The 72,089-nt window shown below is 36.2% G+C and overlaps 1 protein-coding gene across 1 annotated transcript; it reads right to left on the bottom strand.

The window, feature by feature from the left end:
* Nucleotides 1-33,845: 33,845 nt before the first annotated feature.
* Nucleotides 33,846-34,522, bottom strand: LOC149212859 (protein SMALL AUXIN UP-REGULATED RNA 16-like). The gene has a single exon (XM_089390678.1). The coding sequence runs from the start codon at nt 34,460-34,462 to the stop codon at nt 34,028-34,030; it is 435 nt and encodes a 144-aa protein (XP_089246804.1). The 5' UTR covers nt 34,463-34,522; the 3' UTR covers nt 33,846-34,027.
* Between the last annotated feature and the right edge of the window lie 37,567 nt (nt 34,523-72,089).

Genomic DNA, 72,089 nt, shown 5'->3' with positions numbered 1-72,089 from the left:
TGTGTGAATGACAAGAAGAATGCTAAGTAAAAATATGAATTATATTTTCAAAGTGACAGTACTAACAAATTTCTGTTCAAAAACGAAAGGAAGATAATGACGACACTTTGTGATTTTGAGCTGAAAACTGCTTTCGACACTTGAAAAAATACCAATCCAAATCAAATACAAAAGTAACTATATAATCGACTATCAAGAACAATATAATTTTTTTTTCTTTGACTGAAAACGACACTTGCGACACATCCAAATCAAAAGACGACAGTTTGATTACGCTACTTTTTTGTAAAAGAGAACTATAAATGGCACACAATACATAAAAACATTCACAATTCTTTGTACTATGGAGGCAGAATCATGAAAAGGAAGGGAATTTCCACAGTGGTACACTGATCATAGACAACAAAACTCCTGAATAAAGCTGAAGAGAGTGAACAAAGAAACCAAAATCTGGAAGCAGAAGAGGTCTTATCTGATCAGCGCACCTGCAACACAGGGAAAGTGCGATGCAGCGCACCTACTACACACGGGAGGTGTGATGCATCTAGATTCCCAAGAGGAGAAAGTGTGATGGTCCAGGGACGAGACTTCAACTTGGTTATTAGTCACAGTTTGCAGCTTAGTTCAGGGATTTAGGCCGAGCTAATGATATTCAGTAAATAGAAATCACAGGGGCTAATCTAATGAGGTTACTAGAGCCAGCACTAGGGCAATTAGGATGTTTGAAAATCGATTGTTCAGTTTATAAACAAAACCCGGAGATAGATTGAAGCAAAATTCATCTACTTTGCACTTGCATAGCAAATGCAGTTCGAAGGCTCGCTGGCTTAACTTCAAACTCCATGTGTAAGTTTATAAAACAAACAAATATAGACAAGAAAACAATTTATTCGCTCTCCAGTGGAGTCTCCATTTTGTTATCGGGAAATCTAGTGTCTATGCAGAACTTCTAGTCCCACTAAGATGGGTAGCTACCTTAGAAACAAACAGATTAAAGTTACTTTCGCTTTCCTTTATGAGAAGTAGATAGGAGAGGATCAAAGAATACCAACCTAGATCCTTCGCTCGGTTCTTTGCTTGTTCCTTCTCCTCACCGACAGGTCTTTGTCGCTTCTCCCTTGACCACTCCGTTTCGAAGAGTACCTGTAAAGTCAAAGCAGCATAATACCTTGAAAGTGCAGAGATCTACAATCGTAAACAATATAGGACCAGATATATATTGACCACACAAATGCATATACTATTAGACATACAAGAATGTGGAGGAAAACTTGAATAACTTTATTAATATGAAGATTAGAAGAGAGGATTACAACCCATTGTTCTGACCCAGCGTCATCCTCCCAGCATGAAAGCCCTTCTTCACCTCATGAAAATCTTAGATCACCCAACTCTATGATATTCCACCAGGGAACCAATAGCACTTCCTTACAAGATACAAAATTCCAACCTCTGGATCTCTGGGATGAGGGATCCATATATAGATGATTGCAGGGAGGTGAGTCAGCCTCTCGGATTTTGATTAGTGTCTTCTCTCTGATAGTTCTTGATTCCACTTGGAGATTGATGATCTCTTACTCATCCCTGGGCGAATTCAGAGAGGCAAGTGTCACAGGAGAAGTTTCTGGAAGATTCGATGATCATCCACCTCGCAAACTATCTCTACCATTTGTCCATTCTCACCCATCGCACCCTACAGAAGGGTTTTCCAGTATGCATCACACCTTTTACACTGGGCAGGTGAGATGCATCGCACCCTTAGCATTGAGCAACCTGTATGGTCTAGTTTTGACCAGTTCTGAGCAGTTTTCTGTGGAGAACTTCTGGGAGATGATGTAGTCCGCTGACCTTGTTCCTTTAGGGTATGAAACAACACTTTTAGGGACTCAGAAGCCCTTGGTTTATGGACATATATTATTGGGGTTGTAGTGCCCAAAAATGTCTATAACATAGGGGCACAAAAATAACAATCAGAGCTACAATGACGATAGTAATGGGGGAATTTGTTATGAAAATAGCTCACAAAAAGAGAGAAAAGATAGATGAACACCTTAGAAATAAGCCTCTTCGAGGGGGTAACCTCCTTTACATTACACAAATGAATAATTCTTAGATGACACAAATGACAAGACCTCCTTTCTATATATAGGAGTCTAAGGGGTCATAATAAATAAGAGCCGACATAACAAGAATAATGTAAGGTAACAATAATAACAATAGTGAACAATATGAGGACTACATGGGCACAACAATGTAATAAGGGATTCATACTAATAACAATAAGGAGTTACACTAGTAGTCTAGGGACCTAACATGCCCCTCTCCTTCAAAAAGTGTTGTCCTCAATTCTTGAGTAGTTCTTGATGCTTCTATATAAAATTTTTGGCCTCCCATGTGGAATCTTCAATGAGTAAGTTCTTCCACTTGATGAGATACTTTGAAATTGATTGATTCTGTAGTTGTCGGGTTCTTGTTACTGGGACTTCTCCAGGCTCCAATATTATTTTTCCTTCCTTGTCAAGTTCTAACAATATTGTTTGAACTGGGATCTTCTGCAACTTTTGAATGAGTGGCCACACTTCTTCATCCTTCTTCCATTCATCCCTTCCTTCATTTATCCAATCTGGTTCGATAATAGAAATAGCACAAAACAATGCTTCCGCATCCTCATCCTTTCTTGAGAGTGCATTTGCAACAACATTTTTCTTCCCTTTTTTGTAGATGATTTCAAAGTCATAACCCAACATATTTGTGACCGATTTTTTCTGTTCTTCTAAAGATAATCTTTTTTCTAACAAGTATTTAAGACTATCATGATCCATTTTTACCTTGAAGTGTCTTCCCATTAGGTAAGGTCACCATTTCTTAAGTGCATGTAGTATTTCAAACATTTCTTTCTCACAAATAGCTTGCTTGAGATGTAGCCGTAAAAATACCCAATCACTTACATCAAAACTTCTTTCACTGCGATGTTGATCTATCTATTGTTTCATTCGACTCTACACCAAAGTGGTGTTATCCTTTAAAAGTTGGAGAACTTGTTGTTGATGCTTGATGTGATCTTTCACTACTTGGATATTTTTCTTCTTGATATGTCCTTCTATCTTGAGAGTTTAAAGAGTGGCAATTTCTTCCAATGCATTACAAGATATGGTGGGATTCATTTCTTGATGCTCGATGTAATCTTTCACTTCTTGAACATTTTTCTTCTTGATATGTCCTTCTATCCTGATAGTTTGAGGAGTGGTAATTCTGGCCAATGAATTAAAAGATATGGTTGGATTCATTTCTTCCTTCTCGATGTGATCTTTCACTTATTGAACCTTTTTCTTCTTGATATGTCCTTCTATCTCGAGAGTTTTAGGAGTCATAATTCTTGCGATTGCAGTACAAGATATGGTCGGATTCATTTTTTCTTTCTCTAGGGTTTTTCCTGGTGTACATCCTCTTCTTTTGATGTTTCTTGATCCTTTTTGTCATTAGGAGGACTATCTTGTAGCATATTTGTCCCATCTTCCCTCAAACCTTCCATGTCTTTCTTCAAATCTTCCATGCCTTTCTTCCAATATGCTTTCATACCATGGATACCAGCTTTCATGGCAAAGATAAAACTATTTATCTTTTGCTTCTCTAGAATATCATTTATGCTTATACTCAATTTTTGGAAAGTCCTCAATGTGCTCTGCCATTGAACCCTTGTTTGACATTTATCGATTGGCTAAAGAAGGTGTTTCTCTTTGTATCCTCATAATGTGCTATCATTTCCTCCATGAAAACTAACCACCTAAAATGTGGTTTACGAGAACAAAACACTTTATACCATAAAAATTGATCTGGTTCTAAATATGAAGATGCAATACATACCTTTTGTAACAGTGGTACACCATGTAGATCAAAATATTTCTCCATATGTAGTATCCAATTTACTGGACCTTTCCATCAAACTTCCTCATCTTGTTTTTTCTTGATTTTAGGAGCTCGATCATGAAACAACTCTAACTCTATACTTTTAGATCTTTAAGTTTTAAAATCTGAAATTGTAGTAGCCCTCTGCATCCCCTTGTCAATGCCACCAGTCTGATTGAAATTGGATTCTCCAAGAAAGAGTTATGAACAATCTCCCAAGATGACCTATTTATATACCCTTTCAGAAGAGAAAACTTGTATGAAGTTCCACGTGTCACTTTTTTGACCTTCGGATCTAAAAAATATAGACAGAAAACTATAGTCCTTCCTCTTTATGCAAATTCTTATGAAATTTCTATCTGACGCTCAGAGAGAAAGTTATGATGATCTCCCAAGGTCACCTCTTTAAAATTTAATTCGGGAGTTTTCAACAACCCTAACTTCCTCAAATCATATATACAAACATATAGCGAGACAAGATCTGAAATTCAGACCCGTGGTTTAGACCACTTTATTCTCAAATGGGTTTTTCTCTTACGTTCTGAAATTTCTTAGTGAAAATGTTGTAGTGAAAATTCCATGATGACCTGTTTTAGATGAAATTCTGGAGCTTGCAAGCACCCTAACTTCTTTATATCATATCTTCGAAAATATAATGACACAAGATCTGAAATTCAGACCCGAGGTTCAACAAGATTTCATCTCAATTGGGTGTTTTTTTTTAGCTTCTAAAACATCACAGAAACAAAGTTATAGCGAAAATTCCACGATAACCTATTTGGGGTAGCGAAATCCTAGAATCCAAAGCTCTGATACCAAATGTTATGAAACCAGCTCATAGAAAGATAGAAAATATAGATCAATGCCTTAGAAATAAGCCTCTTCGAGGGGGCAACCTCCTTTACATTACACAAATGAATAATTCTTAGATGATACAAATGACAAGGCCTCCTTTCTATATATAGGAGTCTAAGGGGTCATAATAAATCAGAGCCGACATAACAATAATAATGTAAGGGCACAATAATAACAATAGTGAACAATATGGGACTACGTGGGCACAACAATAAAATAAGGGGGTTGTACTGATAACAGTAAGGGGTTACGGTAGTAGTCTAGGGACCTAACAGAATCACTAGTATTAGAGGGCCCTAACAAGGATCCCCCCAAACCAAGCCAAATTCCATAAAAAATGATGGGTGCATAGGTCTCCAAATCAACAATACATGTGTGATCACCTCAAGATCTATGCCAAGTCCATGATATAAACCTCCAAAGGTGGGCACTAGCTCCAATACTGCGACGCAATAAAACATTGGGCTAGCCCTAAATTACGGAATAAGGTTAGAGAACTACTCATATCGGAGGTAAAACTTCTCCATACATGTAAAAATGCCAGAATAAGGTATCAGAGATGACATGCTGATACACAAGTACAGGATAGGTTGAACCCCCAAATGATAAGCCATCTCCCTAACCCCATGTGTATATGTGTTGATGCTAAGATGAAAGTTACTTTTTGTTGGAGCACTTTGTTTGCAGCTCCAAAATGAGACATATATTCTTAACCCTCAATCAATATCACTTGTTGTTCTGCTGTAATGTTTTGTGGGGTATTGCAGTCCACACAAATGCCCTAAAAATTCTACTACAAAACCCCTCTATTACTTCCCACAATATAGTCCCGTTAACACTGAAAAAGTGGTCTAATTCACACATTTTTTTCAAGTTGTGTTTATATGGTTTGAAGGAAGATTGCTACATCTATCAAAATTACTCAGAAAATTATTGTGGATGCTGCAATGAATGGGTATTGTGGTAACCTCAAGGTTGTCAGTATATAAAGGTTTGTGTACTGGTTAAAATCTCTCCAAAATTTCTCTATAACAGCCTTCCAAATCTGTCTATCAGTAATGTTCTTATGCTGGTATAAGTGTCTCATTGGCCTGCAAACATAAGGAACTATCACTAATTTTTTATGGATATTTACCGAGCATTCCAAAACATACTCTTAGCTGTTATTTGAAATGATGTGCTACCACCAAAATGAGGCTACTTGTCATGCTGAAAAGGGTTTCCTGGTTGCTTCTACAAAATGGTTGAATCACCTAGGAATGTCACATATTTTTCAACCCCTTACCTCATTGTTCCTACCCAGGCAAAGATAACACATTGCTATCAGGGAGTTACACTTATCCATGGTGGATTTCAAACTCCAAAATGTGTTAGATACACTCTACCATGGGCATGTGTTATATATTTGTTTCTCTGTGTATAATATGATAGGTTGGCCCTCAAACATCTCTGGAAAAGGTTGGCTTTGTAACAACTTGCATGTAGGTTATCCCAACAATAAATTATTCTCTAAAATGTGCATGTGTTATATATTTTTTTCTCCATGTATACTATGATAGGTAGGCCCTAAAACATCTGCAGCAGAGGTTGGTTTTGTAACAAGTTGCATGTAGGTTATCCCAAAAATAAATTATTTTGTCAATGGTTCATTTACGAAATATACTTTGATGTGCTTAACATGATGTTATAGAAGGTAAATGCATTGAAATAGTACATAAGAGTGACATATAGGAGTGAACAAGGTATAAAAAATTGTTGCATTCCCCTTTCATAATCCTTCGTAGAGACTTACTTTAAGGGTGGCTCTATCAAAATCAAAACTAAACTAGGTAGCATAATCAAACACAAGTTATGCGTAAGGGAGCTCAATATCCTTATGGTACATTTTTGCATACAACTATAGTTTATCTTGTCCATGATGAAATTAGGGGGAAGAGTTGCTGATTTTACTGAAGCATTGAACCATATAATTTTTCCATGGTATGCACTAGCATGATACCTATGCCTCCCTGGATAACATGCCTTTAACCTTGTCTCTCACATCTGTTAGGGTTGAATATCTGAGTCTAGACTGGTTAGTTGTGTTGAGTCTTAGAGCTACAATATTCCTTGATTACCACTACAACTTTTCTCATCTTCTAGAAGCTGAGATGCTATTTGAATTACTTGCAGTCATGAATGGATCCAGAATAGTGTTGCCCTTGTTTCCTTGTGTAGAAGTTTTGTTGATTTCATATACTTTGTGATGGAAATCATAATATAGAAAGTTCACAAATTTTCCCATGCAAATTTGGTGGTAATAGGTCCTTCTTCCCTGGTTATTGACAACATCATATTGAAGGGAAGGTTACCATTAATGACATTGAAGAAGTTCTTATTTACATTCTCCCATGCTCTATGTCTGTCATGGATTGAACAAAGGACAATTGCTAAAGGAAACATGATGTCGTCAAATACCACAAGAAGTTCTTAGAGGAATGAAACTATAATAAACACATATTTTTGACAAATATTATGAACGACCATACAATAGGTTATGCATATCTCAATTTAACTTTGTAATAGGTTATGCATATTATTGTTGAATATTTTTGGAAATGAACTGTGTATTTTTTTCGATCCTTCCAATGTTTCAGATGGTTACTCCATCCATCTTAGTTTAACAGAACTGTATAAGGAAGTTTAACATTAACAACTGTGATCAAATTGAATTGTATAAGGCATATTTTATTTTTTAATTGTTGCATCAGTGGAATGGGGCAAGTTCTCCTACTTAGGTTATTAAGTTGTTTTGATCAAATTTTAGGGAACTTTGAAGAGATCTATGTTAGTTTTCAAATTCATGTTATTTTTGTTATTCAAAATATACTTTTTGTCCCATTTCCAACTTCCCAGGTTAAATTTCTGGATGTGAAAGGAAAATCCACTCCTGCCTTATATTTTATGCTCTAGCTTTTGTTTTCTAACCTTTCCTTCCACCATTTTCCCTCCTTTTTTTTTTGTATTTTTCATTTGTAATTTGCAGGAGAGACAATTGTTATAAAATTGGATATCAAGGAAAGAATAAGTCAAAAAGAGAAGATCTACAGAGTGATTTACCTTCAATTCGGAATCCTGTCCATTGTCAAGTGTTGTTCAAGGATTTCCAAGTGTTGTTCTAGGAGTATCATCTTAACAAATTTTGAATAGTCAAGGCATGACCCCCTTCGCAAATCATCTTCCCATTGTTTAGGTATAAATTAGCATGGTAGGCTGATTTATCTTCTTAGAGCCCAATACAAGTTATGAAAATTAATGCATTCTTGATGCATGAAAGGCATTCGGTTATTGACACATGAGATACATTTGGTTGCATTTTTTCCAGCAAAGGACTAGATTCATCTATGATAGAATCTTTGGTCTTTAATGCTTATCCTACACAACATAGTTACAAGTGAACATTACATTCTCTCATCCAACAAAATCCATCTTAAATTCGTACTAAAATATTTTTACTAAAATTTCGAATAAAACCCTTGACAGAAACTAAAAATCATTGACAAAGACTCAATATGTTCAAATGTGTACCTTGATTTAGGAGAAGGAATTTGTCCTCTAGGGTGGGGGGGGGTGCTGGTGAGGTGCAGCCTCAATCCTATTTTTTTTTTGTCTATTATTTTTCTTACATTTTCACTAAAATATTTTCACTACAATTTTGAATAAAACCCTTGACATAAAGTCAAAATCCTTGATAGAAACATAGTATGTTCAACTGTGTACCTTGCTTTGGGAGAAGGAAGTTGTCCTCTGGATGGGGAGGGAGGTGGGGAGCGGGGGGGGTGCGCGGTGCTGCGTAGTCCCCATCCTATTGTTTTTGTTCTACTATTCTTAGTATTATGTACATGGATATTTATCATAGCCTCGTAACCAGGACCCATTTTTTAGATTTATACTTTTTTTGGGTACTTAACTGAGTTTCACTTTGGGGGGTAGGGCGAGTCAGTCCACATATGTAGTTGTAAGCCAACTTAGGTAAATCATTCAATGCTCAGTTGATATACCTTCTAACTACCCTTAAATTGTGGAATCCTCCCAGTTTTCTATAAATAGTGGGCTTCCTGTTGTATTTCAGACACACAAAAAATCTAATAGGTGTAGCATTGTAGTCTAATGAAGCAACATTTTGACTTTTTTCACTAGAATATGGCGATATGATTCTTGGTGACATAAGAATGTTTCATCATTTAAATTGCATTTTTTAATGTGGAAATGGATTTGACATTATGGAAAACTCTTTGGGTTAGGAGATTGTGTAGACTCAACAACTTAGGTTTATGATTTTCATAGTTTCTAACCAGATTTCAGGTAAAATATACCTAGAAAAGGGCTAAAAACTCACCTTGTTAGACTACTACAATATAATATATGTGGTGATTCTATTATTCCTTCAATTTTCTTTTGAGCCTCTATTAATATTATAAGTTTTGTTTTCTGTGTGGAGGTTAAGCCTGTTATGATCATTTTGTATGTGGCTTGATTTTGCATAGACTTCCTTCCCAGTCTTTGCACCCAACTTCATCCTATTGAAACTCATTCTATGCATGTGAGTTAGACTACGATGACATTGAAACCATAGTGTATGGATTAACACTCCATTGATCTCACCTATGAACTCATGCCTCACTCGAAACTCTTTTTTGTTTTCCTTGTTTACATTGCACTAGGTTATTTTAGTACAGTCAACTATAATCACAAGACCAAGTCTTTTCATTTTAAATGTAATTGGAATGTTATGTTTGTATTTTAGTGGTTATGGTTTCAGTTACCATCAATATTGTTAGAATTGTTTTTTAATGATTCCCAGGAATGTTCCAACTCCACTATGCTCACATGCCAACATGAAATCACAGCTTAATGGTTAGAAATTAGGATTGTTTTTTAGTGTTCCCAAGAAAGCTTTCAACTCTATTATGATGACAGATTTTGACCTAACAAAACTATGAATATCACATGCTAACTTCTCATTCTTTTGCACCATATGCACTTGTACCTTGAAGTCAATGATATGATTTTAAATTGAGAATGATTGACTTATCTCACACTTTAGATCTTGAAAGTTAGATACAATATATGGAATCACCTTTTTACATTTTCATTTAATGCGATGAATTTATTTTTAGAATGATTAGGTGGAGACTAAAATCTATGATACCCTTATGAAACCATTAATTTTAAGAGAAAATTTGACGGTTAGAGATTGATGTTGAGAAATGTAAACTTATAACCACAGGATCGTAAGAAACCACTGGAAAATTTTTATACAGAGAGAATATTCACTATAAGCAATCCGATCTCGCAAGTCTTGAATATGAAACTATCATTTTCCTACAAGATTGCATATTTACTCTGACTTGATTGTAACTAGGTTGAAATTTGTTTTAGGTTTTAAAATATTCATTTATTTATAATTATTTACTAACGACAAATGGAAAGTAGAAAACCTAATTTGAACTTTAAAGCTGAAGAATAAAATCTTACAAGAACTAATGGTAAAAAAAAAAGATGTTTCCTCAGGTTTGTGCACTGGGAATTTATGGGTTGAAACAAACTTCTTTAATAGGAAGTTACACTTTGATAGGAAGTTACACTTTGAGGGAAAAGTTTTTTCCTCAATGAAACATTTTCCTCATTAAAGCCAATTCTGCATTTACTATATAAAACAAAAGTGGAGGCTTTTATTGCAAGAAAAACAATTTCCACATTCATATTCTTCTCAATTTAGCTTGAACTCTGTAGGTATTGCCATCCATATGCAAAAGAGGGAACTTTCACAACAAAGTTTACTCTCTTTACCTAAACAAATTAAAACAACATAAATATGAATTCTATCAGTCACTATACTGCCCTGTATTATTGCACAATGACAAATAGAAAGTAGAAAACCTAATTGGAACTTTAGAGCTAAAGAAGAAAATCTTACAAGAACCGATGGAAAAAAGGATGTTTCCTCAAGTTTGTTTACTGGGAATTTATGGGATGAAACAAAGTTCTTTCAGAGGAACTTACACTTTGAGGGAAAAGTTTTGTCCTCAGTGAAACATTTGCCTCATCAAAGCCAATTTTGAGTTTATTATATAAAACAAAAGTGGAGGTTTTTATTGCTAGAAAAATAGTTTCAACATTCTTATTGTTCTCAATTCAGCTTTGAACTCTTCAGGTATTTCCATCCCTGTGCAAAAGAGGGAGCTTTCCAAAAAATTATTCTTCTCGTTATCTAAACAAATAAAACCAACACAAATGTGAATTCTATCAGTCACTATGCTCCCCTGTATTATTGCACATCTGGAAAGCATTTTAAGGTTTCTTTATTCACCACACTATTTAGGGATGATAGTAAAATTATGAGATTATCCTTTGAATAAGACCTCTGATCGGTAATTCCTCTTCACGTCATTTTCCTGCAAGGTAATTCCATACCTTTGCTACTAAAGAACAATCTAGTTCCAATGCCAAAGCTCTCAATAATGTTAGAACACTCTATAAACAGGATCGTGTGAAATAAGCGCTGCAAAATTTCATATTATGTATATCCTGGTAGATTGTGATGCATATGTTTGTCTTTTGTAGAAATACACATGGAAGAAAGCATTTCAGATGGAAAACTATTTATCTGTTGGATATGTCTGGGAAAACATTGTGCATATTAGAAAACGAGATTCAAATGTGAAAATTATTCTCAAATATGTAGTTATAAATAAAGGTATGTTGCATTACATTATATAACACACACAAAAAAGTTGGATTGGATAAATTGTGCACATCACATTCGCAATCAGGGTTGACTTCGACCAATTATCCTTATTTCTTATTAAAAAACTAGAAAATAAGAACTAAGGTTCCTACATTGCGATTTCTGGAAAATCTGAGCGAGAACAACATAGGAAAGTTTATTTTGTTATGAGATCAATTGCAGCGTTAGACAAATTTGAAGAGTAAACTAAATAAAAATAAAAATACTTACCCCATTCTTGTAAATGTACAATGAGGTTCGGGTGAATTAGTAACTTCCCCTAGCCAATAAGGGAGTGTGTTACGTTGTGGAACCGAATTTTTGACATATGGTAATTTTGTAAAATAGCTTTGCCTAAGGGAAAATTTGATGAGGCATCCAAGCTTTGAGAAGACATAAACCAAAGATAATCGGTACTAGGTATTACATTATGAAAATTTTGAAACGGTTGGATTTATTATTTTTCCAAGGTGACCACTCTTGCTTGAAGGAATGGAGAGGGATTTTCTCATAAGGAAGTACTGAACCAAGAACATTGTTAAAAAATGTTGAACCAAGACTATTTTTAAAATGCAATGCTGCTTGGTTACATGAAAATAACCCTTCATAAGTTATAATTTTTTCTTAAAAAGGGCTATAATATTGTCTATCAGTTTTTAAGAGTTATGCCAACAAAGAGTCCATTAATTGTTCTTGTACAAGTTTCATATGGGATTTACATGCTCCATCATGTTCAATTTTTTTATTGAATTGCATACTCTACATGATTTTGATCTTTAATCATCATAATAGTTATAATGTCTATTTTTGTCAATTTTTACTAGAGTTGTATACAATATTTAAGTTCTTTAGTGATTTCTTTCATCTGCAAACTTGTACTAGAGGATCCATAGAACAAGGGGACATTGGGTTTGTACTTTCATTAGTCTCAAGCTTAAACAATCAACTTTGATGCTATTTTTTAGGTGGTTAAGCATATTAACCATGTGGAAGTTGCTTCCTTGTTCTAAAACAATTACCTAGCATATAAACTTGTCACTCCCTCCTTAGAACACTTGGAATTCATTGACACTCCCTATCACACGCTCTTATCTCTTCATTTCCATGCCTTTTGAACTAGTTCTCCCTTGTGTTTTTGGGGCACTCCCTAACATTCACTGGAACTCATTAACACACACTCGCACATGGCACATCTTGGTATGTTTCCTTGGAACTCTAGCATTCATTGCTACTACCTAACATATCTTGTTGCTCCCTCATTAACACACCTAGAACTCACTATCACTCTCTGTGACACACTCTTATTCATTCATTTCCATGTATTTGAAAATAGTGATCCCTTTTGTTTCCTTGGAACTCCATAACACTCCCTGGCATGCATTGGCACACCCTAGCACCTGGCACAACTTGGCATGTTGGCCTGGACTCATTAGCACTACCTGCCATACCTTCTTACTCTCTCAGCATACTTGTATCTCATTGAAACTTCCTGTCACAAACTCTTATTTGTTCATTTGCATCCACTAATTTGACCTAGTGCGCCCTTGTGTTTCCCTAGCACTCCCTAACATGTCCTAGCACATGTTGACACACACTGGCACCTAGCACATCTTAGCTACATGTTGCCCTAGCAATCTAGCATGACTTAGTGCAACCTAGCATACCATATCACTCTCTCCTTACCACACTTGGAACTCACTAACACTCCCTGTCACACACTCTTATTCATTCATTTCCATGCATTTTCACCTAGTTCTCCATTATGTTTCTCTGGCACTCCCTAACACTCCTTAACACACATTAGCACACCTTGGCGATTTGCACATCTTGGTATGCTTCCCTAGCACTCTAGCATTCCTTGGCACCAATGCATAGCATATCTTATCACTCCCTCCTTAGCACACCTAGAACTTAGTGATTGTAAGGTTCAAAACTAGGAAAAATAGTGCTATGCAAAGCGGACGATACAAATAACACCATAAAATTAAATCAAACCATCAGACCACAAAACTATCTAGCATGTGTTAGCACGCCTTTTCATTCCTTGGCATGCCCTTGCACTCCTTAGCTATCATGCCCTCACAACTACCCTTACATTTTTTGCAACATGGGAACCCAACTAAATCCTACCTCAACTATAGCAACAACTTAAATATAACAACAGCTTGACGAAGTTACAGCTACTAAAACTAGAATATGCCTTGTTCACCTAAGAACTTTATATAACTAATCTTAGGTTACTCATGTATAATTTCAACTTATCCAACTTAACAAGTTATGAAGACAAGGCTCACATTCAACAATGGTCATAAAATTAAACAACTAAGAAACAAATTTTACATCTTGACATGCCATAACATCTGACATGTCTAATAATCCCTTGGCACTATGTAGCACGTGTTAGCAAACCCAATGATCTTTAGATCAATCCTACACTTCTCGACGAGACTAATCCAAGAAAAATATCAGCTGCCATAGATAAGAAGACCGACATGGAGTTTGGCCCTATTTGTCAATTTTAACACTCCCTCTCAACTAGGGAGAACACCATCTGCTAATCCATTTGCGAGTTCGTACTCTCTGCCATCAATCCAATTCCATGAACTTCTATGCTCTGCTATGCTGAATTATCAGGAAGAACAAGTGATCAGGATTGTATCATACCATTCTATACTGACCTGAAGTCAATCCCATATAAAGAGTGTCTCATACTACTCTTACTGATCCAAAATTAGTTCCATTTGATCTCAGATCAATAGCATCCTAACATAGGGTGTACGATAGTACACTATGTATCCATCTGTAGTACTATGGTCCCTATCCTCATTTCCCTTTGTTGGCATTATGGCATAGGTTTGGAGCTATGGCACAGGTGTTGTCCTTGATGGCAACTCTATCTGGTGACAGATCTCAGTTCAGGCTTTTAGAATGAAGAAAATGTCATATACGCAGGTTCATCTAGACTAAGGTGCGTATAAATGCGGGTTAGACGTTACAAAGGCGTGTATGCATATACACGCACTTTCACGCAAGGAAAAGCACGTATATGTTATAAAACTTACTTTTGGTCCGTGGTAGTTAGTCCTTGGTATTTGAACCTATGGTTTTGGAGCATGGTATCTCGTCAGAAGTGTTGATTCCAAGTATTGGGTCCATGGTATTGTGGAAGGCCTAAGACTATAAAAGAGGAAGGAGATCATGTGGCAAAGAATCATCTGAATTATTATTGAATATCTGATAAAGTGCTAGATCTGGAATACTGGTAACTGGGTTATGGTGCAAATCTGGATCTGAATGAAGGAGGAACCTTAGCGCAAAGAGAAGGATAAGTTCTATTAATGGGTCATAATCTTTAAGCTTGAATGATAGTATCTTTGTATGATTTTGATCTGTTATATGTGGCGCTTGCTTGATCTATAAAACTGATAATCTAGGTTAATTAGTGTTTGAATATCTGAAAGAGCGAATTATCCTTTATAGATCTGTACGTAGGTTAAGTAAAGCGAAGATGCATATACACACTGGTTCAGTGAATGCAAACAACGTATACGCAGGTTGTTCCATACGCAGAAGCATATGCACGTAGGTTTCAGGCTATTAAAGTAGCGTATATATTTTGAGTTGTGATCTTGCTGCTTCTGTTTATTGCTGCAGTATTCTGGATTCAGAATTTGGTGTGTAGTTGTTGTTACTGTGATTTGGGTACAACTGTCAGAGAAGTGTCTACTTGATTCAGTGCTAATTGGTGAAAAGGAGATTGTTTGATGCAGAAATTCTTGATGTTTGATTGATGTTCATGGATCCAGTCTGAAAATTTATGAAACGTGGTCCCTGGAAGAAAGAGAAGGTTGTAGCCTTCTGTATGCCAGCACCTACGTACTAGTATCTTAGCTAGTGCAAGAGCTAAGGGGGTTGTAGCTCCCTTCCAAGAGAAGTTGGAGTACGAGAGAGGGTTGTAGCTCTCTGCAGGTTGCAGCCTGCGTACTGGTAAAGGACTGCACCAGTACTTTGTAAAAAGAAGTTTCTAATTAAAAGAAGATAGAGACGAACTGCAGCAGGTGGTTTTCACCCACATTGGGTTTACACCTTATATCTTGTGTTCTTGTGTGTGATTGTCTTCTGCTCTGTTTTACTATTTCTGGTTACTGGTTATTTGATTCTGATACACAGATTAACAATCAACATTTGAAAGATAAAGTAAATTATAAGTTTGCATAGTATACGCGGGTTTCCTTCTACATAGTTGCGTATATACGTGGGTTTAATTAACTGAAGTAGCGTATATCGTTTGGATTTCAAAAAGGAATATTTTACTTGATAATATTGATTCACCCCCCCTCTCAGTATTATTTCCAACAATTGGTATCAGAGAAAGTCCTTCAGAAGAAGCTTGATCGCTTGAAGGAAGATCTTTCATCATGAGAAACTACGAGAGGGAAGCATCAATCAGGCCACCGATTTTTGATGGGACAAACTTCGTATATTTGAAGGTAAGAGTTACTTCCTATCTTCAATCTCTTGGTACAGAAGTCTGGGATATCATAGATATAGGGTATACTTTTCCATCAGCAACTCCTATAGATCCGGCTGAGAAGAAGAAATATGAAACAAATGCAAAGGCGGTCAATACTCTATTAGGATGTCTATCTCAATCAGAATTTGTCAAGGTTATGAAGTATAAATCCGCAAAAGAAATATGGGACAAGATTGTTCTGAGCTATGAAGGAGATGATCAGGTAAAATGAGCAAAACTTCAAACCCTCAGAATTCAGTATGAAAATCTTAGAATGTGCAATGATGAAAGTGTGGCTAACTATTTTCTTCATGTAGATGAGATTGTTAATTGTATGAAAAACTTGGGTGAAGAAATAAAAGAGGCTATTTTGGTTGAAAATGTTCTAAGATCTTTGTCCCCTAAGTTTGAATCTACAGTTTCTACAATAGAAGAAAAAGAGAATCTACGAAACCTTACAATGTCACATCTGCACGGAATTCTAACTGCTTATGAAATGAGGAATGGTGGACCATCAGATAGGAGAGAAGTTGCCTTCAAGGCTTCAGGAAAGGGAGACTACTATGAATTAGGACACGTGTCAGAAGAAGAAGAAGAATCAAATTTTGTCAAGAACCTTCAACGGGGTGCTGGAAGATTCCAAGGTAAGTTACCTTTCAAATTCTTTGCTTGTGGAAGAGTAGGTCACTATGATACCAAATGTTCTCATAAGGATAAGATTGACAAGGGGAAGGAACTTGTTAGATGGAACAAGAAACAGAATAAGAAAATCTATTACACTCATGAAGATAGTGATGGACTATCAAATAGTGATGAAGATGAACGAGGTAATAATTATAAACTTTTAATGGCTTTTGAAGATGATGATTACATGGATGCTATAGATGAAGAAGGTTTTTATGAAGAAATTTCTAAACTCAAAGTCTGTTTAGAAGAGAAAAATATGATCATTGATTCTTTGCAATGTCAACTGGCTGAAAGGGAAAAACATCATGAAAAATTGGAATGTGAAATTGTTGGTCTTAGAAAAGAGATTGAGAAAACAAAAGCTCTTAATCTTAAATTCGTTAAAGGATCTGAAACTCTAGATAAGATTATCAATGTGCAACGTTCTCCACTAATCAAGACAGGTCTGGGATATAATGGAGAAGCATCACAAGCATCCACTTCCAAAAGCTATCTTGATGCAGCAAGGAGGAGCGAGCAAAGGCCTAATAGAAATCATCAGGTAAATCAGGGACAGTTTTCCTCAAGAATGAACAAAGAATATCAGGAAAATCGAGGACAATCTACTTTAAGGACAAACAAAAGCTACAACCAGCCACAGGTAAAACCTTCTCAATCTGCCTCAAGAATGGATGCCAATAGGAACTACAATCATTTGGCTGGTAGATTTGATAATCACAGGAGTTTCTTCAATGGCCAATGTTTCTCTTGCCATAACTTTGGCCACAAAGCTGCTCAATGTGTTGCCTATAAGAAAATCATGACTAGAGAAGCTCAAAAACAAAGAAGTATGATTGGAATCACGAAAAGGACCTATAACAAGTTTTCGGCCCTTGAAAATGAAATTGAATGTTCTATTTGTAATAACTTCAGTCATGAAGGTTCTGAATGCAGGAGTAGGTTTGGGAAGACAACTTAGAAGGAACAAATCACAAGTGCCAGAACATGGAGAATGAAGGAACCGCAACGAGAAAGATGTGGGATAGCTTTATATGCAGAAGGACAGGAAAATCAATGGTACATCGACAGTGGATGTTCGAAGCATATGACAGGTGATAAAGAAAAACTTCAATCATATAGTGCTTTAGAAAAGGGAAAGAAAGTTTCATTTGGAAATGATACCCCTGCAGTCATAAAAGGAAAAGGCACTATTCAGTTGAAAGAAAGAGTCAAAGCTGGAAATGTTTTGTATGTTGATGGCCTGAAGCATAATCTACTGAGTGTTAGTCAGATGTGCGACCAAGGAACTGAGGTAATATTTCGATCAAATGGATGTAGTGTTCGTGATCTTGATACAGGAAAAACAATGATCAAAGGCATAAGAACTCCAAATAATTTATACATATTTGAAGAAGGACAACAACAATGCTATTTGAGCAAGAATGATGAACACTGGTTATGTCACTGGAGGTTGGGGCATCTAAGCTTTTCACAGATAAGGAAAGCATGCAAATACCAAGCAGTTCATGGTCTTCCAGACATCATAATTCTAGACAACACAATATGCAAATCATGTCAGTTTGGCAAGCAAACCAGAACTAACTTCCCTGAGAAGGAAGGATCAGCTAGCAAGCCTCTTGAACTAGTCCATACAGATGTATGTGGTCCATCTAGGAAAAGGTCACCCCGAGGTGAAGAATACTTTATACTATTTATTGACGACTTCTCCATGATGGTTTGGATAGGACTTATGAAGCACAAAGATGAAGCCTTCGAAAAATTCAAATCTTTCAAAGCCTTGGTTGAAAATGAATCAGATCACGAAATTAAGTGCCTCAGGTCTAATAGAGGTGGAGAATCTACCTCAAATGAATTTTTTGATTTTTTTGAAGAATATGGAATAAGAAGGGAATTCTCTACAGCTAGGACTCCTCAACAAAATGGAGTAGTGGAAAGGATGAACAAAACGGTTCAGTAAATGGCTCGTGCTATGCTTGATGAGTCTGGAACTCCCACAACCTTCTAGGGTGAAGCTGCGTTTGCTGCAGTTGTTATTCTCAACAAAACAAATGTCCAGTGAACAACACTCAAAATCCTCATGAGCTCTGGTATGGTGAGACTCCTTCGGTAAAACATTTCAAAATTTTTGGAAGCAAATGCTATATTAAGAATAATGATGAACATCTTGGCAAGTTTGAACCTAGAGCAGATGAAGGCATTCTCCTTGGTTATTCTCCCCACAGCAAAGCATATAAGTGTTACAATAAAAGACTTGGAAGAATTGTTGACAGCATTGATGTAGTGGTTGATGAAGAAGGAAACATTCCTAGGCAAGTAAATTATGAAAATATCGAAGAAGATGAAGACCATCCTTCAAATCAGACTGATGATGAAGAAGAAGAACCTCAAGAGGCACCAGAGGAACAGATAAGGATAGAAGAGAAGACTCCATCTAGGTATGTTCAGAAGAATCATCTAGAATCTCAAATTTTGGGGCAGAAAGAGGCAGGTATACAAACAAGAAGAACAATTGTAGAAGCCCCAAGCTATTTGGCATTCCTCTCCTCCACTGAACCAAAAAATGTAAAAGAGGCATGAAAAGATGAATGATGGGTCAAGGAAATGGATGAAGAACTTGAACAGATTGAAAAGAACAACACTTGGGAGTTGGTCCCTAGACCAAAAGATAAGAATGTCATAGGAACAAAATGGATCTTCAAGAACAAGTTAAATGAAAATGGGGAAGTTATTAGAAACAAGGCCAGACTTTTTTGTAAAGGGTATGCTCAACAAGAAGGAGTAGAAACTTTTTCTCCCGTTGCTAGACTTGAGGCCATCCGAATGTTCCTTGCTCTCTCAAGCTTTCAGAAGTTCAAAGTATTTCAAATGGACGTGAAGTCAGCCTTTCTGAATGGAGACTTAGAAGAAGAAGTGTACATCGAGCAACCAGATGGTTTCATTCTTGGGAATGATCCAAATCTTGTATGCAGACTAAAAAAGGCTCTCTATGATCTTAAACAAGCTCCAAGGGCTTGGTACTACCGTTTGGACAAATATCTTCATCTACAAGGTTTTTCAAAAGGATCAGCAGATAGCAATCTTTATATCAAAATTGAAAATGACAAATTGCTAATACTTGTTGTGTATGTAGATGATATTATCTTTGGCAGCAATGAAGAAGCTATGAGTCAAAGCTTTGCCTTGGTGATGCAGAAAGAATTTGAAATGTCTTTGCTTGGAGAACTGACATATTTTCTTGGGTTGCAAATCCAACAAAATGAAGGCGGTATTTTCTTGTCTCAAACCAAGTACCTCAAGCAGATTCTGAAGAAGTATGGCATGGAAGATTCGAAACTAGTATGTACCCGTATGGTTACAAGATGTAGTCTCAGTGCAAATGATGAATCAGCAACAGTGCATCAACCAACCTATAGATCCATGATTGGAAGTCTACTTTATTTGACAGGTACCCAACCAGACATCATGCATGCAGTGGGAATAGTTGGAAGATTTCAGGCAAATCCTAAGGAAACCCATCTTCAGGCAGTAAAGAGAATTTTAAAGTATCTTCAAGGAACTCAAAACTATGGATTATGGTCTCCAAGAGATACAGATCTCACTCTTCATGCTTATAGAGATGCAGATTGGGCTGGAAGCGTGGATGACAGAAAAAGCACAAGTGGTGGTGCATTCTTTATGGGTTCCAGATTAGTATCTTGGTTCAGCAAGAAACAAAGTTCGATTGCTCTATCTACAGCTGAAGTAGAATATGTGGCTGCTGCATCTTGCTGCACACAGCTCCTTTGGATGATGAAAACTTTGTAGGACTTTCAAATCACTTGTACTCCACCTATCTCCATCTTATGTGATAATACAAGTGCAATCAGCATTTCAAAAAACCCAGTCATGCATTCAAAGACCAAGCACATACCGATCAAGTATCACTTTCTCCGAGAACAAGTGTTGGAACAAAAGGTCAAATTGGAGTATGTTCCCTCTAAGGAACAAGTTGCTGATATTCTCACCAAACCACTGCCCAGGGAAACTTTTGAATATCTCAGACAGAAGCTGGGAGTAGTTGATGCATCATCTTGCTGTTAAACTTGTCTGTTGTAGAGAAGAAGTGGTGTACGCGAGTTGCCTGAGGAGGATCCGCGTACATACGCCGGTTTGTGCAGAGACAGTCGCGTATATGGAGGTTTGATGGATATCTGTAGGGACAGGCTCTGGTTGAAGTTTGTCTGATTTGGGTCTGACAGAGACCATCTGGCACAGGTTCAGGGGGAGCAGATAAACTTCTAATGATGCATTGTTGGCATTATCTTAGAAGCTTCTGGTTCTAGTTCACAGCTGTTGTTGGCTTCAGGTGGAACAAATGTAGAGGGAGAACAGAAGGAAATCATGGTTGCTGATCTGAATGGTGATTGACAGATGCTGCTGCTATCAGTTATTGGTCTTGCTCTAGATATTTCGTCTCTATGTCATGTATCTCTTTTATGGTGTCAAGGTCATGTAACGGCCTATTTTGGTTTCCCCACTATGCCTGGGATGAATATGTAATGTACTTGGTTGTCATATATGTATCCCCACTTGGTTGGGTGATGGATGTATGTATTGAGTCTTTTGGTGATAGGAAGGTCTTTTATGATGTATAAGTCATCGTTCTTCTTGAAGAACATCTTGTTGCAGATCTTGTCTACAGTCAGGGGGAGCATGGTCAGCACAGTAGGGCAGAGATTTCAGCATGTACTCAGGGGGAGGACAACCCTTTTCCCTTGATGACAAAGGGGGAGAATGACTTTGAGGATCTTGGGGTTGCCATCAAGTCCAAAGGGGGAGATTGTTGGCATTATGGCACAGGTTTGGAGCTATGGCACAGGTGTTGTCCTTGATGGCAACTCTATCTGGTGACAGATCTCAGTTCAGGCTTTCAAAATGAATAAAATGTCATATACGCAGGTTCATCTAGACTAAGGCGCACATACACGTGGGTTAGATGTTACAAAGGCGCATATGCGTATACACGCACTGTCATGCAAGGAAAAGCACGTATATGTTGGAAAACTTACTTTTGGTTCGTGGTAGTTAGTCCTTGGTATTTGAACCTATGGTTTTGGACCATGGTATCTCGTAAGAAGTGTTGATCCCAAGTATTGGGTCCATGGTATTGGTTTATTATGGTTTTGGACCGTGGTATTGTGGAAGTCCTAAGACTATAAAAGAGGAAGGAGATCATGTGGCAAAGAATCATCTGAATTATTATTGAATATCTGATAAAGTGCTAGATCTGGAATACTGGTAATTAGGTTATGGTGCAGATCTGGATCTGAATGAAGGAGGAACCTTAGAGCAAAGAGAAGGATAAGTTCTATTGACGGGTCATAATATTTAAGCTTGAATGATAGTATCTTTGTATGATTTTGATCTGTTATATGTGGCGCTTGCTTGATTTATAAAACTGATAATCTGGGTTAATTAGTGTTTGAATATCTGAAAGAGCGAATTATCCTTTATAGATCTGTACGTAGGTTAAGTAAAGCGAAGGCGCGTATACACGCTGGTTCAGCGAATGCAAACAACGTATATGTAGGTTGTTCCATACGTAGAAGTGTATGCACGCAGGTTTCAGGCTATTAAAGTAGCGTATATATTTTGAGTTGTGATCTTGCTACTTCTGTTTATTGCTGCAGTGTTCTGGATTCAGAATTTGGTGTGTAGTTCCTGTTACTGTGATTTGGGTACAGCTATCAGAGAAATGTCTACTTGATTCAGTGCTAACTGGTGAAAAGGAGATTGTTTGATGCAAAAATTCTTGATGTTTGATTGATGTTCATGGATCCAGTCTGAAAATTTATGAAACGTGGTCCCTGGTAGAAAGAGAAGGTTGTAGCCTTCTGTAGGCCAGCACCTACGTACTAGTATCTTGGCTAGTGCAAGAGCTAAGGGGGTTGTATCTCCCTTCCAGGAGCAGCTGGAGAACGAGAGAGGTTTGTAGCTCTCTACAGGTTGCAGCCTGCGTACTGGTAAAGGACTACACCAGTACTTTGTAAAAAGAATTTTCAATTAAAAGATGATAGAGATGAATTGCAGCAGGTGGTTTTCACCCACATTGGGTTTCCACCTTATATCTTGTGTTCTTGTGTGTGATTGTGTTCTACTCTGTTTTACTGTTTCTAGTTACTGGTTATTTGATTCTGATACACAGATTAACAATCAACATTTGAAATATAAAGTAAATTATAAGTTTGCATAGTATACGCGGGTTTCCTTCTACATAGTTGCGTATATACATGGGTTTAATTAACTGAAGTAGCGTATATCATTTGGATTTGAAAAAGGAGTATTTGACTTGATAATACTGATTCACCCCCCCCCCCCCCTCTCAGTATTATTTCCAACACCCTTCTCATTGGCCAAACGAGAGTTGCTTCTGATGAGTCCCAGACTACATGGGTAGGATGTCTGAGCAAGAGAAGGATGAACTACTCATCTTTCCTACATGTCACCAAGGGTGTCCCAGCAGATGGCTGAACCACTCACCCTATACACAAAAAGTCACTAGGGGAAGCCTGAACCACTAAACCTATGATTATGTCTTAGCGGGAGAAGGATGAACCACTTATTCTGTCTACATCACAAACAACTAGGGGAAGGTTGAACCACCCACCCTATGGTTGCTCATCGCTCCAAGATGTACCCCAAGCCTCCTAGAGCTCCCAAAGCTCAATTTCCATAACATACAAGACCCTCAGGTGAGGATATCTACACAACTCCTAGTCATTCTTGGAAAGTCAAGAATTTGACCTTTCCAAGTGGCTTCGTCTGTATATCGGAAACCTACACATTAGTCCCATTGTAATTGATTCTTATTGCTCCTCACTGTACCATATCCCAGGTAAAGTGGTACCTAATGTCCGTGTGCTGGGAGTGATCATCAACACGTGATTCTCTAATAATCAAATCCCACTCTGCTTGTCATAGAGGATCATGGTGGTATTCAACACATGTCCATCCATCTCACTAAAGATCTTCCCTAACCAGACAACTTCACACGAGACCATACTCGCAACTATGAATTTGGCCTCAACAGTGCTCAAAACAACTGACTTCTGCTTCCTGCTCATACAGGATATTGAAGCAAAACCTAAAGAGAAACAATAGTCAAAATTTATTTTACAATCCTCCACACTTTTTCCCAATCAACATCAGAAAAACAATTCAGCCTCAGAGGTCCAATAGTGTGTCTCAATCAATGAGTGATTGTGCCCTGGAGATATCTCAAAAGATTCTTGGCACCAATCCAATGTGAGTGATGAGCCTTAGCCATACGTTGGCCCAACATGCTAACTGCAAAACATATGTCCGAACAAGAGTTCACCAATAACATCAATGCTACTAGGAGTTGGTGAAACTCAGATGCATTTCCCAAATTAGGTCCGACAAGACTACAACATAACTTCTTAAAGTTAGGCTCCATCATTGTAGTCACAGGCTTGTAGTCCACCATTAAAAATTTGAAATCGAACTCCCTCTTACTTTTGTAAATCAGAGGGTTTGCACTTATAATGTTCCAATGATGGAAGTTGGAACAACATCTTAATCAATAGTCTTGAGATTTGCTTGCCCTTTTTCTCACACCTTGCCCAGACTTCAAACTAGCCTCCAAATTAGAATCTCTAGACACCACCATTCATACTTTTTTCTCTCTCTACAATCTTCCCACATAACTGTATGAGAGCCAACCCAATGAAATGGGACTTTTCACTGTTTAGAAGTCCAACTTCTAGTTTAAAATCCATTTTCATTGCGAAATCTTAGTATCTGGAGGAAATATAAGTATTTTCATGTATATCTGTTTCTATCAGCATTTTAACCACTCTCCGATTTTTGAAACTGAAAGCTTTCTCCAAGGAGATAAAATTAACCTATAGCCTAATGACACTTCCAAATTTATGAATTCCTCCATAGCTCTAAAGGGAGCTTGAATCTATTGCAAATATGTTTGTTCCTCTTTCTAGCGAACAAATTTGGGACTTTTCATGAATTATGAGACAACTCCAACCCCATAACTATCAATTTCTTATTAAAGTTATACCCACTGGATTAGAACCCGCACAAGGAGAATTCCATTCCCGTTTCAAAAGAACCTGCAATCGAATTATACCATGCTACTTAATATTTTATGTATTTCTTCGCATCCTTGGCCTGTGACGTAAAGATGCAACAAGCTACCTTGAATTTTCTATACCAACACTCCTAAACAATAATAAATTATGCCCAAATATGTCATTTCAAATGATCTATGCAGCTCACCTTTTGTTTTTTCAATTATCAAAGTTGTTACCTATATTGATGTGATATCTACAACCAAGGCCACAGTGACAATATCTGTTAGAGTTTTATCCGTGTTGCACTAAAGGTGCTTTTTCTTTAACTACACTACAATACATTGCAGTTTCCATTCAATGGAGAAGTGTGCCCAGTAGCAGCCTTGGTCTGTGTGCAAATGGGTTGAATTCACATTAGACTTTATTTGTTGTTTTCAAGGTGTTTCACCTTCGATAATACTTCATCTCAACATATCCTTTCAATCTACACCTTCAACAAATTCATACAGCCTTGGGGTACATGCTACAAATTCCAGTTTTGTTGTGAGGGTAGAACAATGGTGAAAAAAGTGCATTGATTTTGGCCATCTTATGGTTTTTGTATGCAAGCATGCTTGTCTAGTGTTTCCCAAACTTATATAGATCCATATTTAGTATACTTTTGTTGTTTAACTTAGATGCTCACTTGTCTTAATTTAGGTGTTTTTATTAGTAATATTTTATGTATAGATTTATGTTTAAGAAAAGTGCACAATAGAGAAGGGTTCTATATTAGGAGTAGGGGAAACTGTTCTAGGTAGGAGATACTCTATTCTAGGGAGCTTTTGTCATGCATGTTAGGTGCTTTATCCTCGAAAGAGTTCCAAGTCCCCGCCTCCTTGAAAAAGTCTTTGCCAGACAAGACACCGGTGGACAGAGTTCCAAGTACCTAAATTTTCCAAGAACCCACCTGACCCTAATTATCTAGCCTAAAATCATTTACATTGCAGTCATCTCTTGGCTATGATTTCATAGAGAGAGCCCTCTCCGGTTTGGTAGGGCTAGCTACCAAACTAAAATCTTGGTCTGTGGTTACCATTGTCAATCTCCTCATCAGCCTGGGACATTGTGGAGGATAACAGAGGCCATGACAACTAGGGAGTGCCACAGTGTTCTAGTGAATGTAAGGTTCCCAAGTCATGGAAAAATGTAATGCTAGTTGTGAGGTCATGACTGCCAAGGTGTGTTAGGGAATGCTAGGGCATGCTAACATGTGCCAGATAGTATGAAGACATGTCAAACAAGCTAATATGTGCCAACTGCTAAGGCATTCCAAGATGTACAGGGGTTCCAAGTCCCTGCCTCCTCTTCTTCCATATGCTATCCACTTATGACATTTCATTTGCAATATTTGGTGCATTTTCTAGTTATAGGTCATGTATAGGTTATAAATGTCTTCAAAGTTTCACTTCTAATTGAGTATTCAATTGAGAATATTTATTGTCTTATACATAACTATTTTCCCTCCACCGACTTTTCATAACTTCAATAACCATTAGGTAGGGACCTGCAGCTTCCATGTTGCTTTGCTTGTTTAATAGAATATTGTTGAGACTTTAATTTATTAAAAGTTGTAGAATTTACAATTTATGGTGTTTCAAGGTCTAATTTCTAAAAGTATAATTCTTTAAAGGGTGCTAGCTCAAAGGAAGAGTACCTGCTTTACAAGGAGGTTGGTGGTTCGATTCCATCATGCCCTAACATCCACATGGAATCGTGATAATCAATTTTTGGTGATGGAGGCTCTTTTGACCATCACCAATGAGATTTGGTGACATTTTTCGACCCTCACCAAAAATATGAAATGGTGACGGTCAACAAACACCACCATATATATGCATCAATAGTGATGACCATCAAAGGTCCGTAACCATAAATTGTTGTTGTTGATATGAAATAGTGACGATCATTGTCTATCATTATAGTCATTATTCGTGACAGAACTTAAATGTCACCACAACACCTATACTTCTAGTAATGCAGCTTTTGGTGACGGTCAACGAACATCACCATATATATGTGCCAATAGTGATGGTCATTAAAGATCCACCACAATATATCGTTGTTGTTCATATAAAATGGTAATGGTCAATATCTGTCATTATAATCAATATTCATGATGGACCTTGAATGTCACCATAACACCTATACTTTTGGCGAAGCCACCTTTGGTGGCATTCAATTTTTGGTAACCGAAGCTATGGTCCACCACCATTTCTCATAGAAAATGGTGACAGTCACTATCCATCATTATAAATCATTACTAGTGGCGAACATTGAATGTCACTACCACACCCATACTTTTCACGACACCACCTTTCGTGATGTTCAATTTTTAGTGACGGAGGCTATGTTTTGTCACCATTTCTCATATGAAATGGTGATGGTCACTATCCATCATTATAAATTATTATTGGCGACAGAATTTGTATGCCACTACAACACCTATACGTTTGGCGACACCATCTTTTTTGATGTTTAGTTTTTGGTGATGAATGCTCTTTTGACCGTCACCAATGAGTTTATGGTGACATTTTTCACCCCTCACCAATGTCCTTTTTTCTTGTAGTGGGCATCAAGCTTTGGAATCAACAGGCATGTCAAATATAGAGCTTTGGCATCAAGGGTATGGACACTTAAATCATAATGACCTAATGTTACTACAAAAGAAATTGATGGTAGAAGGCCTTCAAAATATTAAGGTTGAACACTTTAAATGTGAGGCTTGTGCACTAGGAAAACAACATAGGGAAGAATTTCTCATGCATGAAAATAGAAGAACACTTGAAATAATTGAGCTAGTGCATACTGATGTATGTGGTCTAATGCAAAATAAGTCACTTGGTGGATCAATTGGTGGAGCATATTAATTTCTTATATTTATTGATGATACCACTATGTACACCTAGGTGTACTTTATAAGAAAAATAAGTGATGTGTTTGAATGATTTAAAGAATTCAAGAGTATGGTTGAAAAATAAAGAAAAGAGAATTAAAATTCTTCGATCAGATAAAGGTGGTGAGTACAATTCAGGAGCTTTTGTCAAATATTCCAAACAAAATGGAATTATGCAACAATTTATAGTACCACATACATCCATGGGCGATTCATTGGCAAAGCAATACCATATCACGTGCATTCATATTGGGGCATAAAAAATGAGGAAAAAATGAAATAATATATTCAAAAAATAATAAAGGGGTAAGGGGTTTTTATATGTTGTATAGCAATATGTGTATTATAAGGTATTGTTCATACAATACATTGGCTACAAAGAGGAAAAAACAAGTGGGCTAGAGAAATAGAGGTTCAAAAGTATTGTGGGAGTATCAAGACTGGGAGGGAGAAATAAAAGACTATGGTAATATTCAGTCCATAGCAACCTAATATTCAAACCTATGGCTCAAGTATTCACATGAAATTCATGGTAATGTTAAATTATTAAAGTAAAAGTGACATTCTCCTTTATCTTTTATTGAATTTTTTAACATTACCATGAAATGACTCGGGACATTTGAGAGTTGTTTCAACCTCATTAGATTTCATATGGAGAAAGCATAATTTTAGATCTCACTTAAATTCCAATAGACTTATTAGTTTTTCAGGAGTTAGGGATTGGGGGAATTGCAATGTTTCCATTATATTTTGTCATGTACTAGGGTATGGAACTCGTATTTAATTAAGAGAACCAAGACCTCTATGTACCTTGATGTTAGTGACATTGGTTGTCAAAATCCTCTATCATGACCCTACTAAAAATGTACGTGTCACTCAAACAAAATCTTGACCTGACATAATACATTTTTTCTATCTTATGTTAATTTTATAAGGTGATATTAATGGCATAGATCCCAAAATAGGCAATGATTTTGATGATATATACGTATTTGTTGTAGCACATTTTTTATATTATAGAAGCCATCAAAAGCCTATTTATTGATGTATTTTCGATTAAGAGATGGATTTCACTCGATGTTATTTTGGTTATGTGCACCATTACATGCTATATAAATGTGAACTTGTAATTTGTTGACCCGTGGTTGATGAAAATTATAACTACTAGAGGAATGATGTTATTGGTTTAATCCATGTTTTTATGTTTTCTTATCACAAATTCATCATTCTACAAGATTTTGTTGACATATATGAACCAAAATATATAAAAATATATATTATATAAAATTCACTCTCAAAATATCTCCCAACCTGGGAACTTTGAAAATGTCACTCCTTGCTCTTGCTTCCACTCGCACTTCCTGCTTCTGCTCTCACTTCCCACTTCCGCTCCCTCTCCCAAGTAGCCTTACTCTAGAACAGATATGCATACCTCTATGATCTATGCATAATGTGTGTGTTAATATTTTTTACCTACTGCTAAGCTAATGATCCTCCCAATGATGTGGCAGTAGAGAAGACAACAAATATGGAATCTTCACCCTTTCCTTACATTATTGATGAATAGGTTGAATGAAAGTGAAGGAGACAATTATACCGACTATTGCTTGGTATAGGGAACATGCATGCCATATGATATAGTGAAATAGAATGTTGTTTAGAAGAGGGTGCATGCATGCTAAGGGCACACATGTCACCCTTCAATTAATTCTAGTTTAGATGTTGTTTCAAATTTAGAAATTTCATTTTTCGATATAGTTTTTCTATTATTAAAGCTTTCCTTTTGTTATGTTTATCATGCATAATCTACTCTTACTAAGAGGTTGCATATCCTTAGTCAATTAGAATACTTATGCATGAGAAATTCCCACCATAGGTAGAGGACACAGATCTAAAGGAAGAGATACATGACTGCATGCTCCAATTCATATATTAGTGGATACACACTTACTTGGCACTCTTACCATGCAACAATGGTGCACTAGGTGATCAAGTTAGGGTTATGATTTGACAAAGTCCAACCAGATAGGATTTTTCATGTGTACATATTCATTGTACTTTCTCTTCTATTCCTATTTTATAATCCATATGAAAGGCATGTCATTGTGTTGGTTATCGAGGTTTTACTGTGAACTATTGTAGTGTATCTTTCTAAGTATTAAATAGAAGATAAATGAAATTGAGAGTTCAAATCTATGCATTTTCCATTAAATTTTTTCACAGTATGTATTTGTAAATCAACCAACTTATATCCGCCTCTTTTTTATTAAAAATTTCAAGGTTTCAACTACCTAGTATTTAGGTTATTTTTTCTAGGTGCATAATTTGTTTACCATTGTTAATGAATATAAAGGGGTATAAAAAAATTTAATGACAAAATAGATACCTATAATATCTAGTGAAAGTAGGGTATTTTTAAATTGGAAAGGTGTATTGGGTTAGTATTGGTAGGGTGTTAAATAAAGTTATTTTTAGAGGTATTTTTCAATATATAGTCAAGTTAAGGGTATTGTTTAGTATGCCATGAACACACATACTATGTTCTAAGTTCATTGAGTGAAGCCCCTATGCATACACCTCAACAAAATGGAGTAGTTGAGAGAAAGAATGGAACCTTAGTTGAATGTGCTCATAGTATGTTAAAAAGTAAAGGACTTTCTAATAGTTTTTGGGTTGAAGCCATTAATACAATTGTATATTTTAAGACTAGAAGCCCTACTAAGTATCCTGAGCACAAAACACCATTTGAAGAATTTTATTGTTTTAGAACTAAAGTTAGTCATTTAAGGATATTTCAATGCAAGGCCTTTGCTCATTTTCCTAGAGAGGATAGGAGAAAATTAGATGCCAAAGCCATCAAATTCATTTTTATTGGATATTGTATGGATCAAAAAGCGTATAAAATATATGATACAAGTACTCACAAGGTATTTGCAAGTAGAGAAGTTATCTTTCACGAGAAGGCAGATAAAAAGATAAAAGAAGATGAAGATAATGTATGGCAACCTCCTTATAATTGCTTTGAAAAAGAAGAAGAAGTTGTGGAATCATCTCAAGCTCAAGAAAGAGTGCACATTCCAGAAGACATGTGAAGAGGTCAGAGTCCACAAAGAAGTGATGAAGGAACTCCACAGAGAAGAAGAAGAAGAGGAGAAGGTACTCCACAATGTAATGAACCTCTAATAAGGTCAACACGAAAGATTCAAACCCCTATCAGGTATAAAGATTATGATTTAATGTCTCATGTAATGATTGTTTTTGAGCCTTTAAATTATGAGCAAGCTAAAAATCGTAAAGAATGGATGGAATCTATGTAGGAAGAATATGACTCTATGATAAAAAACGAAACATAGGAATTAAGAGAATTACCTAAAATTAAAGTCCATATAGGATCAAAATGGTTGTACAAAACAAAATTTAATGCATATGGTAGCATAGACAAGTCATTAGGGGAATTTTAATGTCTAAAATGGGCCTCCTAAGAAAAATGTACAAACAAAATCAGTTTTATAAGAACCAATAGGATTCAAGATGATGATGTAAACCATGGTTGATGATTCACCATTTTTGAAGTAATAAAATAAAAACATAAGAACATAAAAAAATAATAATAAAACTACTTTTTCAACATATCTCCCTAAATTTTTCCTCAAATTTCGAGTGGGAGTACTAATTGGATGCAAAATTTAATTCCTCATCAAAGAAGTACCCATGTGACATACGTTGGATGGACCCTACTACACGAAAATGAGAAATGCATGGAAATACGTGGCTCCAATCACATTTTTCATGTATTTCACATTTTTTTTGTAGTAAGGTCCATAAAAGTATGCAACATGGGCACTCCTTGGATGAAGAATCAAATTTTACATCCAACGAGTGTTGCCGCATGAAATTTGAGTAAACTCGTAGGGTGATAAGTTGAAAATACGAGTTGAAAAAATAGTTTTTCTTTTTCTCCCTCTAAAATTTGATGATGTAATCTAATATTATTTTATTATTTCCACTATTATTTTATAATTTCCTTAAAAGGCTCATCTTAGCCCTCAAAATTTCCATAATGATAAGGCACGATTGGTTGCAATAGATTATTCATAAAAGAAAGGTATAGATTATGAAGATACCTTTGCTCTGATTGCAAAAATGAACAAAATCAGAATAATGATAGCATTGCCAACTAAACATGAATGGAAGCTACATCAACTAGATTTGAAGCCAGCTTTTCTAAAAGGGGAATTAAAAGAGGATATTTATCATGTTCAACCAAAACAATTTGTAAATAAGGGAAAATAACATCTTGTATGGAAGTTAAAAAATGCCTTATATGGACTAAAATAGGCACCGAGACCTTGGTATAAGAAAATAGATAAATTCTTCTTTTAGCAAAGATTTAACAAAAGAAAAAATGATTCTAATTTGTATGTCAAGACAGATGCAAATGGAGATATAGTATTAATCTCTATATATGTCGATGACCTAATAATAATAAAGAGTGCTAATAAATTGATTAAAAATATAAAAAAGAAGTTATCATGGGAATTTGAGCTAAAGGATCTTGGACATATGCATTATTGTCTAGGTCTTAAAGTATGGAGAGATGATGAAAGCACTTTAATCACACAAAGAAAATATACAAATGAAGTACTAAAGAGATTTCATATGAATGGATGTAAAGAGTGAGTACTCCATTGGAACAAAATATCAAATTGAGAAGTGATGATGGAATAAAATAGGTGAATGGAACATTGTATCGACAATTAGTGGGAAGTGAACTATCTCACTACCTATAGAACACACATTTCTTATGCACTAAGCATACTTAGCCAATTCATGGCTAAGCCTCATGAAAGTCATTGGATAGCTGCAAAAAGGGTCATTCGATATTTAAAGGGAACTACCAATTTCAGTATCTATATGACATGAAATCCACCACTGGATACGTGTTCAATATAGGATCGGGAGCTATATCATGGAGCAGTGAGAAACAACCAACAATTTCGAATAGTGATGAGATGTGATAATTAGAGCACCACCAAATTGGCGAACAATCATATATGTCATGCAAGGTCAAAGCATATAGACACAAAATATCATTTTGTGAGGGAAAAAGTCCAATCAAGAGAAATTGAGTTAATATATTGCAATACAAATGTGAATGTTGCAAACATATTCATTAAGCCTCTTGGGAGGGAAAAATTTGATTTTTGTAGAAGTAAGTTATGTTTTGTAGAAAATCCAGATTATGTTGTAAGCTTAGCTTAGACGAACAACATGTCAATTAAGAGTATGTTTGTGTCTTATGTATTGTGTTATAGGATATTTTGTGTATTGGAATTAAGGGGGAGTGTTGGAGAAAAAGTAATTCCAACCAACAAACCTTCCGCATTAACTATGTTATGTATAAAGTCTTCTCAAGAGTTTAGGAGATTGTCTCAACTATTCTGGAGACTTCAGATAGCTTCCAGAAGAAGCCACTGTCACCTACAACTAGAATCTAGCAACTTCATGGAGCATGTATAAAAGTCATCTGATAGCAGTGTAAAGTTCAAATGTGTTGTGTTCAGTTGGTGAGTTTTCTGATTATGACCCATGGAATCAACACATACAAATCCCGCTTGACGATTGTTTTATGCTTTGTTGTTTTGTTTTACATACAAATCCCGCTTGACGATTGTTTTATGCTTTGTTGTTTTGTTTTGTTTTCCGGAATCTCAATGTCCAAAAACATCCGGTTATAATGCATTGGTTTTTAAAAATGTAAAATGAATTTGTCTGTGGATGTGTCTCCAATTACTACTATTAAACTTAAACTTCAATGAGATAAACATCAAACTCAAATCACAGTGCATGACAAAAGATGGAACTTCGAGCAACTTGATTGTATTTTAAGATATCATGTACTTCAAGCAGTCTAATTTTATGTTAAGAGGTAACAGGATAAAAGATGTACTAAAAGTAGAAAACAAATATAGCGGTCGAATCATTTAGCATGTAAATCTTTAACGGCTTTTACAAGTTTGTAAACTGTTTAATCCCTTGTGGCTCCTTTTACTTCACTCCTGTCGTGTGGACTTTTGGTCAGAATAAGTTGGATTCTCACCGCACTGGTTCTACTGCCATGCAACTTGAAGTTGCAGAAACCCCAGAAGATTGAAACAGATTTCATCCTTTCAGACAGCAAATGTCAAGAAGATACGACACCTAAAGCGGTGCTCTGCAAGCAGAACACTAAATTGCACAAGTCGGTAACACTAGTATGTGCAGTCCATCTCCTTTTAGGAATGGAAATCAATGATTTCATCCAGCCTCAAATTTGCAGGTGCTAGATGATCCATTTTCCCAAACATGGACATCAGATGCTCGAAAGCAACTTCGCCACACGGAAGGGTAAGCCCCATCTGGTGATCAAACCCAAACTCTTCTTCGGCCTTCACTAACAATGCCCTGAACAAAGAATGATTGAAATAAGTGGTGGGGACGATATATCTTCTTCGTTCTCTTCCAACATACACTGCACAATGTCCCTTGGGAACATCTAAAGGCAGACCACAGCATGATTTTCCCATGGCCCCATCTTCCATAACGAAGTTCCGTGTCTTGCTTGCAGAAAGGGCATATCCTGTGGCCTTACAGCTCTTCATAAACTTGCAAAGCGCCCTGATTATCTGCTTCAAAAGAAGAACTTGAGGATTCCTCAATCTTCTTGCCATTGCCGATGATTAGATCAGATAAGAAAAAAGTAAGGAACTTCCAAGCTATTGCTTAAAACTCAGTGCAAGACGCGATGTTAAAAGAAAGCATGGGCTATGTATATATAACAACTGAAAGGGGGATCCACCGAACCAAAGCAAAGATGCGATGGATGAGATGGCAACGGTGTATAACAAATGAGTCAACCATACATAAGATGCCTTCAATAAGGAATTTTAATCCGGCTTTGTGTAACGATGCCACTTTTTGGTTACAGTTTGAGCGAGTTTATTTTTAAGATATCAATGTAAATTCTAGTTTTGAATGCAGAAATGTATCTATCTAAACCTTTCGAATATTTTTAAAAATTGTTTTAAAACGTTAAATGTGATTAGCAACTTAAAATTATGGTTATTGTTAAAAAAAGTGCCTCTACGGCTTTGTAAATCCACCTGCTATGACAAGAGACTAAGCAACACTAACCTGGCCTCAATTAATGTTGGATGCCTTCATGCATTGTTGTTTCAAAAATCCATCGGATTGTTAGCAAATGACAGTTAGCTATTATGGGTAATTTTCTAATTAAATATGGTAAAATTGGTGTTGTTTCCCTGCCAAATTTTAAATAAATTTAACCCAAAAAGTGTATGCTCTCAAATAGACTTTAAAATGCAGAACATTTAAAAGGCAATGTTAAAATTAACAAAAGATGGCCAACATTCTCTGTTAAAGTTGAGAAAACAGATAAGAGGATTGTTGACACGGCAAAGGGTCATCTGATTTTGAAATTCCAACCCAAACTTATCACACACAGGATGTCGATGTTATTATCGACTTGTGGATTATCGATGGTAATATCGACTTCTCGAATCTAATCCTTTCACAGGACGTCATCACCAATTTTGTAGGTAGTACAGCCGTATATTGTATAGTGGATAATTTATTTGTTGATTTATTTTGATGGCAGCTGTAATCCATACTGCGACAAGTAAATTGAATTCGTTTCCAAATATTTCGATGATTTATTTATTCATTTATTTTCGACGGCAGCTTTAATGGATAATCTGCCAAGTGAATGCTTTTTGCAAATATTTTGTCCAGAAATAGAACTGAGTGGATTGAATGTAAGAGCGACACAGTAAACGTTCACATGCAATTTGACGTGTGTTCTGAATGTTGTATGAGATAGGTAGTAGGGCCAATCTTTTGCTTTAGGCCAGATTCATAAAAGCTATAACAAACAACCAAATTTTCATTTAACATACGGTTGACTATGAATTAAAAGAAAGTAATGAGTATTTATCTAATGTAGTTGACCTATGTCAATAATTTTATTTAGGTAAATGTATAATTATATTAGCTAATAATAAATGCATAATTATATTAATGAATATGGTTGATATACAATAATAGGTATATATCAATGAAGTTAATGATTATTTAGTGTAGGAGAGAGATTTAATATTAATATTATTTATTATATAATTATAATAATTATATGAGTGATAATTAGGTTTTATAATATTAAGTTTAAAATATTGGGTGTTAGTATCAAGGTTTTAATATTGGCCTTTATTGTTAGGGTTTTAATATAAATGAGAAAAAGTTAATTATTTAGTTAAGTAAGTTAAATTTCAAGTGGGAATGAAACTCTAGTTTTTAACTCTAATTTATTGTTTCTATAACTCTAGTTGTCTATTCTTGTAATCAATAATGATCTATAGCTCAATGACACTCCATAGTTGATCCTCAATCAAGAGAAGACCAAAGACTAGATATGTGCATCTTAATGTTAATTTCATTAAAACCTTAATTTTAATATCAATATTAATTATTATATGATATATGAAATACAATATTATAAACCCTAATATTATAAATACAATATTAACCCAATATTATAAACTCAAATATTAAAACTATAAATCTATATTTTGAACTCTAACAATAAACTCATGTTTATAAACCCAATATTTCAGAATGTAAACTTATGTGGTTTATTATAAATCCTTATATTAAACCCTAATTTTTTAATGTCGCAATATGATCGAAGAAAATTGCAATGTGATGCAACATTGTGATATTCATTGTCACAATGTGACAATGCATGTCAGAATATGACAATGGATCAATTTTTGTACCATTCCAACACCACTATATTAAATCCTAATATTAAACCCAATTTTGTTAACTTTAACATTATAAAGAAAAATATTAAAAACCCTAATATTATAAAACCAATAATATAAACTCCAAAATTATAAACCCTAACATTAAACTCAATATTATAAATTGAATATTAAACTCTAATTTTATAAACCTAATACTATAAACCCTAATATTAAACTCAATATCATAAATCCAATATTTGAAACCGTGAATTCAACCCAATATTGTTATATTATAAACCTAACACTAAACCCAAATATTATAAATCCTAATATTATAACCTTAATATTAAATCCAAAATTACAAACCCAAAATTATAAAACCTAATATTTGTATTCTTTTCAAAGGAATGGTTAGAAAATTTATATTAAAAATAAATTTGGATTTCACACCAGAACTTTTAAATAATTCATCCATTTCCACCATAGTTCTGTTTTCAGCGGTCTGGTACCGATGTCACTTATGTTTATGGCATTTTTATTTCCTATAATTCTAAATAGGTGTTTACTATAAACCCTATATAAGATGTCTAGGAATAGATGTAATTTGAAATACATCAGAAACTAGAACGTAAAAAGAACTATCCATTAAAAATTGGCTTATGTATGAGGCACATCATAATGTTGTAACTCATGGATCACTTATGTTGCTTTGTAGCTTGGATGGTCGTTCCCCTTTTTGAGCTGCGTATTTTCTAGATTTAGCCTGAGAAGGAGTAAGTTGTTTCCTACAACGAAGAGGTCCTCAATCTCTACCATTTTGCAATGGATGGTTGTCATCTCGGTCCTAAATTCTCTCCCAAACGATAGATTTTATTATGCATCATATTAAGCTTGGTGTTGGTTAACAACTGAAGGGAGCTATGAGCCTTTTCTTCATTTGTTGACATTTCTTAAAGGAAAGTTGCATGTATTCCATAGCCACCAAGACCTTATCCAAGTTTTCATTAACCTTCAGGACCTTATCGAGGTTTTCATTAATATCAATGGATGCAGAGCCAAAGGAAGAAGAGCCCATATTCTTCATGTTGAAATTGCACAACGTCAACACTAGGGAGTGAATGTCTTTCAAAGCCACTACATTGAAGCAATACTCTACGAAGTTCAAGGCTTGAAGAATGATATATATACTATGCTTTCAAATATATTATGGAGAGGACCTAATGCCAGGGCTGAAAATGCCAACATGAATTTTGCAATACTTCGCTTCCTCCATTGAATGATGGGTTGGGATTTCCATGGGAAGTGCCTATGGAAGGAGTGAATTGCTATAGAGAGGGAGGAATAAAGGCCTTGGCATGAGGTGAAATGAATGCCTCCATCTTGAGTGGATAAAAAAACGAGCCACAAAACAAAATGACGAGAACACGAGGAAGATAAAGGGGAATTCCTCATGCCAAGTGTGATTTCTTCTCTGATAGGATTACATCTTGGGGGGTGATTGAGTTGTCACATCTGAAACATTGATTCGCCAACCAATTAATTTCTCCTAATAACTCTCAGTGTCCCTCCTTTTTATTATTCCATAAATTTAATTAAACATTCCTTTTTTGTTGATTTGAGACATCATGGCTATAAGGAACTTATTTGATATTCACTATTTACCTTTATAATCCCTTGATTCAATATTACTCCCTAATTTTCCAAATTATTAAAAAATGTGTTTAAATTACTTTTAAAATGATAGAAATAAGCTTGTTCAAAATGTTGAAGTTGAAGAAGGGTTCAATGCACCATGGGAGAATGAATGTGTTTATGTTGATGTTTCACCTCCTAAATTTTCATATTATTATCATTGAATCACCAAATATCAAAATTCATTGGATCTTATTTTTAGTGGCCATATTTAAACATCTCCAATGAGTGAGAAATTACGCTTGATTATTGGTTGCTACTCCTAAACCCTAAGAAAACTCTACCTTAATTATTCCATACGGGCAAAGAATCACCCCTCCCACTCTTTCCATCCTTGGATTTTCTTTCGATGCTCTATAAAAAAAAACAGAAAAAGATGTTTTCTTTCGTTCCAAAATTGGAAATCCTCCAGCTCTTATCTAATAGAATTGGGATTCCTCTTAGTTGGGTGATGCTTGAAGTTGATAACTTAATGTGATGGGGAGGTCACCCTCTGTGAATATTTTTTGACAAGGAAAAGGTCTTCTAAATCAGTGGTTTTGTAACCTCGAGAAGTAATTGTTTCAACCATCAATGAGATTTCCTTAAGGGCCACATTAGGGGGGACTTAATTTTCATTTTTTTTAATTTCAGCATTTCGTGCAAGCCAAATTGACGAACATATATACTTTGGAAGTGCTAGAAAACATTGAAGAGCTATAGAAGAGGAATTTATAATCCATATGTGCTTACATTTATAGGATATAAACATCTATTGCCAATCATCTCAAATTTATTTTATGTGAATTAGATTCACAAAGGCCGCTTACCACACTTCCAAGGAGAAAGGGTGGAGATTAAATAATTTGTGAATACTTTCTTTTGCAACCATGCACAAGGGTCACTGAGAAGTGCCATGGATTCCTCTATTTTGAAGATTTTTGGATATTATACTCTTCTCTAAAGTCCAACAAAAGGTGTTAACCTTTGGAATGTTGTCTCAATGCCAAATTTGACTCCATAAACTATTTTGAGCTAGATGATGCAACTTCTTTATAAGATAACCATGACCTTATTTGACATAATAGAGATGAAGAGGACTTATCTTCTAGGATCATTGATCTCTACAAGAATGAGAGATTGGGGCCATTCCTTTGAGATTTCTAATACCAATCTCCCATTATTGCTATAGATTGGGAGGAATGTCTTGGAAAGACAAACCAGTCCATATTCCTTTTTCATCCCAAATTGAAATATCCTTAAGCTTTTGAAGTTCCCTTTGACACATCCATTCTGCTAATTATTTTAGCTATGCTTGATTTTCTAATGAGCCCTTCTTGGAGAATTTATCCTTCCACAAGTTAATGTGTTCTCCATTACATGCCCACCAACTAAGATTTTTTATCATGACATGGGCTACTTTTTTGCACAATTTCCATATTTTTGAACCCAATTCAGACCAATGTAGAAACCCTAAGATAGATTTTATGAATAAATATATAACATAGACTTAAATAATTTCATATTTACTTTCCATTTATTATGTTTTTTAAACTTACTTTCCCTTTTTATAGTTTTTGGACATATTATGAATGTTAATAACGAGCTTAGATCCACCTTAACTATGGATCTATCAAGTGCTAAGAGGAATCAAATCACCCAAGTTGAAAACCTTTTTTTTCAGTGCAAAGCATGGGGAAATGTTTGCACCTTATAGATTTGATCCCTCTTTGTGCTTTATAAATCTAGAGTTAAGATGGATGTATGCTAGTTTAATATTTTATATTAAAATTAAATTGTTTAACTATAAATTTGTATTTATATGTTTTTTCTATTAAAGTGTAATAATAAAAATTACCATGGAAAAAACCATGGCTTGTCAAAACCTAGAGTCCAATAACCACCAATAATTTTACCCAATCAAAATGTTTACATAACATAACATTACATCTCTTCGAGACTAGTTTGGAGAGTGACACAATCATTATGCATGGTATGTAAAAGAATATATAGGTTATCCGTTTCTATTCAATTTAAATATATTTATATGAGATGATAGATATTTCATTGTTTCTGGTGGTGTTAATTACTTTCAAGTAAATATTTTGATATTACTATACAAATATTCTTATTTATTTAAGATCATTTATTATTATAAATGTATTTTAATTGTTTTCTTCAATTTTATATATATATATATATATATATATATATATATATATATATATATATATATATATATATATATATATATATATATATATATATTGATTGATTGTAAGCAGTGTCGTCTCTATAGATGTCACTATTTAGTTATGGTGTAGAAAGGGGACAGTGAAGGGCATTGGAGACTGTATTGTAGGTATATTTGTTATAAATGTAGCTATAATTTTTTGGAGTGGCAAAGGTGTGTGCCCTGTTGAAAAGGAGGTGAGGTTTTATCCCTGACCTCCTTCACCTCGTATGGAATACCTAGTAGAACCCTCCAAGGTTAAGGTCCTGGGATGATGTGGCGCATGGGCCTGTTCATTGGGATAGGCACCACATGGTGTGCAGGTGTTAGCGTACGGAAAAAGGGATGGAAAGTTTATAAATGAGGTGCCTAATGACACATATATCGAAATATTTTCCTTTGAAATTCTACGAGGGAGAAGTGTCGAGACCTGCCAAGATTTAACTCTTGAGGTGACGTAGATGTTGTCTATGACAGCAAGACAAGGACTCCAAAATCAGGGAAGATGATGTATTCTCATGAAAAGCTCAAAATGTCAAATTCAAGAAAATTTTAGTGGATTGAAACTGAAAGGGTAGGGGAGATGTACCCTCATCTATTTTTTCATTGATAAAGAGATTTTGGAGGTCCAAAAGCTTCCAATGGGGAGGACTCACCCAGTGGATCAAAATAATGCTCAAAATTTAAAGTGCGTGATAGAGCTTGAAAATGTATACAGTTGGATAGATATCGGTGATCTGAGTCTAGCACAACCTGTTTCACTCAAATTTGATATCAGATGCTCTGAAAAATGTGTTCTGATCGTTGTGGGAAACAACTAAAAAAGTTGGAATTTGAGTTGTAGGAATGACTAATCATCAATCTGTACTGCTGACTGGATCATGACATCGCATGCTAACTGGACTCCGTCGGCCAATGGTAGGTCGACCTATGGTGCAAAATTGTGATTGGTTGATGACATGGCATTTTTTCTTGGCTTGTGGTTTGGTGAAGTGGCCAATGAGGGAGTGCCATGTGGGCCAACTAGTGGTTTCCAAATGGCCTTCCCAGGGCGGCCAGAATTTGGGTGAGGGCCAAACAAAACCCCAGAGTTTCAAACTCGAGACCTCACATCTACCAGCAAATTCCAACACGAACGCGCCAATTATGTTTCTTATTAAACAATGCGAAACAAAATTTATTAAAGGTTTATGGTTAGTGCATTTGGGGGGGTCGGGATAAGCCCTAGCCCCTGGCCACCCCTAGCAAAGCCCTACCCCTAGCTAAGGGCTAGTGCCTAGCCCATCCAATGGACATGGCCAGTGCCTGTAGCAAAAATTCCACAATGGAACCTCCACCATAACGAGCGCTTAACCGGACCAGAAATGGAGGGGTCAATCCCTAAGTTACATGACCCATAATGTGACCAGCGTGTGAGAAAAGGGTGCTAGCTGGATGGGGCTAACTAACGAGGACTAGCACCAGGTCATATAACCACCACCATATATCCAGGACTGCACAGTTGGAGGGGCCAACCCCAAGTGGCCGATCTAAGGTCACATGAAGGGGCATAAGACCAGGGGCGCGCCAGAGATGGGGCCAAACAACATCCCTAGAATTATGTGATCACATGGTGCCATGTTACCTGAATTTTTGGGATTGGTGGCTTAAATGTGCCCTTAACAATCCTATAATTTCACCCTCCAAGTGGGAATTATGTCAGGTTTGGCACGTCATTTCCACATTCGAGGCACACGAGCCAAGTTGAGGCTAAATTGACGGGTTGTTAGCTACAAAATTGGGTAAAAGGGGAAAACAAGCATAAATCTCTCAAATTTTGACCAAATGAGGTGCGGAAAGAACTAAAAATAGGGGCTTTTTACTATCCTGGAGCCATTGGAGCTATTGATTTAACATTTTGAGAACTGTAAGTTTATGTAAACACCTTTTTTTTAACATAATGGAAGAGGCCCAATGTTGGAAGCTGGACGAGGAGATGTAGCCCAAGAGAGGTATGAAATCCTTCATAATTTTTTATTCTTTATTTGTTTTTATGGTATTGATTCCTTCTTTATTTTCTGCAAATCTAAGTTTTAAAACATGTTAATTTGTTAAGAAAATTGACATAAATGTTTAAAAAGGAACTTTGATCATTACACTCACAAATTGTTAAGAAATCTTCAAGTTTCACATACAGATCAATAGGGATGAAATGGAATAGATATGAATTTATCAACTCAAATTAGGGAACAATTTTGGGTCAGATAAATTATTATCAACCAAAGATGCTTTTTCATATTTCCCTAATACTTCCTCTATAGGCTCAATATGATCATCAAAGAAATGAAAGGGAATTGTTGATTTATTAGAGTGACCCATTGTGAATGGTAGGTGACCGTAGACTAACTAGACAGGGGGGTGGCAATGAACTTGAGACATACGGGAGTTCGACACAAAATCTAGTGTCAAAGAATCTAAGGGATATATAAGCAAAATTGAGTAATAGGTCTTCTATGCAAGACAGTTATAGAAAAATCAGTAGCATGCCGTGGAATAACTTGACCTTTGGGGAGTAAATTCACCAACTTATTAAAATTTGACTCGATTCAGATATTGATGACAAACAGGACATAGATCCCCATGACATGATGCATATGACCCAAAACGGAAGTGCCATGACAACAAATTTAACGAAAAAGTACTTTAAGGCTTCAGAGAAAAAGCAAATACCAAAAAATAATTTTTATGGGTAAATGACTCAATGAGATAAAATACTTATATTAAATGACCGAATAAATGACAAGAATGATAACATACACTTCCATGAACATAATGGGTTATGGTGGGTCACAACTAAGAAATAGGATAAATGACTAATGGAACTACAATGACCAACTAACTCACATGACTAAATCAATCCTAAATCTAACTAATGGCCCCTTATAGAGAGTGAAAAAAAAGGTTATTTTAGTGACCATAGTAGGGCTTTACGCATGCACCATTCACTGAACTAGGAAGAAGAACTCCATGAAGTTGTGCGAGCTTAACATCTCCAAACACTCTTATTTTTGTAATAAGGAAGGACCCAACCAATGTATTTGTAGTTTTCTAGGATGCTTAAGGTACTTACTACCATATAATAGTAGTTGGTCTCCCAAAGAAAAATACTTCCTTTTAATATGTTGATCATGCCAAGTTTTTTGCCTTTCCTTCTCAACGCATTAATGGAACTCTACAAGAAAACATTGTTCATCCAATTCCCACAACTCCTACTAACATTATAAAATAGATTCATCATCAAACATTTTTTTGTTTTGCATAATGAATAGATTCAAAACAATAAATTCAGCATGTACCAGTACTTCTCTGCCATATACAAGCTAGAAGGGATTATATTTAAATTTTATAGTAGTGCAGTAGGTGCACAATGTAATAGGGGATCTTTCATCCCAACCATCCTTATTATCATAACAACATTAGTGAGTCCTTTTTCCGAGATCTTATTAAAATATTTAACAGCCCCATTTCCCTAGGGATGATATGGGCTAATTTCATTATGCTAAATCATGAACTCCTATAATAATGAAGAAATAGTTTCATTAATAAAGTGAGAGCCATGATCACTTGTGAGACTCATTGGTCAAAAAAATCTTGTAATAATATTTTCAAATATGAAACTAGTAGTAGTACGAGTAGTGCAATCCTTACCAAGAGTTGTTTCAACCTTGCACATCAAGTAATCAGTTGCAGGGATAATGTAGAGAACATGCAAGTGTTGTGTAGTAGGATTTATGGGACCACGAAAATAAACAACCCACTTTTCAAATGCTTTAAGAGATCTAACTATATGTAGTGGGAGTTCACCTCGATGGGAAGGTATCCCTGCCCTTTAACATACATCATAATTCTTAGCATATTCTTTGGCACCTTTGGAAAGAGTCAACCACCATAGCCTAGATTGGAGCAACTTCCTTGTAGTTTCTTTCCTTCCAATATGACCTCCCACAACACCACAATGGAATTCCCATAAAAAAAAAAATCTCTCTCATGGTCAAGAATACATCTGCACAAGATATTATCAAGCCCCATCTTATGCAATTGGCTTGTAGTTAACTAATAATCTATAGGACATACCTATAAATGCTTCTTTTGTGTTATAGTATAGTCCTCTAGGAAATTACCAGTTGCTAAAAAGAATCATCATCATACAATTGATCATCAAGCGACCCTCCCACTTGTCTGGATTCCAAGTGAGAAAGGTGATTTGGTCCTACACTAGAACATCCTAGCTTGACAACAACTTCAAATGAAAACTCCGAGAACAAAAGTAACCATATACAAATTCTTCCTTCAAGAACAAGTTTGTTAACAAGGTACTTTAACGCAGAGTGATCAATGAATACTTAAAAGGAACTTCAAGTAGATAATGCATGAACTTTTGAAGTGAATATACCATGGAGAGAGTCTCCTTCTCATTGGTTGTATAGTTTTTTTTGCCATTAGAAAGTTTGCTACTAGAAAAATAAATTGGGTGATCAATACCACCTTCATCGTGTTGCACCAAGATAGCATGAAGAGAAATACCAAATGCATCAATGTGTACATTAAATTATTTTTTCCAATCCATATATACTAATAATGGAGTACTTGCACTTTTCTATTTCAAGGTGTTAAAATAAGTGTCACATTCTCGATTCCATACAAAATGTTCATCCTTCTTTAGCAGCTTCTCCAGTGGTGTAGTACTTAAAGCATAGTAAGGGATGAACCTTCTATAATTATTTGTATTCCCTAATGTAGAACATAATTGATTGATACTTGTAGGTGGAAACATATTCATTAGAGAAATTTTGAGGTAAGAACTAGGCCTAAAAAAAATTGTACAACAAAAATAAACTTTATAAGAACCAATAGGATTTAATATGACGATGTCAACCATGGCAGATGATTCGCCATTTTTGGAGAAAATTGGTAAAAAGATTAAAAAAAAACTACTTTTTCAACTTGTATTTTCACCTTATTTCCCTACGATTTTACTCAAATTTCAAGCGGGAGCACTTGTTGGATGAAAATTTATTTTTTCATCCAAGGAGTGCCCATGATGCATAGTTTCAATGGACCTTACTACACCAAAAATGTAAAATACATTTTGCAATCACATTTTTTCATGTATTTCACATTTTTTGTGTAGTAGGGTCTATCAAAAGTATGCAATATGGGTACTTATTGGATGCAAAATTAAAATATGCATCCAACAAGTGCTCCCGCTCAAAATATTAGTGAAATTGTAGGAAGATAAGTTGAAAATACAAGTTGGTAAAGTAATTTTCTCTTTTTTTTCCCTCCAAAAATCGATGAGGTAATAAAATATTATTTTATTACTTTTGTTATTATTTTATTATATTCCTTAGGAGGCCCATTTTAGACCTCAAAATTTATCTAATTTAATATCATTGTGACTTTAGAAGGGTCCACACAAACACCATATTTACAGACAATATGGCCTAGTAAAATATCAAGTGGCACAACAAAAAAATATTTCTTTAGATTCAATGAAATATGCAACTCTCTACAACGATTAAACATAATATGCAACAAAAAAGAATGCTTATTCAATAGGCTATATATTTTCCAATCATCAATCTAGACTTAAAGAAACTTTTGAATATATTCCCTGAAAGCAACAATAATGATGCTAGATGATCCAGGTGGCTTAAGAAATAGAAGTGACCTTGAAAAAGCTCAAAAATCAAAGTCATCGGACTGAAGTGAAATTAATACCATGTCATAGTACTCATCATCATTATTCCAACGGTGTGAACAACACTCAAATCTGATTTTGTATGCTCACTATATAACCTATCAAAGTTCTGGAAAAACTAGGCCCAATGGCAGTCACTAGCAAGGTAACAAATTGGCAAAGGGTCGGTGCATGAACTTTGATGGTTTGAATAGGAAAAATTTTCACATCTTTAATTTGCCTAGTGATGCTTAAAAAATGGCACCGAAATTTTGACTATCTTTTGTTGGCATTATGATATAGATTTGGCTCTATGACAGGTGTTTTCCTTGATGGCAACTCAGACAGATGACAGATCACAGTTTAGGCTCACAGAATGAAGAAAGAGAGGTATACGTAGCTTCCCCATTGACCAAGCCGAGTGTACACATGGGTTCGCAAACCAAAAGGCATGTATAGCATACACATGCACTTTCATGGAAGGAAAGGTGCATACATGTTTGAAAACTTAGTTTTGGCCCACTGTATTTGGTCCATGGTATTTTGATCCATGGTATTGGTCCAAGGTATCTTGTCCGAAGTGTTCACCCTAGGTATTTGGTCCAAGGTATTGATTCTAAGTGGTTTTGGACCATGGTATTGAGTAAGGCCTAAGACTATAAAAGGAGGAGAAGATCATTAGGCACAGTCACTCATGAATTGAATATCTAATGAAGAGCAAGATCTAGAATATACGTTATTGGGTTATGGTGCACAAATGGATATGAATCAAGGATTAACCTTAGCACTTGATGAAGGATAATTTCTATTGATGGGTCAAGATCTTAAGGCTTGAAGAGAAGTATCTTTGTGTGGTTTTTGATCTTTTATTTGAATAACTGGAGCATGTTGTAATCTGTAAATATGATGATTTGGGTATAATTGATGTCTAGAATTTTTGTAAATTTTAAATCATCATTTACAGATTTGTACGTAGGTTCACTTTAGCAGAGGCACATATGCATGCTAGTTCTACATATCAAAACGGCGTATACGCAGGTTCGCCTTGAGAAAATGGCTTATGTATGCAGGTTTGACACATTGAACTAGCGTATGCCTAATAAAATATGCTTTAGCTACTTCTGTTTGTTGTTGCAGTGCTTTGGATTCTAGTTTGGGTTCTGGTTACTGTTACTATATTCTGGTTACAGCATTCTGAGAATTGATTGATTGATTCAGTTTTGGTTGGTGCAAAGGAGATTGATTGATGCAGATATATTTGATGGATCCAGTCTGAAAATTTATGAAACGTGGTCCCTAGAAGAAAAGAGAAGGTTGTAGCCTTCTTTAGGCCAACACCTACGTACTAGTAAACACATCAGCTAGTACAAGAGGTAGCGGGTTGTAGCTCCCTTCCAAGAGAAGCTAGAGAATGAGAGAAGGTTGTAGCCTTTTGCAGGTAGAAGCCTGCGTACTTGTATAAGACTGCACTAGTACAAAAATTGTAAAAATAATATTCTTATTAAAAGAAGATAGAGATGATTGCAGCAGGTGGTTTTCAGCCACATTGGGTTTCCACCTTATATCTTGTGTTCATGTGTGTGATAGTATGTTCTGTTTTTACTACACCTGGTTACTATTTATATGGTTCTGATGCACAGATTAAAGATCAACATATAATGAATTAACTAAGTTATAAGTTTGAATGGTATACGTTAGTTTCCTTAAATACAATTGTGTATACATGCAAGTTTGATTAACCGAAGTAGCCTATATAAATCTGAAATGAAATATTATTGACTTGCTAATACTGATTCACCCCCCCCCCCCCCCCCCCCCCAAGTATTATTTCCAATTATTGGTATCAGAGCAGGTCCTTCAGAAGAAGCTTGATTGCTTGAAGGAAGATATATCATCATAAGTAACTATGAAAGAGAGGGATCCATTAGACCACCAATCTTTGATGGGAGCAACTTCATTTATTGGAAGGTAAGAACCACAACCTATCTTCAATTTCTTGGAACAGATGTCTGGGAAATCGTGGAAGGAGGATATACATTTGCATCAACAATTCCTACAGATACGGTAGGTAAAAAGAAATATGAAACCAATGCCAAGGCTGTCAATACATTATTTGGGAGTCTATCACAATCAGAATTTGTAAAGGTTATGCAGCTCAAAACCGCCAAAGAAATATGGGACAAGATCATTCTAAGCTATGAAGGAGACAACTAGGTAAAACGTTCAAAACTACAATCTCTCATAATTCAATATGAAACTCTCAAAATGCATAGTGATCAAATTATAGCTAATTACTTCTTACATATAGATGATATTGTCAATTGCATGAAGAAATTCGGCGAAGAGATAAAATAAGTTATTTTAGTTGAAATTTTTTTAAGATCCTTGTCTACTAAGTTTGAATCAAAAGTTTATGCCATAGAAGGAAAGCAGGATCTTCAAAGTATCATTATGACATAGTTGCACGGAATATTAACTGCTTTCGAAATGAGAATAGGAGGACCATAAAACATGAGAGAAGCTTCATTCAAAGCTTCAGAAGAACTCAATGAATCAAGACATATTTTAGAAGAAGAGGAAGAAGCAAACTTTGTCAAGAACTTTCAATGGGGTTCTGGAAGATTCAGAGGTAAACTACCTTTCAAATGTTTTTCTTGTGGAAGAGTCGGTCACCATGTTGCCAAATGTCCTCATAAAGATAAGCTTGATAAAGGTAAGGAATCAGAAAAATGGAATTAAAAAAAGTGTAAGTAAGAAGAGCTATTATACACATGAAGATAGAGATGGTTTATCAATTAGTGATGAAGATAATAATGACTATAGACTTCTGATGGTTTTTGAAGATGATGATTTCTTGGATGCTTTAGATGAAGATAATATTTATGAAGAAATCTCTAAAATCAGAATCTATTTAGAAGCAAATAATATGATTATAGATATTCTGACATTCCAACTTGCTGAAAGAGAAAAACACAATGAAAAACTAGAATGTGAAATTGTGGGTCTAAGGAAAGATATTGAGAAAACAAAAGCTCTCAATCTCAGATTTGCTAAAGGATCAGCAAATTTAGATGAAATTATCAAAGTGAAACGTTCTCCTCTGATAAAGACAGGTCTTGGATATACTGAAGAAGCATCTCAAGCACAGAAGCCAGCAACCTCCACTGAAAGCTATCTTGATGCAGCAAAGAGCAGTGAACAGTTTGATAATCGTCAGCAAAGGCATAAAGCAGTTCACCAAGTCAATCGAGTTCAATCTACTTCAATGATGAACAGAATTTACAACCAACCTCAGGTAAATCATGCTCAATTTGCTTCAAGAATGAATGTCAATGGAAACTACAATCACCAAGTCAGTAGATTCGATAATCGTAGGAACTTCTTTAATGGCCAATGTTTTTCATGTCATAACTTTGGACACAAATCTGCTCAAGTGTTGCCTACAAGACCATCATGACTAGAGAAGCATGAAATTAAAGGAATGTGACAGGGATCATGAAAAAGACCTACAATAACTTCTCGCTTCTTGAAAACGAAATAGAATGCTCTATCTGTAACAACTTCAATCATGAAGATTTTGAATGCAGGAGTAAATATCGGGAAACATCTCAGAATGAGCAAACTTCATTGAGTCCCAAAATATTGAGAAAGAAAACACCACAAACAGAAAGATGTGGTATAGCCTTGTATGCAGAAGGACAAGAAAATCAGTGGTACATCGACAGTGGATGCTCGAAACACATAACAGGTGATAAAGAAAAACTTCAGTCATACAATGCCTTAGAAAAGGAAAAGAAGGTCTCATTTGGAAATGACACTCCTGCTGTCATAAAAGGTAAAGATTATGTTCTCTTAAAAGAAAAGGTTAAAGATGGGAATGTTATGTATGTTGATGGTCTAAAGCATAACTTATTGAGTGTAAGTGAAATGTGTGATCAAGGAAATGAAGTAGTATTTCGATCAAATGGATGTGTTGTTCGTAAGCTTGATACAGGAGAAACCGTGATCAAAGGCATAAGAACTCTAAACAACTTATACATACTCAAGGGAGGACAACAATAATGCTATCTAAGCAAAAATGATGAACACTGGCTATGGCACGGAAGATTGGGGCACCTAAGCTTCCCACAAATAAGGAAAGCATGCAAATTCTAGGTTGTTCGTGATCTTCCTGATATCAGCGTTCCAAAAAATACAATATGCAAATCATGTCAATTTCAAAAGAAAACCAGAGCACATTTCCTTGAGAAGGAAGGATTAGCTAGTAAGCCTCTTGAACTTGTTCATACTGATTTATGTGGTCCATTAAGGAAAAAGTCACCTCGTGGAGAAGAACAATTTATATTATCCATTGATGATTTTTCTAGAATGTGTGGGATAGGACTTCTAAAGCATAAATATGAGGCATTTGAAAAGTTCAAAGCTTTGGTTGAAAATGAATCAGATCCCAAAATCAAATGCCTCAGATCTAATCGAGGAGGGGAATTTACCTCAGATGAATTCTTCAACTTTTGTGAAGAACATGGAATAAAAAGAGAATTCTCCACTGCAAGGACTCCTCAGCAAAATGGAGTGGTAGAAAGGATGAACAGAACTATTCAACAAATGGCTCGTGCCATGCTAGATGAGTCTGGAACTCCTGCAACCTTCTAGGGTGAAGCTGCATTTGTTGTCGTCACTATCCTCAACAAAGCAAACGTTCACGTAAACAACACTAAAACTCCACATGAACTTTGGTATGGTAAGACTCCTACTGTAAAATACTTCAAATTTTTTGGAAGCAAATGTTACATTAGAAGGACTGATGAAAAACTTGGCAAGTTTGAACCTAGAGCAGATGAAGGCATTCTCCTTGGTTACTCTTCCCGAAGTAAAGGATATAAGTGTTATAATAAAAGACTTGGGAAAATTATTGAAAGTATTGATGTTGTGGTTGATGAAGCAAGCAAAAATCCAAAGCAGGTAAAAACCAAAGAGTCTGAATAAGATGAGGATTATTCATCCACATCAAGTCAGACTAATTATGAAGAAGAAGAAACCAATGAAGCACTAGAAGAACAGATAACGGCAGAAGAAAGGACTCCATCCAGGTATGTTCATAAAAATCATCCAGAGACTCAAATTTTGGGACAGAAAGAGGCAGGTGTGCAGACAAGAAGAACTATTACAGAAGCTTCAAGCTATTGAAAAGAATAATACTTGGGAATAGTTCCTAGACCTCATGATAAGAATATCATAGGAACCAAATGGATATTTAAAAACACACTGAATGAAAATGGTGAAGTTATCATAAACAAGGCGAGACTTGATTATAAAGGATATGCTCAACAAGAAGGTATAGATTTTAAAGAAGCTTTTGCACTTGTTGCTAGACTTGAAGCCATAAGAATGTTCCTTGCTCTTTCTAGCTTTCAGAAATTCAAAGTATACCAAATGGATGTAAAATCTGCATTTCTTAATGGAGGCTTAGAAGAAGTATATATTGAGCAACTATACAATTCATCCTTGGAAATGATTCAAAACTTGTATGCTGACTTAGAAAGGCTCTCTATGGTCTAAAACAAGCTCCAAGGGCCTGGTATTACCATCTTGACAAATACCTCCATCAACAAGGTATTTCAAAAGGATCAACTGATAGCAATCTATATACAAAGATTGATAATGATAAATTGCTAATACTTGTAGTATATGTTGATGATATCATTTTTGGTAGCAATGAAGAAGTTGTAAGTCAAAACTTTGCTTTGGTAATGCAGCAACAATTTGAAATGTCCCTGCTTGATGAGATCACATATTTTCTTGGCCTACAAGTTCAACAAAATAAAGATGGTATTTTTCTATCACAAACCAAGTATCTCAAGCAGATCTTGAAAAAATATGGCATGGAAGATTCTAAACCAGTATGTACCCCCATGGTAACAGGATGCAGTCTCAGCTCAAATGATGAATCAGCAACAGCACATCAACCAACCTACAGATCCATGATTGGCAGTTTGCTTTATTTAACAGGTACGCAACTAGACATCATGCATGTATTGGGAATAGTTGGAAGATTCCAAGCAAATGCAAATGAATCACACCTTCAAGCAGTCAAAAGGATCTTCAAATATCTTCAAGGAACTTAGAATTTTGGTTTATGGTATCCTAGGGATACATATCTTACACTTGATGACAGAAAAAGCACTAGTAGTGGTGCATTCTAGATGGGTTCTAGATTAGTGTCTTGGTTCAGCAAAGAAACAAAGTTCAATTTCATTATCTACAGCTGAAGCAGAATATGTGGCTGATGCATCTTGCTGCACACAACTCCTTTGGATGATGCAAACAATGCAAGACATCTAGATCACATGTACTCCACTCATCTCCATTCTATGTGATAATACAAGTGCAATCAGTATTTCAAAGAATCCAGTCATGCATTCCAAGACCAAGCACATACCCATCAAATATCATTTTCTACATGAACAAGTGCTTGAACAAAAGGTCAAATTGGAGTATGTTCCCTCCAAAGAACAGGTTGTCGATATATTCACCAAACCACTACCTAGAGTGACATTTGAATATCTCATACTAAAGTTGGGAGTATTTGATCCATCATCTTGCTGTTAAAACTTATCTATTACAGAGAAAAATGGTTATATGCGAGTTTCATGAAGTGTATCCGTGTACATATGCCGGTTGTTGTGGATATAGTCGCGTATATGTTGGTTTGAAAAAAAACAGTGGATGAAAGGAGTCTGATATGGGTCTGACAGTGATCATCGGGCACAGGTTCAGGGGAGCATATACTTATAGTAATGCATTGATGGCATTATCTTAGAAGATCTTGGTACAAATTCACAGTTGTTCTTTATTCAGGTGGAACAAGTTCAGAGGGAGATCATGGTTGCCGGTCTGGATGGCGATTGATAGATGCTGCTAATGAGAGTTATTGATATCTATCATAGTCTTGTTTTAAGATATTTGGTCTCTATGTCATGTCTATCTCTTATTGTCAAGGTCATGAAACAACCTATTTTGTTTCCCCACTATGCATGGGATGGATGATGTAATTTTCTTGTGCTGACATGTATAAACATTTGGCATATACCCAGTTTGTTGGGTGGATGAGTCAAACTTGGTATATCCACACTTGGTTGGGAGATGCATGTATCAATGAGTCATTAGTGATAGGAAGGTCATTTATGATGTATGTATAGAGTAATATTTTTGTAGACCTTGCTTATATCCAGGGGGAGCATGGATAGCACACTCCAACATATCATAGAATTCAGCATGTACTCAGGGGGAGCATAACCCTTTGCCCTTGATGACAAAGGGGGAGAGTGACTTGGGATTGCCATCAAGTCCAAAGGGGCAGATTGTTGGCATTATGATACAGATTTGGCTCTATGGCACAAGTGTTGTCCTTGATGGCAACTCACACAGATGACAGATCATAGCTCAAGCTCACAAAATGAAGGAAGAGAGATATACGCAGGTTTCCCATTGACCAAGCCATGTGTACACGCTGGTTCGTAGACCAAAAGCCATGTATAGTGTACACACACACTTTCACGGAAGGAAAGGCGCGTACATGTTCGAAAACTTAGTTTTGGTCCGTGGTATTTGGTCCTTGGTATTTTGATCCATGGCATTGGTCCAAGGTATCTTGTCCGAAGTGTTCACCGTACGTATTTGGTCCAAGGTATTGATTCTAAGTGGATTTGGACCATGGTATTGAGTAAATCCTAAGACTATAAAAGGAGGAGAAGATCATTAGGCAAAGTCACTCATGAATTGAATATCTAATGAAGATAAAGATCTAGAATACAAGTTATTGGGTTATGGTGCACAGTGGGATCTGAATCAAGGATGAACCTGAGCGCTTGATGAAGGATAAGTTCTATTGATGGGTCAAGATATTAAGGATTGAAGAGAAGTATCTTTGTGTGGTTTTTGATCTTTTATCTGAATAACTGGCGCATGTTGTAATCTATAAATATGATGATCTAGGTATAACTAATTTCTGGAATTGTTGTAAACTTTAAATCATCATTTACAGATTTGTACGCAGGTTCACTTTAGCAAAGGCATGTATACACATTGGTTCTTTATATCAAAACAATGTATGTATGCAGGTTCGACACATTGAAGTAGTGTATACCTAATTAAATATGCTTTAGCTACTTCTGTTTGTTGTTGTAGTGTTCTAGATTCTAGCTTGGGTTCTGGTTACTGATACTGTATTCTGGTTACAACATTTTGATAAGTGATTGATTGATTCATTTTTGGTTATTGCAAAGGATATTGATTGATGTAGATATAGTTGATTGATCCAGTCTGAAAATTTATGAAACGTGGTCCCTGGAAGAAAAGATAAGGTGGTAGCCTTCTGTAGGCTACCACCTACATATTAGTAAACACATCAGCTAGTACAAGAGCTAGGGTGTTGTATCTCCCTTCCAGGAGAAGCTCGAGAACGATAGAAGGTTGTAGCCTTCTACAAGTAGAAGTCTGCGTACTGGTATAAGATTGCACAGTACAAAAATTGTAAAAAGAAGTTTCTTATTAAAAGAATATAGATACAATTGTAGCAGGTGGATTTCACCCACATTGCTTATATCTTGTGTTCATGTGTGTGATTCTCTGTTTTGTTTTTACTACACTTGGTTACCGTTTATATTTTTATGATGCATAGATTAAAGATAAACATATGATGAATTAACTAAGTTATAAGTTTCAAGGGTATACACTAGTTGCCTTAAATACAGTTGCATATACACGCAAGTTTGATTAACTGAAGTAGCGTGTATAAATCTGAATTGAAATATTATTGACTTTTTAATACTGATTCACCCCCCCCCCTCTCAGTATTATTTCCAACATCTTTATTATAAAGAAAAAAATATTTATATAAAATGGGGTGGTGGGCAGCCACCCACAAATGAGATTGGCAATATTATATTCAAAACATATGTTATATATGGGTCAGGCCATTGAAGACCCAGGCCTCCTCAACCATATATCAACCACACGATATAGGATTCGGTGCGGGTCTAACCACATATGGGGTGCGGTGGGTTTTGTACCCAGTCCACCCCCACCAAATTCACCACTTCCATGAACGGGCCAACAAGCCAAAATTTGTAAACTTTTCCCAGTAAACCTTATAAAAATTGACCTTTTTCATTTGACTAGTGGAGGAGTGTTAGAATGGAGGAGTGGATTCAATTTGCAGGTGAAAACGGGAGTGCGTCCAAGTCAGAACCATGCCTAGGCTGGCACAGAATTAGAAAAATATTCCTAGGGAACCTTGGGAGAATCCTTTTGTAGGGAACCTTGAAGGAATCTAAAGATTCCTTAGAGCTCGAGAGGTCACTAGCTTAGAATATAGTTAAGTTTATAGGTGTTTGACATGATTTGATGCCACAAATCCAATGATGATATTCTTTTATGAATCTGAGCTTTTCATCTTTCATCCATGCTAGAAAATGGAGGTATAAGGGTCATTTATGTAAATTTGGTTGTAATTCATTTTTGTTGTCACTTAATGAAAGAGGCCTCCCCACTTTAAGTAGGGCCCAAAGATGTAGCCCACACAGGAGTGAACTCCTTTCGTAATAAAATCATTCGATGCCTTTAATCTCATGTTTTCTTTCAGTTCCACTTCTTTCATGTGTTTAAGTTACTTGGTTACATTCTCTTTAATATGCAATTTTGTATCCATCCTTGAAGTAAAAGATCTCGATCAAGTTTGGTATCAAACCTGGTCTTTTTGATGCGATTTTCAAGAGTGAATAATAACCAGGAACAAGCTCCAAAGGGGAGAAGGAAAAGTCAAATCCTTTGATCTCGAAGTAGGGAGTGTAGCACGAAGATGATACATAGCAGAGGAGGAAGATTGAATGAAGTAGTAGTGAAATTATCGCAATATCTTCTTCACTGTGGTAGAGAAAATTGACAAGTTATTTGCAGAATATGAGAAGACAATCAAGTCTGAGAATAAAGAATGAGATGATCATGCCTTAGTAAATCATGATGGTGGAGGAGAAGAGCCTCCTCCCTCTCCATCCTCCGGTGAATGTTCTTCTTCTTCCTCTTCTCGTCATTCTAATTGGCATCATAGGAATCCATCTAAAAATCCTATTTTAAGTTCGATGTGAAGTTTGATTTTCATGTGTTTAGTGGAGAATCTAACGCAAAAAATCTAGATAATTGGATCAAACAAGCTGAAGAGTATTTTCACATACAACGAAGAAGAGAGGATGAAGCCAAGATCTAGCTAGCATCCCTTTGATTGAGTGGCACTGCTCTCACATGGTGGGAAGGAAAATTGTAGAAAGGTGGTAAGAATAGTCATAAAATTCTTTCATCTTACTCTGATTTTGTATCTACTATAAGAGGAAAGTTTTACCCATTATGCTACAGTAAAAATTCCATGATGTAATTGCAACATTTGAAATAAAATAAAGGTCAAATTGTTCATAATTTTAGATAGAAGTTTATAAAACAAGCATTAGAATTAATGGTCCACTAGACACTTCTGAGGTGTTGATGAAATATATTGATTCTTTTCATAGCTATCTACGTCATTCATTGTTATTATTTGAACCTAAGTCTCTTGATGAAGCTAGTGTGAAGGTTGCAAATATTGAAAGTAGGGGGAAGCATAAGCAAGATGACCGCCTGAAGAGGGTAGAGGAAAGAAATAGAATAGAACAACAACCCTCTTTTACTCATTATGAGAAAGAAGGGCATGATGAGGAGAACTGCTAGAAATTACATCCAAAAGTGAGGCCTAAGAGGAACGACAAAAAGGAGAAGCAGAAGATAGTTGCAACTATTCAACAAGACGACTAATTCGAATTGGAGGATGATGAGAATATCACAATTTCAAGATTTGTAAGTGTTTGAACAACTGACCTAGGATTGGACTCGGGTGATGAAATGAATATTGCAGTTGTTGGGATTGCAAAGGATGGACCCATCAACTTGGGTTCCGATTTGGGCGATGAAATAAATATTCTAGTAGATGTCGTGCCAAAAATGAAAAGGACACCAAATGCGGCATGGCTCCAAGAACTTGAAGAAATCAACTGAAGCATTCAGGCGGAGAATAATGAACTAAGGAAACTCCTACAAGAAGAAGAGAAGGAGAAAAAAAGGTTTCAACATCAGTTACAAGCCAAGGAGGAGGCCTTGGAAAAGTTGCAACATAATAACCCTGATGTAAAAAGTGATTCTTCAATTTCATTTACTTTTTATGATGATTATTTCATTGCTTTTGAGAAACATACTATAGGAATTGAATCAAAATTGTTGAATAAAATCAGGTATCAAGGAAATGGCATCGACATTAATGGCCAAGGCATTGTTGATCCCATCATAATGGATGAATTTCGTCATTATGTAGGACTTGCATATTTCAAAAAAGAGGTTGGGGAATGCTACAAGACATCCAGTGACCAACAAATGAAATATGATGAGAGAAATTCATCACATTCCAGTGATAGTGAGGATTCCACAAGCACTTATCAGAGACGCACCAGGAATAATTGTTCCAAGATGATCCAGAAAGTTTGGAGGAAAGAGAATCATTGTAGTCACTGCAATGAGGTTGGACACCATAGAGCCACATGTCAGATGCTCTGTGCCCAAAAATCACCTCTAAAAAAACCATTCGGAAAAGTTGTTTATCAAGCAAATCAGCTCAAGGATGATGACCCCTTAACTTTATTGAGTAAGAGATGGTTTTACTAGATATAGTAGCTCATCATGGCCACATTTTTTAAATCGTGTGTCGCAATACTATTGTAAAAGTGATGTTGTGGTTTCCATAACTTATTAAAATAAAAAATGATGTTTTTTCCTTTTATTGATAGCTATGGTATTGGTTTCTATTATGATGTAAACTTGACCACAAAGTGTGTGTTATAAACTCTTAGCAAGTATGGGGTTGTTTGAGTCATATTTTGTCTTGTATGAAAAAAATATACCAGAGGTTTACATGGAATGCAGATTTTGAAAGTGTGGCTTGAAAAGGACACAACAATTGCAGGTTATGTTCATGCTTTTAGTGGACCAAAATCTCCTCAGTGGGGAGGGTTGATCAAGGTGGCTCCAGAAATAGAAGTGGCATTGAAAAATATCAAAAGTAAAACTCATCGTATTGGAGTGAAACTAGAGCCATACCATAGTGCTCATCATCTTGATTCCAAAAGTGTGAATGACACTCAAATCTGAGTTTGTATTCTCAGGATATAGTCGGTCAAAGTTTTCGTCAAACTAGGCCGAATGGCAATCACTAACGAGGCAACAATTTGGAAAATAGTTGGCACAAAGAATATTTAATTAGGGAGAGATGCATTTTTGGCCTCTTTATTTTACCCATTGACCCTTAAAATCTGCCACCAAAATTTTGGCTATATTTATTATAAAAGTAAAAATAAATATAAAAATGGCTTGGCGGGTCGCCACCCCTGCCACCCCCCAATGGAATTTGTAATATTATATTCAAAAGATATGTTATATATGGGTTGGGCCACCAGAGACCTGGGCCTGCACAACCATATATCAACCACACAATGGAGGAGCCGGTGGGGGTCGATCCCACCTGACACAAGTGGGTTGGCCCACCAACAGGTGGCCGCAAAAGAAAAACAATTTTGAAATCGTTGAAACTATATAAAACATGTTGTTAATTAAAAATAAAAACAAAGGACCACATATCAGGCATGATGAGTTTTAAACTTAGTCCGCCCCCACAAAATTTGCCACCATCACCAATGGGCCAACGACCCAAGGTTTGTGAACTCCACCCAATAAACCTTATTAAAACTGACCTTTATCATTCAACCAAGGGTGACATGGTGGAATAGAGGAGTGGATATGATTTGTAGGCAGAATAGAGGAATGGATCCTAGGGAATATTGGGAGAATCTTTTTTGCAAGGGATCTTGAGGGAATCTAAAGATTCCTTGAACCTCCATAGGTCACTTTCTTAGAATATGGTCAAGATTGTAGTATTTTGACATGATTTTGCTCCACAAATCCAATGATGATGTCCATTTATGCATTTGAGATTTTCATCTTTCTTCCATGCTAAAAAATGTGTTAGGATATTCCGACACATAGGAAATAGTTAAGTACAACTTGGTCTAGTATAGAGTTAGCTATAGAGTTAAGTAAAGTGTGTTTCTTTACTATGTACATTTTGTAACTTACAATCTGACGATCACAATATGTAGTGATTCGACGGTTCATTCTCTCCTTGGTATTACCGACACTTGATCCGTGGCTTAACACCCGATTGGTCCATGATCTCTATTTAAAGAGCGTGGAGGGTCATTTGTAGGGTAATCCGTTTATGAAAGAAGCATATGTAAATTTTCATTCTTTTATTAATAAATTGCCTGAAGTGGCTGTGTTGGCTCAGGCCGTGGACTGTTTCCCTCTTTAAGGGTTTTAACCACGTCAAAATACTGGTGTATTGATCCGTGATCTGTTTGTGAGCGGTGTCCTTTGGTGTTCTGTCTGAGGAACTTACCTTGTACATTCCTACATGGTATCGGAGCTATTTGAGGGCCGCATCCGTTGGTGATCCAAATCTGAAGCCGGTAGAACTGCATCTGACTTTCGTTTCCTAGATCTATTATTTTTGACTGCTTTCGGGCCAAGAGGACTACTTTGTTGTGTTGGGAGCATCTGTTCTAGTGAGGAACCCCTTTCATTTCACGCGAAAAGGTTTCCAGTAGCCCTAGTTGCGTCATTTTTAAGATCTAGAGGTATACAGTGTTTATTTGTAGTTTACAGTTATTTTCTCTCTGTTTATTTCGGTTTTCGGTTTATTTAGCTTTTTTTATTACCGGATCTATACCTTTCATTTATGTGTATGCTCTTTGCCCTACGACTCTGTGTGATCTGGGAAAATCAGAAACAGAAAGGAAGGATTCTTCTCATGCGTATGCTCTTTTCCGCTGTGCCTTAGTGTGATCTCGGAAAATTAGAAACATTGAGGAAAATATTTAGTTTCCGGCTAAAGCTAACTTTGAGCCGCAAGGTTCATTTTCGAAAATATCTAGTTTCCAACTAAAGCTAACTTCGAGCCGCAAGGTTCGTTTTTTTGTATGTCTATGTTTGGTTTTGTGTTTTGTGTTTTTTGTTTTTTAGGGAAAAAGAGCTTTCTCAAAGCAAGCACGCAACCCAAAGCATCAACCCTCCCCCCCCCTCTCTCTCTCTCAAACTTTTTGTATAGCTCACTGGGTGCAAAGCTAATTTATGAGAGTAGAGGTCTTGGGTTCAAGTCTCCATTTTGTGGAGGTGGATTTTTTCATTTCCGCACATTCTCGCACTTCGTCAGCAACTTCGTCAATTTTTTTTCGAAAAGCCATAACTTCTTCATCCGGAAGCCGTTTTCAGAACCGTTTTTTTGAAACGGCCTAATTTTTCGAGATCTTTCCATTGGTACACTTAGTTTCAACATCTATAGCTTCACTTTCTGTTAAAAATGGAAAGTCCATGCTAAGTCATTCTTGATAGCACTAACTACTTCCAATGGTGGTCCTACATTGTGGATTTACTTAGAAGTAAAGGTCTTTACAGAATAGCCACAGGCCAAGAGACCAAACTAAAAGATGAAGATAAGGCAGCTAAATGGGAAAATAGGCAAGACCAAGCACGTGGGTTGATAGGGATGTCTATTTCTCCAAATCTTAGATTCCATATTGCAGAGCTTGATACTCCTGATGAAGCACTGCAACAAATTACTAAAGTCTTTGGAATTAAAAATGAACTTAAAGCCCATCAACTTGAAAATGAATTGCTTACATTGGACCCCAATAATTTTTCTTGCATTGAAGATTTTTTGTCCAAGTTCAAGACCCTTAGACTTCTCTTGGAAGGTGTTAAGGTTAAGAAAGAAGATAGTAGCCTTATCTACTCCATTCTAACTATGTTGGGACCAGCCTATTCTATGTTTATTTCCACCTTCCGTTCTACAAGAGAAGCCTTCATTTCTCAAGGACAAACCTACAAGTCCCCTTCCTTTGATTCCTTTTGTCATTCTTTAATAAGAGAACAAGAAAAACTCTTACACCTTGGTCTTCTTCATCTTGGAAACTCTTCTAAGAAAGCGTTAGCCGCCCAGCAGCAACCAAATCCAAAGAATCCTAAGAAGTTGTACCCTAAAAAGAATGGTCCTAAACCAAACAAGGGTCCTAAGCAATTTCAGCCTCAAAATGAAAAATCATTTCAACAAAATGATAAGACAAATAAAAACAAAGGGAAGAAGACTGATAGACATTGCAACTTTTGTAATCGAGATGGCCACTTAGAATCCAAATTCTTTAAGAAGATGGAAGCCTTGGAAGTAGCAATGAAGAAGCATAACATCCATTTGGATCAATCTTCAACTTCAACTTCATCCTCAGGAATGGCACTTTCTGCATGTGGTTGTCAAGCATCTCGGTCTGGCTATGCATTAAATGTATCTTCTTCTTCTCATTCTCATGAGTGGCTCATTTATTCTGGATCTTTTTATCACATGGCCAAAAACAAAGCCATGTTTTCTTCTTTAAATGATTGTAACACAAAAAATATATATGTTGGTGATGATAGATCTCTTAGTGTTGTAGGGACTGGAACTGTTCATCTAGAAAATGGTCAGTTTAATGATGTATTATGTGTTCCAACCTTATCCTGCAACCTTCTATCTGTATATCAGATAACCCATTCAGTTGAAGGTAAAATCGTTGAATTTTCACCTCACGATGTTGTAATTAAGGACCTAAGGGATCCTAGACAGATTTTAGCTACTGGCATTGTTGATGATTCTACAAAGTTGTATAAGTTTCACAACTTTGGGTCATCAAATCTTCCCTCAGTATTTGTTTCTCATAATGATGAAGTGAGCAAACTTTGGCATGAGCGATTTGGTCACTTAAACTATCGCTCTCTTCAGAATCTATGTAAAGAAAATATGGTGACAGGTCTTCCAATGGTATCTTGCAGAGATGGTGTTTGTTCCGGATGTGTACTCGGAAAACATCATCGGGACAATTTTGAAAAACCTGCCTCTTGGCACGCCTCAGCCCCTTTACAACTCGTGCATAGTGATTTATGTGGTCCACTTCCAGTTGCTTCATTCTCTGGCTACAAGTATTTCTTAACTTTCATTGATGATTTCTCCAGACGCACTTGGGTATACTTCTTAAAACTCAAGAGTGAAGTATTTAACATGTTCTTGGCCTTTAAGGCCCTTGTTGAAAAACAATATGGACATCAAATTCTTAAGCTAAGATCTGATAATGGCGGAGAATATGTTAAAAACACATTCATCAACTTTTGCACTGAGAATGGAATTCAAATGCAACATATTGTTCCATATACTCCACAACAAAATGGTGTAGCTGAAAGGAAGAATCACACCTTAAAGGAAATGGTTAATTGTATGCTTCAATCTAAAGGACTTAGTCTTAAATATTGGGCAGAAGCAATTAACTGTGAAAATTACATAATAAATCACACTCCTACTAAGGTTTTAAATAATATCACTGCAGAAGAAGCATGGAGCTCAAACAAACCAGATGTAAGTCACTTTCGTGTTTTTGGAAGTGAAGCATGGGCCCATATTCCAGATGAGAAACATAAAGCTTTAGAACCAAAGAGTGAAAAATGTATTTTTGTTGGATATTCTGAAGATGTCAAAGGATATAGACATATTCCACTTAAGTCCAAAAATGTTATCATTAGAAGAGATGTAAAGTTTGATGAAAATATATCGGCCTGCGAGCCTAGCTCAGCAGATGTGCCACCTCTCCCTATCTCTTCTACTTTTGAAAATATTTCTTCTTCAGATGATGAAAGCGAGGATGAAAATCCTCCCCCACCTTCTCAGGATCCTGCTTCAGCTCCTCAGCTTCCAAAATGGGTTTGTGCTACTCGGGATGCAGCAGGTGATCTTGTCGTGATCCTACAGATTAGCGACGTACATGTTCTCAGTTCGAGAGAGCTTCTTCTTTACTGGCTCAAGCTTCAGTGAATTATGATCCTGACACCTTTGCAGAAGCTTCAGCTCATCCAGATTGGGAAGCAGCTATGAATGAAGAATATCATTCATTATTCGCAAATGATACATGGGATCTTGTTCCTCTACTAAAGGGATGAAAACTTGTTAGATGCAAATGGGTTTACAGAACCAAGTATGGACCAGATGGGAAAGTTGATAAACATAAAGCTCGTCTTGTTGCTAAGGGTTTTTCACAAGTTGAAGGCGTTGACTATACCGAAACCTTCTCCCCTGTTGCCAAAATGAACTCTATCCGCCTTGTTCTTTCCCTTGTTGCCTCTTTCAAATGGGAAGTCCATCAGATGGATGTTAAATCCGCCTTCTTGCATGGGGACTTGCATCAAGAAATCTATATGGAACAACCCATTGGCTTTATACAAACAGATTCCAGCCTTCTATGTCGGCTTAAGAAATCCCTTTATGGTCTCAAGCAAGCTCCTCGAGCTTGGTATGCCAAAATGGATAACTTTCTTTTAGAAAATGGCTTTTCTAGGTGTCATTCTGACAATACTGTCTACACCAAGAAAGTGGGCAAGTCTCTTATCATTCTTGTCCTTTATGTTGATGATCTTATCCTGACTGGTAGTGATCCAAACCTTATAAACCATGTGAAGTCTAGCCTTAAAAGGAAGTTTGAAATGACAGACTTAGGACACTTACATTATTTTCTCGGTCTTCAAGTCTTGCAATCCAAGGAAGCTATTTCCCTTTCTCAGTCCAAGTATGCCTATGATATTCTACGCCACTTTCACATGGAATACTATAAGCCAGCCCCTTCTCCCTTTCAGGCTGGAGTCAAACTTTCAGTCACTTGTACTTCTCCTGAAGTTGATGCTATCTTATACCGTCAACTTGTAGGAAAACTTTTGCATCTAAACCATACTCGTCCTGACCTTTCCTTTGTCGTTGGCCTCGTTGCTCAGTTTATGAAAAACCCACATGAAAGTCATTGGAAAGCAGCTAAAAGAATACTTCGTTATGTTCGAGGTATAGTTCAGTTTTGGATGCATTACAATGCCGAAGCAGCTCCTCTATTGGTTGGTTTCACTGATTCTGATTGGGCTAGTGACCTTGATGATCGGAAGTCTACTGCAGGTTATGTGTTCACTCTTGGTTCAGGACCTATTACATGGGCTTGCAAGAAACAAGGTGCCATTTCTCTTTCTTCAGCAGAAGCAGAGTATCGTGGTGCCGTAGAAGCTAGTAAGGAAGCCTTGTGGCTTCGTCAGATCCTGTCAGAGTTTGGCTTTCAGCCGCAGTATCCGACTACACTTTGGTGTGATAATCAAAGTGCCATTCAGCTATGCAAAGATCCAGTCCAACATCAGCGCAGCAAACACATTGAATTGCACATGCACTTCATCAGAAAGCTCATTCATGACCATGTTCTTGAAGTGCAATATTGTTCAACAGATGATCAAGTTGCAGACATCTTTACAAAGGCTCTCACAAAGGCGAAGTTCACTAAACTTCGATTTATGGTTGGAGTTCAGGAAGTTCTCACTAAGGGGGGATAGGCTCTAGTGCCTCCTTCCTTCTCCTATTGTGTCATATTTGTATATCCTTCAATCCTATCCCAAGTTTTTCTTAAGAGGGGGATGTTAGGATATTCCAACACAAGAAATAGTTAAGTACAACTTGGTCTAGTATAGAGTTAGGTAAAGTGTGTTTCTTTACTATGTACATTTTGTAACTTACAATCCGACGGTCACAATATGTAGTGATCTGACGGTTCATTCTCTCCTCAGTATTACCGACACTTGATCCGTGGCTTAACACCCAATTGGTCCATGATCTCTATTTAAAGAGCATGGAGGATCATTTGTAGGGTAATCCGTCTATGAAAGAAGCATATGCAAATTTTCATTCTTTTATTAATAAATTGCTTGAAGTGGCCGCGTTGGCTCAGGCCGTGGACTGTTTCCCTCTTTGAGGGTTTTAACCACGTCAAAATACTGGTGTATTGATCTGTGATATGTTTGTGAGCGTTGTCCTTTGGTGTTCTGTCTGAGGAACTTACCCTGTACATTCCTACAAAATGGAGGTATAAGGGTCATTTATCTAAATTTGATTGTAATTAATCTTTGCTTCCATTTAATGAAAGAGGTATCCCCACTTTCAGCAGGGCCCAAAGACATAGCTCACACTGGGTGAACTCTATAATAAAATCATTTGGTGCCTTTGATCTCATGGTTTCTTTTGGTTTCTGCTTCATTTCATGTGTTTAAGTTACTTTGTTACATGCTATTTTGTATGCAATTTTTTATGCATCCTTGAAGTAAAAGATATGGATCACTAGAGAAGAAAAATGGAGCATTCCTAAGACCAAAATTCAATACACGATAAGCACATGAACATCATTCTGTAGTAAAATTGGTTTTATTCTTATCCTTCTCATCAATGTAAACTTGATGATATCTAGCAAACCCATTTATAAAAGAATAGGTTTCTTGACCCACAACATGTCTAACACTTCATCACTAAAAGGAGTAGGAGAATGGGTCATGAACACATTCATTATTAATGCTTTTGTAGTCTACATAGACTGTCAGGCCAGGTAGTAACTCCATAAGGCAAAAATGGTTCATGTGTCATATTCCATGAGGTAGGTCTTCATTATATACATGACGGAGAGACTGTTCAGTTCATCTCCCGATGACTGTTCATATTTCTTATTTATCTATTTACAAATATTCACCCAGTCACAAGGATTAGGTGTCAACATTCCCCCCCTTAATCTGAAGGGATGTTGGTGAGTGCAAGCATCATTCTGAATCGTTCAAGCTTTTCTCTTCCAAACGCTTTGGTGAAGATGTCTGCAATTTTCTCATTTGTGGAACAATACCGGAGATGGATTGTTTTGGCCTCAACATGACGTCGAATCAGATGATATTTAGTATTGATCTGCTTCGCTCGATCATGGAACTTTGGTTCTTGGCCAACTTTACTGCAAAGGTATTGTCAATCATGAGTGGATTTGATTGTACTTGTTCTACCTACAAATCTTCAATAATTTTCCTGAGCCAAACAATCTATTTTGTTGCTTTAGTTGCTGCCACATATTCTTCTTCTGTTGTGGAATCTGTTGGAACTGATTATTTGTGTGATCTCTAGGAGACAGCTCCTAATCCAAGACTCATAGCATATCCTGAAGTAGATACCCTAGTTTCTTTGTCTCCATCAAAGTCTGAATCAGAGTATCCAATCAAGCTGAAGTCGTCTACCTGTGTATACTTGATTCCAAAGTCTTGAGTTCCCTTCAAGTACCTTAGAACTCTTTTTACAGTAGACCAATGTCCCTCACAAGGCTTTTGCATAAACCTAGAGAGGATTCCAACAACAAACAAAATGTCTGGTCTGGTAGTAGTTAGGTAGTTGAGACTTCCTACAAGCTGTTTATACTTTGTTGCATCCTCAAATTCTTTTCCTTCAATAGATGTGAGATTTAAGTTTTGCTCCATTGGAGTAGTAAGAGGATTGCACTCTATCATGCCAAACCTATTCAACAGATCTCCAATGTATTTCTTTTTAGAAATAAATATGGACTTCGGATGTTGGGTTACTTCAATGCCAAGATAGTAATGAACATAGCCCAAATCAGTCATTTCAAAACTTTTCCCCAATTCCTTCTTTATGGATGCAATGTAGCTTTCATTCTTCCCTGTCATCAAAATATAATCTACATATACCACAAGATATACAATTGTTTTGCCAACTTTCTTGACAAATAAAGTTGCATCATCAAGATCATAATGTTTGAAATTGAGTTTTAGAAGATGCTCAGTTAGTTTTTCATACCAAGCTCACGGTGCTTGTTTGAGGCCATACAAGGACTTCACCAATTTTCATACTTTATTTTCATGTCCTTTCACAGCAAATCCTTTAGGCTGAGACATAAAAACATTCTCTTTTAGATCTCCATTTAAGAAAGCAATTTTTACATCCATTTGGTGGACTTTCCAACCGTTCTGAGCTGCTAGTGCAAAGATTGTCGGGATGGTAGCCCATTTTGCTGTGGGGGGGAAATTCTCCTCATAATCGACCCCTTCCTTCTATGAAAAACCTTTTGCCACAAGCCCAACTTTGTGCTTGTCAAGTGAGCCATCAGCTTTATAATTGTTCTTGTAGACCCACTTGTAGCCAATTTGTTTGGTTCCAAATGGAGGATCAACCACCTTCCAAGTGTCATTCTTTATGAGGGCATCATACTCCTCTTGCATTGCTTCTTTCCATTCATCATGAGAAGTAGCTTCTTTCAAGCAAGTTGATTCAAAATCTGTAGAGAAGTTCAATTCACAATCATAAGAAACATCCATATCAACAGGTGAATTAGAGTCATCCACATCACCTCCATTTTGCGGGTTTTAATTTCTAGTTCCTGTCTTTCCAACCTCATAAGGATGAACACTTTCAAGTGTCTTTGTCAGCCACATTGGGGGGCATTTTTCAGATGGTCCAGGTTGCTCCATTGATTGAGTTGGGACTGAATCAAGATTGAGTCTCCCAATTCTATCAATCACATCACTTAAAGCATCATCCATTGTTGTAGTTTCATGCGGGGGAGAGTGTTCTTCAGAAGAAGATTCTACATGTTGATCTAGTATAGGAATCCCCCCTTCAAGATGTGGAATCTGATTATCAAATTCTTGAAATGATTTTGCTTTTGCGAATCTATCCAAGCAAAAAAGTTGCCCCTCAACAACATTGTCAGTTTTGGATGATTCAAGAAAAATTACATCTATAGATACAACAAAATTCTTATTTACTTCATCATAGAGGTGGTATGCTTTGGAGGTGTTTGAATACCCCAAAAAGATACACTTATGACTTCTAGCACCAAGTTTGTTTCTATGTACCTTTGGTATCAAGGCATAACAGGTGGAACCATAGACCCTGAGATGCTTTACTGAAGGAACATATCCATACCACGTTTCATATGGGGTCTTGTTTCTTATAGCATTAGATGGACATCTATTCTTTATATACGCAGCACATATAACAACATCAGCCCAAAACATTATCTTTACATTTTTGAAGAAGAGCATGGATCATACCATATTTAAGATTGTCCTATTCATTCTTTTAGCTACACCATTCTGTTGGGGATTATAAGGCACAATTGTTTGATGTTTGATCCCATGTTGGCGAAGATAGTTTTCAAATTCATTTGATGTGTATTCTTTTCCATTATCAGTGCGAATAGACCCAATATGAGATTGTGCATCATTTTCAATCAATTTATGAAAATTATTGAATGTTTGAAAAGCATCAGATTTGTTCTTCAATAAATAAACCCGACACATTCTGGTGTAGTAATCAATAAATGTCACGATATATTTATTTCCATTTGCAGAAGGAACAAGCATTGGACCACATAAATTTGAATGAATGAGTTCAAGTTTTCTATGTTCTCTTGAATGTGAATCATGAAAAGACTGTTTGCTATGATTTTCTAGAATGCAAGCATCACATTTCTTAAATTTCCTAGGAATTGTAGGCAAACCAGCAACACCATTTTTCTTCAACAAGCGGAGACTATCATAGTTCAAATGTTCAAATATAGCATGCCATAACAAACTTGATGGAAGTGTACCTTCTTCATTATGAGAATTGTATGAGAAATGTTGTGCACGAGGAGAGGTTCCTTGCAGCTTGAGAAGCCTTTCTTCTTCTATTCCCCTCATGACAAGTGAGTGTTCAGATGCTTTTATTACCTCAAGCTTGCCATCAAACATATGAATGGAGTGACCTTGTTGGCGGATGTGAACCAAGGACAACAAGCTTCTCTTGAGCTGTGGGAGATATAGAACATGATGTAGAAGAAAGTCTAGAAGACTAGGAATTTTAAGCCTAATTGTGCCAAGCCCTGATAGTTTGATTTTTGATTGGTCTCCAAAGTATACTTCTCCATCAACATTGTCATTGAAATCTTCAAAAAAATCTTTTCTATGAGTCATGTGGCAGGTTGCTCCTGAATCAAGAAACCAATCATTTTTCCAATAAGAAAGTGAAGCATTAAATAAATCTTCATTTACTCCAATGTTACATTGTGCCACAACATAGTGAGCAGATTCAGGTGCTTTACCTTTGTCTGTATCATCAGTTTTACCTTTCTGTTGGTTTCTTTTCTTCTCAATTTTCTCCCATGGTAGCTTGCATGTAGAGGCATCATGTGATCCATTTCTTTTGCAGCGTATGCAATGCAAATCTGCCTTTTCTCCTTGAGAATGTCTGCCCTCCCTGCCTCTAAAATATCTTCCTCTTCCTCTTCGACCACCTCTTCCTCTTGTATAATCTTGAGCAGGATGCTTTTCTTTATGAGCAAGGTGCACAGCCTCTTCAGAAGATTCAGGGGCTGTCTTCTTTACAAAAGCTTTCTCTCTTTTAGCAAACTTTTTCACAAGAGAGTCAAAGGTTATATCTTTGAGATTTCCATTTGCTTGCAATGACTCAAGATAATTGTAGTAAGTAGGATAAAGTGCCTTGGGAAAAGTGATAAGAGGAATATCTAATTCAACCTTAGTAGATTTGATATCATGAATTATAGACTTTACTTCATATGCAAGAGCAAGAGGATCATTATTTTTCAGTTCAGGAGTGAAGAGTTTAATCATGAGTTGAACAACTTCAAGTGCAGAATGTGAGTCATATAGTTCTTTTGGATTTTGTAAGGCTTCAAAGGTAGTTGAATATGATGAAATATGGTGACTCACCTCTTCATTTACAGATGTTGCGGTTAATGCATAAGCTTTGCTGTTCTTGTTTTCCTAGATGATGAGCTCTTTTGTCTCCGTCTCCGACACACACTCCTTTCCACAACTCATTGAAAATGAGGGTGTGTTTTATCATCCGGGACCATTCAGGATATTTCTCCTTGCTAGTGAGAACTATTCCCACCATGGATATGATTGAATGTATTCTATAAAAAAATTATTTCTGATGATAGAAAAATACTTCTGCCAATATACAGTAAAATTGTACTCAAAAGGGCATTCTCAAAAGATTTCAATTCTCTTCCTTATATACCAATATGGATGCCAATACCATGCAGTCAACGTACCAAAAATAAGGGGCTCAATACATTTCCATGTGTTGAATAGAGTTAAGAGTACACATTTTACATGTCAAAAAGTCTTCAACGTATATACCAAAAAAATTCAAAGTATATGCCAACGATAATGATATCATCTCAAACACAAAAAACACATGAATTTTATGTGTTTAGATTAGCAAAACCCTGAAATAAAGCTCAGTTTGCTACCCTGAACAATAAAGCTCACTTCGCTACCCTAAACAAATGCACTACTCCGCATCTTTAAAATGATGGAGAAAATTTGTTGTCTGATGGGAGAGAACAACCTTCAATCTTCAATAGTGGCTCCCTCACTCACATATATACCATCCAAAAACTTTCGAATATCCTTCTTCTTCACGTGAAATTTCTAATTAATCAAGGCAGCAGATTGAGATACAAGTTCAATATCGTTTTCAGGCCAGTGTTATGTGGAAAAATTCAAAGCATCATTCACGTAGTAGCATTCTGTCAGTCCAGTGTTAAAAAATACCAGAGCAATGTATGTGTGACAAACATGAAACAACGTTTATATTGAGCATTGATTCGAAAGTGTAAATATTACCAAAGAAAAGAACCCTTTCCTAAATAGTTAGAACCTTGGCTGAGGCGATGGCTTTCAGTGGCGGCGACAGCTCGACTCACACACTAGCGTTCCTCAAACAGACTGCATGGGCGCATGATAATGGCGTAGGCGATAGCTTTCAGTGGAATAAGTTGCCCAAAAGGAACAATCCTGCGTGGGGCACCACTGTTGATGACTTAATGTGATTTGATTCCCTTGAACAGTATGGAAAAAAACATTTATGGATAGTCCAGAGAGACAAAAAGCACAGGCAGTGTAGTAGACAAGCGTACAGGCACTGAATTATATGGAAAATGAATTATATTAACAGTGAAAATGTCAGGAATTGAATTATATGGGCAACTTATTCTATGTAGGAGTAGCTCTTCTATATGGAGAGTAGACTAGGGAGTTACAAGGGACATAAAAGCTAAAAAAAGAAGGAGCTAGCTCTGATACCATGTCAGGCCAGGCAATAACTCCATAAGGCAAAAATCATTCGTGTGTCATATTCCATCAGGTAGGTCTTCATTATATACATAAGGGAGAGACTGTTCAGTTCATCTCCCGACGACTGTTCATATTTCTTATTTATCTGTTTACAAATATTCACCCAATCACAAGGATTAGGTGTCAACACAGACTCTAATCTTATCTGAGTCTTTCTTATCCTAAATGACAATGGTCATAAGCCATTCAAATTCATCAATTAGAAATACGAGACCTGCAATCAAAATTTTATCTATCTCCTTCTTCACCTTTTCTTTAAATCATAAATTCAAATGATAGGGTTGATGTTTAATAGCCATCACGTCAGATTTCAAAAAATAAATCATCTCTCCTAAATATCCCTTTATCCCTTTGAGCTTGGAAATGAATGCAGGAAAAATATCTTCATACTTATTCAATGAAACCAAAATTTTCTTTGTAGTTTTTTCATCCCATAAGTCACCAATAGAGGCTAGCTTAGGCTTTTCTTTAGTTTTGATATTGTTCTTTCGAAACTTTAAGGGTTTCGAATGCAAAGCATATTTAAAAGGATCATCTTTGATACTTATTTTCCTTCATATTACTTGAATGTTATATGTCTTAATTCCTTTGAATCATCTTCCTCGAGTTCTTTGTCAGTTTTTCCACAAGAGACAACCACATGAAATCTAGATTCATATAAATGCCCATAATCTTCATAGTCTTTAACTTTAGCAACAAGTTTTCCAATGTGGTATAAC

Source organism: Pinus tabuliformis, chromosome 1_1, assembly GCF_031772625.1.
Source record: "Pinus tabuliformis cultivar Carrire ecotype Pingquan chromosome 1_1, CPIR1, whole genome shotgun sequence".
Lineage (NCBI taxonomy): Eukaryota > Viridiplantae > Streptophyta > Pinopsida > Pinales > Pinaceae > Pinus > Pinus tabuliformis.
This window is presented reverse-complemented; position numbering and strand designations above follow the sequence as displayed.

What these genes read in the sequence shown, in the direction of transcription:
- LOC149212859 (XM_089390678.1), bottom strand. Translation starts at nt 34,462, where the DNA reads ATGGCAAGAAGATTGAGGAATCCTCAAGTTCTTCTTTTGAAGCAGATA.